Source organism: Lontra canadensis, unplaced genomic scaffold, assembly GCF_010015895.1.
Source record: "Lontra canadensis isolate GAN:19392208 unplaced genomic scaffold, GSC_riverotter_1.0 scaffold495, whole genome shotgun sequence".
NCBI lineage: Eukaryota > Metazoa > Chordata > Mammalia > Carnivora > Mustelidae > Lontra > Lontra canadensis.
This window is the reverse complement of record NW_022631487.1, coordinates 1-67,792: the sequence shown is the minus strand read 5'-3', so window position 1 is coordinate 67,792 and position 67,792 is coordinate 1. Positions and strand designations below refer to the sequence as shown.

Below are 67,792 nucleotides of genomic sequence, written 5' to 3'. Positions count from 1 at the left end.
AATAATGTTGAAACTGAAAAGACAGTCTCTAAAAAAAAAAAAAAAAAAGAAAGAAAGAAAAGACAGTCTCTAGTCCTATGTCTTTTCCTCTACTCTCACAGTCATCAGTATGCTAATCATATGCTAATCCATGTTATCTTCCCCGGTACACCTGTGGGCAGCACCACACTGTATCTCCCCAGGTATTGAATAATGGAAACACAGAACATTAAAGCTAGAAAGGACATTAGACATGTGACCCAAGCTAATGAAAAATCCAAGGCAAAAGCAGAATTTGAACCTTGATCTCCCATCCTCCCCATCCAGAGTTGTCTTCTGTTGTGCCACTAAGCCCTACTTCAAGCATAGAGGTGCTCAATAAACATGTAAAAAGACTATGTACTTTCCATTCTGCCTTTATGCTTTTGTCGTTTAGCACTGTGGTGCATAGAATTGTCGCTAGAAGCATGGTTGTGGAATCAGACAAATTTAGATTGGAATAATGGGTCCGTCACTCACGAGCTGTGTGAGCGCCACCTTCAACACATAACCTCATCCCTGGCCGCACCACCACAAACATGCATGAAATCATCCTGATACAAACTGAATTTGACTCTTCTCACCACCTCCACTGTTATCTGCCTAGGCTCGGACACCATCATCTCTTCCCTGGGCCCCGGCCATAGGCTCTTGACACGTCACCCAACTTCTAGTCTTGTTCCTCTACAGTCTATTTTCCACACAGTAAGTCGGCTTTTAAAACTTTAAATCAGATCATGTCACTGTCCTGTTCAATTCCTCCAATGGCTTCCCATCACACTTAGAAAAAGAGCCCAGAGGGTCACCTGGGTGGTGCAGTTGGTTAAGCTTCCCACTCTTGGTTTTTAGGCTCAGGGTCCTGCTCTTGGGATTGTGAGCTCAAGCCCTGCATCAGTCTTCACACTTCGCACAGAGTCTGCTTAAGACTGTCTCTCTTCCTCTTCCTTTGGCCCTCTCCCCTGCACTCTCTCTCTAAAATAAATAAATCTTTAAAAAGGAAAGAAGGGAGGAACAGAGCCCAGAGTTTTCCTTCGCTCTTCTGCTCCAACTACACTAGCCTCCTTGCTTTGCTTTTCCTCCTTTGCACTTCCTGCTTCTGCAGCTGAGAATGCATTCCCACCACTGTCTTTCCTTTATCCTACTTTTCTTCCTAACACTTGAATGCATCAGACATTATGTTGTATACATATTTGTTTGTTTATGACACCCCTCAACTTGCAGGTTGTAAGCTCCACGTTTTATTGTTTTGTTCCCTGCTGTATTCCTAGTTCTTAAAACATCACATGCTCAATAAATACCCATTGAATGAATGAAATTACTTACCATCTCTGATTATGGATTTCCTAATATGAAAAACAGGGATATTTACCACAATGGTATTGTAGAAGTTAAATAAAAATGGGGGAAGCTTCCAGCTGGGGCTCAGTCAGTGGAGCAGGTAACTCTTGATCTCACAGTTGTGACATCAGCCCCCACACTGTGTGTAGAGAGTACTTGAAAATAAAATCTTTTTTTTTTTAGATTTTGTTTATTTATTTGACAGAGAGAGACACAGCGAGAGAGGGAACACAAGCAGGGGGAGTGGGAAAGGGATAAGCAGACTCCCCACTGAGCAGGGAGCCCAATGTGGGGCTCAATCCCAGGATCCTGGGATCATGACCTGAACCAAAGGCAGATGCTCAACGATGAGCCACCGAGGCACCCTGAAAATAAAATCTTTTAAAACAGAAAAGTTAAATGAAAAGGAAATAATGTATATAAATGGTGTAGTGTAATAAATTCTCACTAAGCATAGCTGTTATGATTGCTCATGTTTTTGTATTTTGCTACATACTATTATTATTTTTAAAGTAAAGGAAAATAGTCTTCTTATCCTATTTCCGAAGGTTATGCATTTTTAAAAATTATGAGACAGTCCTTACTTTTGAAAGTTAGTTTGCATTACACATTTTTTTAACTTGCATAAGCAAGTTTTTAAATTATTTATTGCATAAGCTGTATTTAAATTATTTATTGTCGGTATTAAGAATAGATTTTTGCCTGTATGTTCCTAATGTATTAAACAGTATCATACTGGTTTTATATTAAATCCTTTTTTAAATTAAAAAAATTTATTAATTTTTTTTAAGATTTTATTTATTTATTTGACAGATAGAGATCACAAGTAGGAAGAGAGGCAGGCAGAGGGGGCGGGCAGGGTTGGGGGGGCAGGCTCCCTGCTGAGCAGAGAGCCCAATGCGGGGCTCGATCCCAGGACTCTGGGACCATGGCTTGAGCCGAAGGCAGAGGATTTAACCCACTGAGCCACCCAGGTGTCCCTAAATTTTAAAAAATATTTTATGTATTTATTTATTTGTCAGAGAGAGAGGACAAGCTGGGGAAGCAGCAGGCAGAAGGAGAAGCAGACTCTCCTCTGAGCAGGGATTCCCATGCAGGACTTGATCCCAGGCCCCAAGGATCATGACCCAAGCCGAAGGCAGGTGCTTAACTGACTGAGCCACACAGGCATTCATCATATTAAACCTTTCTTTAAAAAAGATTTTATTTATTTATTTGACAGAGGGAGAGAGAGAGAGAGTGCACAGGCAGGGTGAGCAGTAGGCAGAGGGAGAAGGGGGAGAAGCAGGGAGCGGAGCCCAATGCAGGACTTGATCCCAGGACCCTGGGACTATGACCTGAGCCGAAGGCAGACACTAATCCGACTGAGCCGCTCATATTAACTCTTAATTGTAATGCCCTATTTATGATAGCTAAGGCTTTCATGATTACATAAAATGCTAACAGGAGGCAGAACAAAAGACATAATAGGGAACAAGCAAAGCTTATGAGCAGAGATGAAAAGTTATGTGGCAGAAGCATCCAAGGATGCAAAATTTAATTTTGATATTTATCTTCAGTAAATCTGGAATACAAATTGTGTAAAAATTCAAATAACGCAGAAATACATATGAAGTCGAAAGTAAAAGTCCACTATAAATCTGTTTTCTAAGCCCCCAAAAAATCATTATTAATAGCCTATCATATATTCTTATTGATTTTCTATGCACTTAACATACGTGTGTGTGTGTGTGTGTGTGTGTGTGTGTATATTTTTTTTTATCAGAAATGGTGTTGGGACATGGATGGAACTAGAGGGTATTATGTTAAGTGAAAAGTCAATCAGAGAAAGACAATTATCATATGATCTCACTGATAGGAATTTGAGAAGCAGGGCGGGGTCGTGGGGAGAAGGGAGGAGAAAAAAATGAAACAAGGTGGGATCCAGAGGGAGACAAACCATAAGAGACTCTTAATCTCAAGAAACAAACTGAGGGTGGCTGGGGGTGGGGAGGGATAGGGTGGCTGGGTTATGGACATTGGGGAGAGTATGTGCTATGGTGAGTCCTGTGTACTGCGCAAGACTGATGATTCACAGATCTGTATCCCTGAGGCAAATAATACATTATATGTTAATAAATAATTTAAAAATATGTTAATAAATATGTCAATATGTTATATATTAACATATATAATTATATATTTAATATATGTAATATATGTAATATATGTAATATATGTAATATATGTAATATATGTAATATATTAAATATATAATTAATATATAATAATATATAAAATATGTTAATAATTTAAAAATAATAAAGAAAAAAGAACGGTGTTAGACTATACATGCCCTTCTGCCACTTTTTTCAAATAACAGTATGTTTCCATGTCCGTGTGCCTCATTTCCTTGCAGTTCCTCAAACATGCCGCACTGAGCTTACCTCAAGGCCTTCCACACAACCCTAGAATATTATTTCCCACACTTTTCAAATCTAGTTCCTGGTTTCCCTTTAATTCATTGCATAAATGCTATTTATCTGGATAGATTTTTCCTGATGAATTAATAGAATTCTCCCCACCATTATTCTCTGTAACTACACAATCTCTTTGTCTCTTGCAGCTTGTACCACAGCTTGTAATCGTGTTTGTTCACCTGTTTCCTTGCCTATTTTTTCTCTCTAAACTGTGACTCTCACAAGAACAGGGCCTAAACCTGTTTTATTCCTTACTGGATATGCAGTGCCTAACACGGTGCCAGGCACATAGTAAGCTCTCAATAAATACATGTTGGAAGAGTAAATAAACATACAAGTAATGCATCAAAAAAAGTGTATTTGATCTTTCATCTCCTATACATGATGGATAGAGCATTGCCTCTTTTTTTTTTTTTTTTTCCATTTCTTTATTTAGTCTTAGTTCAGGAGCAATACCACAGTTGTCCCTGATTTGTACCCGAGGTTTGTTTTAATTGGGTATGGTAAGATGACAGACCTAGGGACAACTGCTTTTGAAAGGAATTTATTATTACAGCTTCCACTGGGAGGGGGCATGTCACACTATGCAGGGCCACATGGGGAAGTTCCAGCCAGTTAGGAGGCAGAGAGAGTGAAAGAGAAAGCAAGGCCCAGAGCATGTATTGTGGTTTCTGCAGGAAGGAATGGAAAAGGCAGTACAAGAAAGTTTGAGCAAATTTGGTATTGGATGGTTAGAATAACTTTGGTAGGCTCTTGTCGATAATGGTAATCTCTATTTGTCCAATGCCTGGGCCTGGAGTAGTTTAGAGCAGGGGAAATAGTGGCTTGAATATGAGTGTAATAAAGGAGGTAGTTGGGGATACAGACTGGGGGGTTCATTTGCATATGAAAGGCACCGTCACAGGGGTGTTATCTTCTATCTCTAGGAATTAGCTAGCCCTGGGAGGGCTCCTCTGTCACTAAGGCCACCAAGATGGCAAAGCCTCACAAAACACACAAAATAAAAAGCCTGATTAATTCATTTCCAATCTAGGTGTTATGAAATTCATTCCCTGATCAAAGTCTTCAGATTAACTATAAACCATGATTACTATGTGGTATTTTAAATACACTTACATATTTATGCAAAGCATGGTATGATATATATTGATTTCAGAATAATTTCTGTTATGATGATTTAATACATATAGTTTATTCAAATAATTTGTGTAATATTGACATATTACTTTGAGTATGGTTGGGTTATTTATTTGAGATAGTTTTATGAAAATAAGTTAAAACTTTTAAAAGCGAATAAATTTCTCTTAGCCAATACTATACTATTTAATCTACAAATAAATGACCTCTACCTCAATATAGTATGTAAGAGCCCAGAAGCAGTCTATTCTTCACAAGAGGTATGGAACATTTTGTAGGAAATAAAATATTTGTGTGTCTGTCTGTCCGTCTGTAAGAGTCTTTGTCTAGTTCAATGCAGGAAGATAGGCAGATCCTAGCTGCTTAAGTCTAAACAGTGGTCTGGGTGCTCTTAGGCAATTCATGTAACCTCTCTGCACACCAGGTTCATCAACAGTAAAGCACAGATAACAGTAATCGTAATAGTAATCTCTACCAGATGGGCTTGTTGCAAGACATCATTAATGTACATGTGATTGTATTTGTAAAAGTGTTTAGTAACTGTAGTGTACCATGCACACGTGTTTAGAATTTACTCTTACCAAAATATGCCACAGGAATTTTTTCAGAGGTTTTTTTTGTTGTCGTTGTAATTGTAGAAATGTTCAAGGTCAAGATTATGGAACACTAAAAATTGATTCAGGAAAAGAATAATAATTCACTGTCTATTTATATAGTAAATTTCAGATTTGAAGGGTACTTTCCATCAATGAACTTCAAAGAGCTTTGCAATGTTTATTTATTTTCATAATATTTTTGAAGTCAGTCAGGCTAAAGTTGTCATCCTCTAGTCTCTGAAAGGGAAATAAACTCACAGCAAGTTACATAACCTGCTTGAGTCAAAAATTAGAGCCAAGTCTTTCAATTTTGCCATGGAGTGCTCAGGCTGGGGACTGTAGCTTCCCACAATAAACACCTTTTTTGCTGGAATCATCTAACATTTGGTTTCATCAAAATACTTAACTGAAATGAACAATTAAAATATAGAAAATCTGTCATCAAGGGGCACCTCGGTGACTTACTTGGTTAAGCCGCTGGACTTTTGGTTTTCAGGTCAGGTCATAATCTCCCTGTCATCGGGGAAATCGGGCTCACATCATCAGACCTGCTCAGCGGGGAGTCAGTTTCCCCTCTCCCTCTAACTCTGCCTCCCCCACCCCATGCTTGCACTGTTTCTCTGAAATAGATATTTTTTTAAAAAAAGAAAATCTGGGCGCCCGGGTGGCTCAGTTGGTTAGGCAACTGCCTTCGGCTCAGGTCATGATCCCAGAGTCCCGGGATCGAGTCCCGCATCGGGGTCCCAGCTCTTGGGGAGTCTGCTTCTCCCTCTGACCTTCTACCCTCTCGTGCTCTCTCTCACTCTCTCTCTCTCTCAAAAAAATAAAAAAAAATCTTTAAAAAAAAAGAATGCGTAACTTCTAAAAAAGAAGAAAGAAAATCTGACATCAAATAATTATTAACAATTCATCAGCAAACAGGCCACATCAAGTGCCTCTAATAGCCAGGCATTTGGTTTACACTTAATGAAGTTAAAAGCCTACATCCTCTCCTAAGTTTCCAGAGCGACCATTTTTTTTTTTTAAGGTTTTATTCATTTATTTGTCAGAGAGACTGAGAGAGCACAGGTAGGCAGAGTGGCAGGCAGAGGCAGAGGGACAAGCAGGCTCCCTGCAGAGCAAGGAGCCTGATGTGGGACTCAGATACCAGGACACTGGGATCATGACCTGAGCCAAAGGCAGCCACTTAACCGATTGAGCCACCCAGGCACCCCCAGAGCGACCATTCTTACCTACTCTGGGCCACCCCTCCCTTTGCTCTAATCTAAAGAACCAACATCTTCACATTCTTCTCTAAAACGTCTGCAGATTAAGATCTCAATCATAGGACCAAGTTCAAAGCTCCTTCTTTGGCTTACAGAGTCTCTATTTTCTGACTCAAAAATGCCTTGCTCTGCTTCCAACTCCCTTTATACCTAAGCTTCATTGAACTTCCTGCCATTCAGACACAAGTAAGGCCTTTACGCTGCTCTGCCTTTACACTCAACATTAATTCCATCTAAAATACCGATAAGAGGTTGAGGTGAGAAAGACATTATTGAGTACTTACCAAGTGCCCTGCATATAATATCCCATCTAATTTGCACAGCAAATCCATGAAATAGGTTCCTCCCTTTTGCTGACAAGGATATTCATTTTAGCAGCATTAAGTAACCTCGTTCAAGCTGACTCTGCTAGCGTATGGCCATATTAGCTTTGGAGCCAAAGTCCAGCTCCAAGATGCATGTCCTGGCCTTTTCTATATGGCTGACTCTTTCCAACCACTGTTGTCATCTGGCATTATCCTTCACATTCCGATCGTTTTCTTCCTTTGGCCTACACAGCCTCTCTCAGATGTAGTTAGCTGCATAGTACTCTGTTTATACTCCTCTCTGAGTACTTATATTTTTGAGATAAAATTTACATGATATAAAATCCATCTGTTTAAAGTTACAACTCATGGGGCCCCTGGCAGGCTCTGTTGGTAGAGCATGGGACTCTTGGATCTTGAGGTCATGAGTTCAAGCCCCATGGTGGGGGTAGAGTTTACTTGAAAAAATAAAATAATTAAAGTGTAAAACTTTAATGTATATTCATGTTGTATAACTATCACCACTATCTAATTTAAGAACATTTTCATCACTCTAAAAGAAACTCCATGATCATTAAACAATCATTCTTCATTACACCTTCTTTGCAACCTCTGGCAACCACTAATCTGCTTTTTGTTTCTTTGGATTTGCCTATTCTGGACATTTACTATAAGTGGAATCATACAGAGGTGCCTGTGGCAGACTCTTGATTTTGGCTCAGGTCATGATCTCAGGGTCTTGTGATTAAGCCCCACATCAGGTTCCCTGCTCATCCTGGAGTCTACTTGAAGATTCGCTCCCTCTGCCCCTCCCCCCACTCATACACCCCCCCGACCCCCGCTCTCTCAAATAAATGAATCCTTAAAAAATAAAATAAGATAAGGAGTGCCTGGGTGGCTCAGTGGATTAAGCCTCTGCCTTTGGCTCAGGTCATGATCTCAGGATCCTCAGATTGAGCCCCGCATCGGGCTCTCTGCTCGAAGTGAGCCTGCTTCCCCCTCTCTCTCTGCCTGCCTCTCTGCCTACTTGTGATCTCTATCTCTCTGTCAAATAAATAAATAAAATCTTTAAAAAATAAAATAAAATAAAATAAATTGAATCATACAGTGTGTGACTTTTTGTGTCTGGCTTCTTTTACTTAGCTTAATGTTTTCAACATTCACTCACATTGTAATATCTTTCAGGACCTCATTCCTTTTTACAGATAAACAGAAACCTATTTTATGGAAACACCACATTTTGTTTATCCATTCTTCAACCGATAGACATTTGGTTTAATTTCACTTTTTAGGCATCAGGAATAACACTTCCTTTTTTTTTTTTTTAACCTTCACATACTTTTTATGAATAACACGTCCATGTACTAGTTTTTGTGCAGACATACATCTTTAATTCTCGGTTATATATAACTGGGAGTGTGATTACTAGGTCATACTCTCTGTTTTACATTTTAAGGAACAATTAGACTGTTTCCAAAGCAGCTGCAGCCCTTAGATTCCCACCAGCCATGTATGAGGGTTCCAGCTTCGGCTCATCTTTGCCAACACTTGTTATTATCCACCGTTTGATTATAGTCAAACTAGAGGGTGTGAAGTAGAATCTCATTGTGATTTAGAGCTGCATTTCCCTGAGGACTAACAATTTTTTTCTCATGTTTTTATTGGTCATCATATGTTGTCTTCAGGGAAATATTTATTCAAATTCTTTACCCACAAAGAAATTGAGTTAGGTGTCTTCTTATGGTTTAGTTCTAAGAGTTACTTGTATATCTGAATACTTGTACCTTATCAGGTACATGATTTGCAAATATATTCTCACGTTCTGTGGAATGATTTTTCACTTTCTTGATGGTGTCTTTTGAAATACCAGTATTTTGGGGGGCACCTGAGTGGCTCAGTCAGTTAAGCCTCTGACTCTTGATTTCAGTTTAGGTCATGATCTCAGGGTTGTGAGATCGAGCTCCACATCAGGCTTTGTTCTGGGCATGAAGCCTGCTTAAGATTCTCTCTCCCCCCTCTCTAAGCCTGCTCCCCGCCACCAACCTCATCCCTTGTGTGCTCTAAAAAAAGAAAGAAAATCAGTGTTTTTAATTTTTTTAAAAGATTTTATTTATTTGACAGAGAGAGAGATCACAAGTAGGTAGAGAGGCAGGCAGAGAGAGAGAGAGTAGGAAGCAGGCTCCCCACTGAGCAGAGAGCCCAATGCGGGGCTCCATCCCAGAGGCCTGAGATCATGACCTGAGCCAAAGGCAGAGGCTCAACCCACTGAGCCACCCAGGCACCCCTGGGCTTTTAATTTTAATGAAGTTCAATTTATTTTTTTCTTTTGTTATTTCTGTTTCTGGTGTCAATCTAAGAAACCATTGCCTAAACTTAGGTCATAAAGATGTACTATGTTTTCTTCTAAGGGTTTTATAATTTTAGCTCTTACATTTAGATCTTTAATCCTTTTTTTTTTTTTTTTAGATTTTATTTATTTGAGAGAGAGAGAGAGAAAGCATGAGAGGGGAGGGGTCAGAGGGAGACATAGTCTCCCCATGGAGCAGGGAGCCCGATGTGGGACTCAATCCAGGGACTCCAAGATCATGACCTGAGCCGAAGGCAGTTGCTTAACCAACTGAGCCACCCAGGCGCCCCGATCTCTAATCCATTTTGAATTAATTTTTGTAAATGGTTTGGGTAGGGGTCCAACATCATTTTTTTTGTACATGGGTATCCAACTGTTCTGGCATCATTTGCTACAAACCCAAACAACCACAATTATTTCCAATATTTAATTATGCTTGGCTCTTACCACATTTTTTTAAAAAGATTTTACTTATTTGAGAGACAGAGAGAGAACACAAGTGGGAGGAGGAGGGATGGTGGAAGAGGGAGAAACAGACTCTCAGCTGAGCAGGGAGCCTGATGTGGGTCTCAATCCCAGGATCCCGAGATCATGGCCTGAACCACCCAGGAATCCCCCTTACCACAGGTTTTTAAATAAATGTTGACACATATCTACTACTGTGAACTTGGGGCAAGTTTTTTTGTATTCCTACTTCCATGTCCAGCATGGGACTATGATATAGTAAACCCTCAACAATGAATCAATGAATGAAAAAAGCTGGCTGGAGATTCCTAGTGTCAACCAACAAATACCAAGTGCCATAGACTTTGCTGGATGCTGGGGAAATTTTATACATAAAGAAAGTTCACAGTCCAGTGATTTTTTTCAAACCCAAAAGGGTCCAAGAGGTCCCAGAATCCTACGATTCTAGACTGGAATTGGTCTTGGAGATCATGGACTTCATTTTCCTGTAAGAAAAAGCAGACCTTGAAAGGCTGCTTAGCAACTTGTGGCCTATCTCATGTAAATTTGCCAAGGGACTCCAGTCTCTGGGAAATTACATTCTATTACAAGCTAACAAAGGATTTTTTCAGTAAGTCCTTGATAAAGCATTTTTTCAGTTAGTCCTTGATAAAGTCCCTTCCAGATGAAAGACAACTGCTTCTGTTTTATACCACACTTATCTTCTGAGATAACTGCTATCAGAGATTGAAAACAAAATTCCTCCACCCTCACTGTACATAATTACTCCTTTTTCTGAATTTCTATGGATCAGACTTGCTTTTCCACAAGATTAGCAATTTCTTCTGCACTGCCCTATTGCTTTCGATTGTTATATAATCTTGAATTGTTGCTAATCACGGGTTTATGTGTGACCCTCCTAAGTAGACTGCTCCAACTAGGTTTAGGAGCAAAAACTGGATTTTATGTGTTATTGTATGAAATGTAGAGCCTTGTATCCAGGGGACATATGGTACATGTTTCTTGATAATATTTGTGTTTTTAAATATATCATGTTTAAAATAAGAAGCTAGTTGGCCTAAGTGTCATTCCGTTTTCCCCCTTTCACAGATAATAACGCAGCTTAGATGCTCAGGATGACAGGGTCTAAGAGAAAAGCACCTTCTCTCATTTGGGATTTTCTAGTGCCTCTCTACTTGCTTTCCTGGAGGAATGGAGAGAGGGAGACTCAGTAATTAGTGCATAAATATATTTAAATATTTCTTAATATTACTCTTAAAACTTTAAAATTCTATTAAAAGGGTAAAAAAGACAGAATTCCCCCAAGAACTGAGTAAATTAAACTAACTCTCAATGGAACTCTGAGTGGTAGTTTCAAATTACTGAGTCATAAAGTAGAGAAAGACATCCTGTTTCTCTTGGTATCTCAAGCTTGCTTTCTACTTATGAGTTGGAGAGAAAAGATGGAATAATCTAGTCTCATACTGAATAGTGTCTTGCAGGACATAACCAAAATCTTTGGAATTGTTTGAATTAAAATTTTACTTTAATTTGTTTTTTTACGTTTTTTTTTTTTTTAAGTAACGTTTATACCCAATGTGGGGCTCAAACTCACAACCCCGAGATCAGTGGTTGTATGCTCTACTGACTGAGCTAGCCACGCATCCCAATTTAAAACTTTATTTTATTTTCTAAGATTTTATTGGTTTGTTTGAGAGAAAGAGGGAGAGAGAGGGAGAGCACAAGAAGGGGGAGGGGCAGAGAGAGGAAAAGCAGACATCCTCCCCTCCCCCTCTCCCCCGTTGAGCAGGGGGCCCTATGCAGGACTCCATCCCAAGACCGAAGGATCATGACCTGAGCCAAAGGCAAACACTCGACTGATGGAGCCACCCAGGCGTCCCCCTGACTTAAAATTTTAAAATTAAGACTAAATAAAAGGGGACACCTGGGTGGCTCAATGTGTTAGCATCTGCCTTTGGCTCAGGTCATGATCCCAGGCTCTGCGGGGGGGCCTGTTTCCCCCTTCTGCCTCTGCCTCTCTCTCTGTCTCTCATGAATAAATAAATAAAATCTTTGAAAAAAAAAAAGACTAAATATAAAAGGTTGCTAAATGAGAAAGAATGAGTATGTCAGATGATACTCAGTATACTGTCATTTATCTACGGGAATACAGTGAGCCTATTAATTGATTGTGATGAGAACAAACTATGTGTGGGTTAAAGTGATTCTCTAATTACAACAAATCCAGACAGCATTTACATATGTGGTTAGATCATGGAAAACAAACAAATAAAAATACAAATCTAAGAATTTGGGGATGTTAATTTTTTTCTTCATCTGCCAGAAATCAGTTTCCCTGTTTCAAATTCATGGTATTTAAAAATTATGCTAATGAATGAAAAGCTTTGAAGCAATGATAAAAATCATTGTCATTTCACTTCTCTGGACTTCATTTGTAAAATGGGCCCCAGATTTTTTGCTCCTCAAACTCACCATTGGACCAGGAGCACAAGTATCCCATAAAAGCTGGTCTGAAATGCAGAATCTGGGTCCCATTCTATACCTTTTAAAATCAGAATCTGCACTGTAATAAAATCTCCACTTAATCTGTATGCATATTAAAGTTTCAGGAATGCCTGTATGGCCCAGTTGGTTAAGTGTCTGTCTTCGGCTCAGGTCATGATCCTAGGGTCCTAGGATCGAGTCCTGCATCAGGCTCCTTGCTCAGCAGGAAGCCTGCTTCTCCCTCCGCCTCCTGCTCCCCCGGTTTGTGCATGCTCTCTCCCTCTGACGAATAAATAGAAATCTTAAAAAAAAGAAAATGAATTAAAAACAATTTTCAGAAAACTGAATTAGATGATACAAAGTAAATTCTAGCTAGGAAACTCTATGAACCCATGATTCGGGTTGAAAGTTTCCAGATTAGGTAAAATCAGAGTCATTTCCTTAAAAGCTGTGTTTGACTTGAGTAAACGGATTGCTCAGCAGGCCGAACTAACTTTTCAGGTCACAGCTCTAACAAGCTTTAAGGCAAACAGCAAATAAAGACTCGCTCTGCTGGTTTGCTGTTGCAGCTTCCTTCCTCTTTCACTAAGATTAATCTTAAGTGGACATGAACCAACATAAAATTATTTAAATATCAAATTAAATAATTTCATATATGTTGAATACATAGAATTTTCTAAATGCCAAAAGAATTTACAAGGTAAGATTCCTACTCTCGAGGCACCTGATGAAGATAGCACCTTCGCCGTAAAGTCTCCCATGTCTGGAGCCCTTTGCTGATTTAATTATAGACTGATGCATAATTTGTTATTATCTGGAAGAAGAAGCCATACTGATTCAGTGAAAGATCCCCTGCTCAAGTTGCAGGATGATAAGCCCCAGTGTGCTGAGGAATTAACCCGCAGCTTTATCTCTGGAGTGCTGCTCCCATTGACATTGTATGTGTGATTAAGCAGCCAGAAATCATTACAGACTAGGAGCCCTGCTTTTTCCTCTGATTTCTCTGTGGCCCAAAATAGAATATAGTTTAATTCAAGGTCAGCAGAAATTCAATATGAAAGTTTTTGAGTCCAATAGGAAGTAGGTGGAGGTTGTAGGGAGAATGAGTAGAGGGGTTGACTCCAGAGGCTAGGAGAAAGAATTGGGTCGCTGAAAAGGCCAGTGCTGGGGTGAGTGAGTGCCTGCAGCCTCGAGAATTTATTAGATAAAATTTACATTTTCAGTTGACTGTGCCAGCGACAAGAACAGGTTTGCTTTTTCAAATTGGAGGGGAGCTAACATTTAATGGTTGATTGCAGTTAGTGACAGCAACCTGGGTATGCAAGCATCATTAGACAATGATACTTCTAAATGAAGTTTCTATGTGTTGATGGAGGCTCTTTCAACATGTTGTTTTACTAGTCAGCTTTGTGCCTTCCAATCAAGCCAGACACCAGGGGATTCTTCTGGTTCCCAAAGAAGACAAGGTAGTATTCATGAGCTGTTGCAATTATTCCTTACCACAGATTGGCACACAGCTTGCTATTTTGCATATTTCCCCCCTCTTTATTGGTATATGTCCTGACATTCTACCTGGATTATACCTTTTTTGAAAAGGAGACAGTAGTGCCTGACACCAATTAACCTTATAGGATTTAATTATGCTGCGATTTCCTAGACCTCTTTGAGTATTCAGCAACTTTCATTAAGTAAATGTTTTATAATTTTTTTGTATCACTGACTCCTCCACTTAATGGAGCTCTCCATTGGTGGCTCATAAAGCAAACCTCTTGTTTCTTGTGTTTTTGCATTAACATAGTGCTCCTTTACATTTTAAGAATTAAATAATTAATCCAGCCTCGGGACATCCTTATCAAATTAAACAAAGTCTTATCCTCATCCTACAGATAAGAAACATGAAGCAAAGTGGTACTGCTCAGTGTCAACAGACATTATTGAGAAGCCGACCTGGGCTAGGTGATGAACCAATTACAGTTCCAGCCTTACAAATGTGTCAGCAAGAAAATAAACTATGATACTGTACAAGACATGCTATATTTGACATATAAAACAGAATGCAGAGCACAAGTATAAAGAGGAAGAATTAAGGGAATGGGTACCTAACGGTCTAGTGGAGCAGAGGTGAGTGTGTAAATGGTTCCTAGAGAAAGACAATGGCAGATGGCCAGGACTGGTAGGGACTGAGTTTGGGAGGGCATTTCAGACTAAGCAGAGGGTACTATAGATACAAAGACAGGAATATGTTGTCATTGGCATAAATAAATGAGTTTCCTTTTCTGTGATTGTCAGGCAACATATGATATGATATGAATTATTTTAAGTTCAAAGCAAGGACATTTTGGGTGCCTGGGTGGCTCAGTTGGTCAAGCGTCTGCCTTTGGCTCAGGTCATGATCCCAGGGTCACGGGCTCAAGTACTGCATCCAGCTCCCTGCTCAGCAGGGAGTCTGCAGCTCCCTGTCCTTCTACAGCAGACCACCCCCCCACGTTGTGCTCTCTCTCTCTCAAATAAATAAATAAAATATTTTTTTTAAGTGAAGACATTTTATTTTACTATTTAAAGATTTTATTTTTAAGTAATACACCCAACTTGAACTCACAATCTCAAGATCAAGCATTGCATGCTCTACTGACTAAGCCAGCCAGGTGCCCCAAAGTGAGGACATTTTAAATACGTTAAGGCGAAAACTGCTATATGTCATTATCTGTAGTGTGGGAGTGAGATTGGGGAACAAGTTTGTGAAGCTGGAGTGAAGGGAGTACCCAGATAATGTGGAGATAAAGTAGGCCATGTCAATGTGGCAGTGAGAGGGCAAAGAAGAAGGGGTAAGAAAGTTATGGGGGTATTCTCCATTTAAATCAGCAAGGTTAATTAACACCTTAAAACTAAACTCTCTCACTAACCTCAGCTGTCAGGACTCCAGTCAGGAGTTTTCTTTGTGGCTTCTGTTCTTGAAGGTGAGGTACAACAGTGTGATAGTAAAACACAATCACACAAGACCCATGTCTACTATTCATGATCTCATTCGCCATTTTCCAAGCAGGATATTTTTCCTCCACATTGGGACAAGTATTTTGTGGTCACAAAATAGGAAAATGTTGGCCAAAATATTTTAAATCTCTTAAGCCTGTGGATTTGCACATTAATTAATTTTCCCTATTAAAGTTATTGCAATGAGTCAAAGGCAGGTTAATTCAGCCCAGTGCTCAATGTTTATCTCTGCAGGTCACAAAGTCACCCCCCCCACCTGTCCTGCAAATGATCAGGACTTAGAGTTTAAACCCTTTTTTTCTCCTTTTAATGACATTATCCCATGCTCAGTGTATCCCGTGCTCACTGAAGAATGCTACGTTAAGGGCAGCAGGCTTACCCAAAGCTAAGTGTATTAGTAAGCACCATTAGCAAGCACGGACAGAAAGAAAATGGCTGTGGGAGATTTAGTCACAGTGTCTGCCATTGAGTTTACATTTCCTACCATTTGATTCTCAACTGAGGAAGAGGCATCAGAAATACCGTAGCAGTATTTGCCATCAACAAGAGGGCAAACAAGTTTTCGTATCTGATTCTGACTGCAAGACACACAGGTGAGGCTCAATAAGACTGAATATAAAGGTCAACTTCTTCTGATTATTCTTGTAAAAGCAGCTCAATCCATAGAAAGGAAGTGGCATTTTCCCAAAGATATGATTAATGTGATGCCAGGTTCCTTTTAAACCCTTTTACAGAGTCCTTTTTTCTTTAAAGAAATGGCTAGATAGTTTTCAGGATTTTCTTTTGTTATAACATAATATAACATAATTTCTTTGACCTGATCATCCTGTAAGCATAACTCTTTGTGCCTTATATCTATTATAATTTCATCACATTGACTTTAAAAACTAATGTCAGAGCACTTACAGAATGGAAACACAAGGAGCTCCCTATATATACTCTCCCCAGTGAAACAACCTCAACTCATGAAAATTATAAATAAAAATATAACCATTCATCAGACCCTGGAGCCATTTATAGCCCAGGGTATTGTCAGAAGCACTGGGGCAATCATTTGCCAATTAGTGGAGACTAACAGCTAGGAGTAGTATTAATAGAGGCAAACCAGCCCAAAACTGGATAGGGACATAAGGAAAAGAGTCAGAGAACCTGACTAAAACCACTGTCATCCCCCAGGGGAGGGAGAAGGAGTCTGGGTGTCAGCCTAGGGAGATGCGCCAAAGCTCTGGGGAGACATCAGAGCCTGCACACTCTGGGAGAAATAAACTCCCCTCAACTTGTCTGGCCAAGTCACTCAACAAATAAAGAAGCGAACAACAATGACAACAAACGTTGGAGCCAGTCTGGATCAGTCTCCATAGTAGCTACAATGGAAACCTACAGCTTGCAACAAAAAAACAGTGAGACATACAAACATGCAACTGAGCCCCATGCACGCAGAAACTGCCTTTGAGAGGATGCAGATGTTGGACTTAGCTGACAGGAAACAATGCTTATGAGTGCAGATTTGGAATTCTTCAACAAAATACTAGCAAACTGAATGGAGCAACACACAAAAAGGATGGTAGGTCACAACCTGTTGGGATTTGTCCTAGGAATGCAAGGTTTGCCTACATCCAAAAGTCAATTAATGTGACATACCATATCAGTAGAATAAAGGAAAAACGAGATTATCTTAGTAGATAGAGAAAAGGCACTAAACGAACACCAGCACTCTTTCAAAATAAAATAGTCTAACATCTGTCTGGCTCAGTAGGTGGAGTGTGGGACTCGATCTCCATGTCTTGAGTGTAAACCCCATGGTGGCCACAGAGCTCACTTTAAAACCAAAGAAAGAAGTAAAGTCAACAAACCAGGAGTAGAAGTTCCTCAACCTGACAAAGGGCATCTGCAAAAAAAAGGAAAAAGAAAATCTAGAGTAATCACATGTGATGTGTAAGACTGAAAACTAGCCATATAAGATTGAGAATAAGACAAAAATGTTCACATGCTCCTCTTTATTCAACATAGTACTAGAAGTTCTAGCTAAGGCATTCAAGCAAGAAAAAGAAATAGAAGGCAACCAAATTGGAAAGAGATAAATCAATTTGTATTCTAAAATGGCATAATCTGGTATACAGGAAATTCTAAGGGACTCACCAAAACACTATCAGAACTAATGAGTTCAGCAAGCTTGTAGGACATGGGATATATGCAAAATTAGTCTTCTATACACTGGCAATGAATAATCAAAAAATGAAATTAGGATGGGAATATAAATTGATGTAGCCACTATGGATAACAGAATGAAGGTTCCTAAAAAAATAAAAAATAGCAGTATGATAAGATGCAGCAATCTCAGTTCTGGTTATTTAGCCAAAGAAAACAAACACTACCTTGAAAAGATATTGCACCCCATGAAGCATTATTTACAATAACCAAGACATGGAAACACATATTTACTATAGATTCTTATTGATGACAAAGTAAGCAATAAGCCTCCTCTGAAAATAGTAATTACCTTCAGAGCATGAGCAGGCCAATGATGAAGGATTTTTCAAACTTCTAAGAATCCAAAATAAAAAGCTCTTCATGCCATACCTTTCTAAATTCTCATTTCCCATATAACATAAATTTCCTTTTGTCACAAGCATACTAAATTTTCTATTAATCCAATTAAAATTTCACACTCTCACTTCAGAAATAGTTTATATTTCATAGCTAATTGATTCATATTTAACATGTTGATACAGGTCCCCAATTCTCAATCCTCTGATACCAAGTCTTTCAACAGGAATTTTTATTTAGAGTTTATAATCCAGGGGCAGCAGGGTTGGTTGGTTACCAACCAACCATCCAACCAACCAACCAAGGAGCTCAGTTGGTTAGGGGCCTGCCTTCAGATTAGGTCATGAACTTAGGGTCCTAGGATTCAGCTCCCCTCTGGCTCCCTGCTCAGCAGAGAGCCTGCTTCTCCTTCCCCCTCTGCGGCTCCCCTGCTTTTGCTTCTCTCTCTGTCAAATAAATAAATAAAATCTTTTTAAAAAAGTGTTTATAATCCAAGTTTGTAGCAATTGAAGGACATCGTGCCAGACTAAGTGTCAGATGTAACTGATGAGTCAATCCTCCAACCCTATTGATCATAATAGAGAAAGTTATTTCCTTGATTATTCCAGCCTTTTTAGCATGTGTTGGTGCCAGGACTGAGGCAGGAGCTGGATTCCTACCTGTAATTACAGTATGTGACAGAGCCAAGATCAGTGGAAGGTCAGAGACTAGGCTACAAGGTCGGATCCGTTATACTGTAATCTTTAGCTAGGCAGTGATAGAAAAAAATAGAAAAAACAATGCTGATGGATGGATTGGGTAAATACGGTGCACCTGTGCCATGCGATGGCACTATACAAGGGCCTAGGTAGGGGGGCTGCAAAGGAAGAAATGTCGGTCTTTCATCATACCTTCCAGTTGAGTTTCCTCCTTTATTACGTTAATTATTACATTTGTTACATATGTTATTAAATTCTTCCCATAAAAGAGCTTGTGCTGAGCCGGTTACCAAAGTCTTGTTTCCCAAAAAGGCACTCTATAATTGAGATGATTTATGCAATTGGAAGGGAGAATTCATCAGGCGACAAACTGTAGATCGTGACGAAGCCCAATCATTTCCAGTGACCTCAGATGCCCAAGCTGGATTCGGGATTTCAAGCCGAACCCTCGCCGCGGCGTGCAAGCCGGAGACAGACTCAGTTCGAGAGAACGGGGAGGATGGTTTCCGACGTAAAGAACCTCCAGTCCCAGAATCCCATCGGGACTCCAAATCCCAGAAACCCGGCAGGGCTAATCTATCCCAGTCCCCAGTCGGCTGACCGCGGACGCAACCAAGTTGGGAAACCGGGGTGAGATGCTGCCGTCTTGTCCCCTAATGTTTTCCCTGCAGGAAGGGGGCTTTGTAGGGAGAACTTTGGCATTCTCTCAGTCACAGCTCCCAAGAAGTTCTCCCTTCCGGCCCGTGTGATGTGACAGGCTGCGTCTCCCATCCTCTCTCCCCCTTTTCCTAGCCCCCGTAAGAATGGTGCAGCCGGGCGGTGAGGCTCCTTGAGATGTATCGATGGTTGCGCCCGCCCTCCCCCGGAATGTGGGCCTTTGGAGCGAGCGAGGTGGGAGGGACCGGAGTGGGGAGGCGTGCTGGGCCCGGGCGGCGGGAGGAGCCGCGCGGTTCCGGCTGCCCCGGCGAGGCGACCCTTGGGTCCGCGCCGCGGGCGGAGTGGACAGGTAAGCAAGCGGCAGCCGCGCCTCTGGAAGAGGCTCGGGCAGCGGAGTCCCCCCACGGCGCCCGGCGCGCCCCCCGCACCCTCGGCCTCCCGCGTTGAGGCGGGGGAGTAAGGAGATGCCGACCCAGAGGGACAGCAGTACCATGTCTCACCCGATCGCAGGCGGCGGCAGCGGGGACCATTCCCACCAGGTCCGGGTGAAAGCCTACTATCGCGGGTGAGTGTCTCAGAGTAGGGGTGGGGGTGGGAAGGGAGGGGAAAGGCCCGCTCCACTTGGACTGGAGGCGGGGAGGGTGAGGGGCTGGAGATGTGGGCGAATGGGTCCGGGCGGGAGCCTCTAGGGACGCAGGATGGGTGACCAAGTGGTCGGGGGAGGACCATGGGGCGCTGCGTTGGGGCACCCCAAGGTGTGTTTCAGGGCGCCCGGGAGTCGCGCGGCTGATGGCTCCGGACTAGGGTCCGAGGGAGGAGTCTTGGAATGGAGCAGGTCCACCTGGTGGGTTCGAGAGAGACTCGCCTACTAAGAGATTTACAAGGGCTTTACGTCATGAAGTCTGAATGTGTTTGGGGTTGCGATTTGATTCCGAGTGATGCCTCAGTGAACTAAGTTTGCTCTAGGCTTGAAAGACAGGACCGCTTTAGTTTGCTGGTTCTTTGGATTACCAGAAGGCCTAAAGCCTCTGGTTCTCTAAGTCAGGTTTACCTTCCTCGCCTAGAACTGTTCACAAAGTGTATCCGGACTGTGGTCAGGCTGCCTGTGTATTAGACATAGGAGTTACTATTTAAGAGTAAAATTGATGGTTTTTAGGGATGTGCATTAGGTACTTATGTCTCCCCGAGATTAAGCTGTATATGTGTAAATTAAAACTGTGAATGCTTCTTTGTCAGTGTTGCTTCAAGGACCATTGATGGGGGGAGATACTGCAAGGAGAGAAGATGAACCAAGGCATAGTTTTAAAATCTGTGATCTTTACGCATATTATTACCTGTTACAACTCCTGTGCTTACACCAGTAATAACCCAGTCCTAGTATGGTTGTATTAAATCATAGTGTATAATCAGTGACCTGATGGACATATCCCCCTTCTCTTGAATTCAGTTGTGGTTTGAAATACGAGATAATTATATTTAGTAGCTTTAGAGAGGTGAAATGTTAGTGTGAACATGAAGATTTGAAGTTAAGGGTTAACAGAAAACCCAGTGGCTTTGGCCTGTCTGATTGTTTGTCCAAGCAGAAGTAAATTGCTTAAAAAAAACTCAAGCACTAGGAGGTTGAAACTGCAATGCATACTTTTACATTCCGGAGGGGATCAGTGAAGATAGCAAACTTTAAAAAAAAAAAAAAAAAAAAAGCCTCTCTTGTTTTGATTTCAAAGGAAATGGAAGCCCTAAAATGTGTTATTGGTTTGATATAACGACTTACTAGTTCTCTTGCTGCCATGTAGCCTCTGACTTCTTGTTTATTAGGTTGACTGTATTCAGCTGTAGTTTACAAGAATTATTTTGGACAGTATCAGTGTTTTTGCTTAAATTGATCAAGGAGGTCTTCAGTTTAAAACAATACCTAGAAGTGTGTGTGCCTGTTTTTTAAAAGTTTGTAGTGGTCCCAAGAGCTGTTTTGACTTGAATATGGTCAGCTATGAACTTTGCAATGTGGGGGAAAAAAGTTTTTGCTTCCTTTATCTTACCTTTAACTTGATAGATGAGGTATTTCACTTTACTTTTTTTTTTTTTTTTTTTAGAATAGTGACTGGTCATATAGGCTTTTTTCTTAAGTAAGATTTTATTTGACAGTGAGAGAGCACAAGCAGGGGGACAGTAGAGGGAGAGGGAGAAGGAGGCTCCCCACTGAGCTGGGAGCAGGACTTGGGACTCAATTCTGGGATCCTGGGACCACGACCTGAGCTGAAGGCAGACACTTGACCTGAGCTGAAGGCAGACACAACCGGCTGAGCCACCCAGAGAGTCACCTCACTTTCCATTTTACAAAGTTGACAGTCCATGAGTTATTAGGCCTAGAGAATGAAATATATAGTAGGTGTTTGGTTTTTTTTTTTTAGGGTGTCTCATTATAGACATTTTAAAAAACTGGATTAAATGAATATACTCACATGGTAGGAATATGAAAATTGTACAGAGGTATAAAATAAGTGACTTTAATCCCATTGTCCCAACTTCCAGAGGTATGCTGTTAACAGTTTATTTCTGTTCTTCTGGCAGTTGACTTTATTACTTTAAAAGTTATACTGCTGTTTCATGATTCAACTTTAGATAGTACCTTTTAATCCCATCCTCTCAAAGATTAGAAATTGGGTGAACACTGCCTTTTGTTTGCCCTTCTCCTGGTTGGTGCTTCTCAATTTTTGATTGTTAAACTATTATTTTCAGTTCTTTGGTTTACATTTATGACTTTAAACAATATAAATTCTTTTTTTTTTTAAGATTTTATTTATTTGTTTGACAGAGATCACAAGTAGGCAGAGAGGCAGGCAGAGAGAGAGGAGGAAGCAGGCTCCCTGCCAAGCAGAGAGCCCGATGCGGGGCTCGATCCCAGAACCCTGGGATCATGACCTGAGCCGAAGGCAGAGGCTTTAACCCACTGAGCCACCCAGGTGCCCCTAAACAATATAAATTCTTGTCTTATTAAATTTAAATAGTTTCCAATGATTTTAACTATGAAGAGGAAGAAATTTAGCCCCCCCCCCCCATTTTTACTGGTTTGACAAATGGAAATAGGCCTAGTTAGTAAATTAAAATTACCATAAACTTCTCCTTTGGAAAGAAATCAAAGTCTGTTATATTTCAGGAATGTAGGTGTCATATTGTCTTGGCTTATTGCTACAATTATTTTTATAAAAGACAATAAAAAAGAACATATAACCCTTTAAGTGCCTGACTAAAATTTCTCCAAAACATTCAAGTTAACATTTTATTTTTTAAAATCTATGAATTTGGGCATCTGGCTTCGGCTCAGTCATGATCCCAGGGTCCTGGGATTCAGCCCAGCATCGCGCTCTCTGCCTAGCAGGAAGCCTGCTTCTCCCTCTCCCACTCCCCTGCTTGTGTTCTCTCTCTTGCTGTGTCTCTCTCTGTCAAATAAATAAATAAAATCTTTAAAAAAAAAATCTATGAATTTTTGTTAAAGAATGAAAGAATCAATCCCTTGCCCTTTATTGCTTTTTATTCATTGAAAGCTTTCTAACAGTGCCTTCATTTCAATCCTCATTTAAAGACAACATCAGCACTCTCTAAATTGTACCAATTTCTGTCCCCTGAAATTAGATCTGTTAAGATTATATGTTTATTAACAATAGTCTAAACTGGTGGTTTTGATATTACATAGTCAGCTGCTCATTACTACAGATGAAACTAAAATGAGTCACCAGTGAGGGTAGCTAATAAACAGGTAGGCTAACTAGAACACCTACCTGATTTTAAAATAGAAAATTCTTCTTTTGTATCAAGAAATGTAAGGATAATGTGCATTTGAAAAAAGTTGCTATTCTTTCAGATCTTATGAAAGGCTATTATTGGAAAGTTTTCTCCTATCCCCTTGTAACAGTATTTCTTTCCAATGAACATGAATCTTGGAATAGCCAGAATTTTTTAGTGAATCAATTGCCTTCTCCTTTCAAAGACGTGTATAGTGTTCTCTCATTCAGTTAAATTTGTTCTTAGTGCAAATGTGACATCCCTCTAGATGTAACAGATTTAATTAGATTTTTTCTAGTTTTTAAGCAGCAGATTAATAGCATTGAGAATCCGACTGGTTTGGGGTGCCTGGATTGCTCAGTTGGTCAGTTGTCTGACTCTTGATTTTGGCTCAGGTCGTGATTTTGGGGTGATGAGATTGAGCCCAGTGTGGGGCTCTTTGCTCAGTAGGGAGCCTGCTTGATATTCTCTCTTCCTGTCCCTCTGCCTCTCCCCCAGCACGCACTCAAGCTTTCTCTCTAAAATAAATAAATCAGTCTTCAAAAAAAAAAAAAATCTGACTGTGTCACAGCCTATACACCCTTCTTTCCTTGACATGGGAGTTTGTCAGTGAGTAGCCTTCCTTCTTCAATCATTACCTAGTAGTGTTAGGAGGAAGAGAAACAGGTTTTGTTGGTTAGTGATAAATTGCTATTGTATGTGCTTATCCTTATATTAAAGTTACTTGATATTATGGGATAGAGTTTAACAAGGAAATGTCTGGACTACTCATTTCATTTTACATTATAAATGTATGGGAAATTTTGCAGAAAGATTGTAAAAATGCTTTTTAAACCCACTGCCATTGAACGGTTATAACATTCTAGAGTATTCTTTTTGTGCGCATCTACAAATAGGAGATTAACTCCTTGTGTATTTGGATTGTATAGCTGGTTCAGTGAAGAAGTATGCAAGATTTTTTTGTGAACAAGTCTTGGCAAGACTTGTTTTTAAAAGTATTGCAAAATAATTCTAGCAATATAAGGCATATCTCTAGAATGTTCTAAGGAAATACAAAGAGTATATTGAATTGGGAGTTGGGGGAATGTTAGTTATTAGTCGTGGAGCTTCTGGCATGGCACCTAACCACAGGACAACTCCTCATAGCTTTATCAGAGGAGAAATGACTTGGTGGCCTGGTGCCAAAAACCAAAATAGCTCTCTCAGAAATTTGAATCAGATAATACAGAGATAAATTGCTTGGTAGCAGTGAAGACTGGAGCTGCAGAGTTAAGGGAGAGGCTAGTGAGGCCAGCACCAACCAGGTACAAACGTCAGGTCTGAGAAAGCAGAGGAAGAGGCAGCTTTCTGTGAAAAAATTCTTCCTGGAGGTCCATGAGAGCTTTCTAGTACAACTCCCAACCCTCTTGTTAAGGTAACTTGAGTGTTTGGGTTTTTTTTAATGGTTGAAGTGAGCATAGTGAAAACCTGAATTTTTAAAATTCCAGTCTTGCTTAGGATTTCACGTATTACCTAAAGTGTGTTTAAACTCACTTTAATAAATATTGTTGAATACCTGCTGCCTACTCTAAGGTAGGCACATGGTGCTAGGGTGGACAGAGGGTGTAGAGGTGGCTAATCTAAGGCTCTGCCCTCAAGGGACTGAGGAACTTTTAGGAGGACAGACATAAAAGAGTTAATAAAGGAGTGTGTATGTGTTTATGTGTAAGGTCCTTGCAGGGATGGATATTGGGGATGGATCCTTCTAGAGGATGAAGTGTTTGAGGCTTTTAAAGGATAAATAGGTTTGCCTGGTTGATGAAGATGTGGGGTGAGGGTCATTCCAGGCATTGCACAACTGCGTGGTATGTTTGGGGAATTCAGATCAGTTTAGTTGTTAGTCCCATAGTCATTCCTTATTAGGACATAAAGTGTGAAGTGGGCACTGATAAGAAGTGAGGCTAAGAAGAGGTTCACAAGCACTACTCATGAAGATTCTCGAATATCATACTTTGGGCTTCGGACTTTTTTTCATTTGGTGAGGGTTTTAAGTAAGACAGATTCATGCTTAGATTTTCATCTTAGAAGGTTCACTCTTAGAACCAGTATGGGTGATGAATTAGCAGTGGATGAAGACTAATTTGGAGGCTTTGGAAGTAGTCCAGCTGAGAGAATCAGAGGGGGAGAAGAGGATATGGATTGAACAGTGATTTTAGGGGTAGAATCAATATGAATTATGCATTGATTGCCTGTGGGGAAAAGAGGGATTCTGACAACAATAGGTTTCTTATTTGAGAGAGACTAGGGAATAAAGGAGGAAAAGATTAGTGAGAGGAGGTAATTCATTATGTGGAACAAGTAACTGAATTTTGAGTTCTTCATCTTTGCAGGCATCCAGGTGGAAATGCCTAGAATTAACTGAAGTGTCATTTATTGTGTGCCTGCTGTATGTCCCAAGCCCTGTACCTGGCAGCTTACCTATGTAAGAATGTGGCTGAGAATGATGATAGAAACAAAAATGTGAACAGTTACCAAACGTAGATGACAAAGGCAAAGGACTAAAACTAAATTTTAACAATACAGACATACCTAAAGTGGAAAGTTCCCCTTCTACCCTCTCACCCCCACTTCCTAATGGTATCCATTGTTAATAGTTGGGATATTCTGCATCATATTAATGTCTTTAAGTATAGATATTGTGTGCACACAAACCCTTTTATTTTTCAAGTAAACAGATTTGTATTTCTACACATGTTTCTGCAACTTGATTTGTTTTCATTCATGATCATCTTTCCATGTGAAGGTAGGCAGGGATAACTAGAGACATATATAGAGAGCAAACTGCTTACTTTATAATCGATGTATAGTGTTTTATAGTATTGTTATACCATAATTTAATCTTTTTCCTGATTGATGAGCATAAAAAATTACCTTCATTAAATCAGTATTTCAAATTATGCTGAAGGAACATCCTTTTTATTTAATATATATTCTTGCAAACGTGGTCCAAAATTTGCCTATTTTAAAACTTGATAATTGTCTTCCAAACACCTACCAATTTACGTTCCAAACAACAGTGTACAAATGAAGTATTTTCCTTGTGTTCCCAACTGCACATTATTGGTCTTTAAAGTTTTTCCCAGTGGGGGGCGCCTGGGTGGCTCAATCAGTTCAGTGTCTGCCTTCAGCTCAGGTCCTGATCCCAGGGTCCTGGGATCAAGCCCTCCACTGGGCTCCCTGCTCAGCTGGGAGTCTGCTTCTCACTCTCCCTCTGCTCCTCCCCCTGCTCCTGCGTGTGCGCGCGCTCGCCCGCTCTCTCTCTCTCAAATAAATGAAATCTTAAGAAAATAAATAAAAATTTTCCCAATAGGCAACAAATGCTAACTTTTTTTATAGCTATCTTTTTATACATTACTGATCATTTGTAGTTCTGCAGCTTGTTTATTCATGTCTTTTGCCCAGTTTTTCTCTTGGATTCTGTCTTTTTTTTTTTTTTTTTTTTTTTAATTTATTTGAAGGGGCATTGACATTTTGTCTGTTAAAAAAGTTGCCAGCATTTCTCTAACCTGTTTGTCTGGAGTTTTTCACTTTAATTTAATCAAATCCATCTGTTTCTTTCTTTCTTTTTTTTTTTTTTCTTCCCCTTTTTGGCTTCTGGGTTCTCTTAGGTATGTGTATTTCCCATCTAAAAATATTTTTTGTATACTAATTACGCAGTTTTTCAAGCGATTATCTTTTCAATCAATCTGATATTTGGGGGTTTAGTTGTTTGTGATGTACTGATACGACTTAATTTTTTTAAAAAAGTGTATTCTAATATTGTTACTGAATAGGTTCTTTAACCACTGGGCTGAAGGACAACTTTATTCCACACTAAATTTCTCAGATGAACTTAAGTACTTTCTATTCTGTTTCATTGATTTTTTTTTAAAAAGATTTTGTTTATTTGAGAGAGAGAGAGAGAGAGTGAACATGAGCAGAGGGAGAGGCAGAGGAAGAGAGAGAGGGAGAATTAGATTCTCTGCTGAGTAGGGAATCAGATGCAGGACTCTATCCCACGTCCATGTGATCATGACCTCAGCCGAAGGCAGACATACACTCAACCAACTTGAGCCACCCAGGCGGCCCTTTTTCACTGATTTTGGGGAGAAATATATTTTTGCACATACCGCCATTGGTTTAATTATTGTAGTTAGTTTTGATATATGCTATGGAAAAGTCATTTCATTAATTTTCTATTTCCACATTTTCTTGGCTGTTCTTGTATATTTATTTTCTCTTCCAGAGTAGTTTTTGAAGGTTTTTCTAGGTTCCGGAAAAAAATCTTTTATTTTTTTTTTTTTAATTTTACTTTATTTATTTATTTATTTTTTAAAGATTTTACTTATTTATTCCAGAGAGAAAGAGTGAGCAGGGGGAAGAGCAGAGGAAGAGGGACAAGCAGACTTCCATTTGTGCCTGGGGCCTGATGCAGGACTCGATTGTAGGACCATGAGATCATGACCTGACCTGAAAGAGTCAGACGCTTAAGAGACTGAGCCACCCAGGTGTCCCCAGGAAAGAAAAAATCTTACTGGTATTTTGATTTGGAATTGCTTTGAATTTATAGGTTAATGTGAGAACTGATAGTTTTATAATATAGAGCTTTGCCTTTTAACTATGAGGTATAATACCTATTTATTGATTTTTTTTTTTCACTAAGGTTTCTATCCCTTAGATTTTACACATTTCCTGTTAAATTCTTAATTGTTTTATAATTTTGTTCTTTTTGTGAATGGAATATTTTGTTTTCAGGGGCTTATGATATATCATCTATTTTTGAATATTTAAGTTTAACTGGTCACCTTAATTCTAATAATTTCTTAGTTAACTTGGAATTTATAGCTAGATAATATAATCTGCAAATAACAATTTTGCCTCTTTAATATATATCTCACTTATTTTTCTTTACTATATATCTCACTTATTTTTCTTATCTTAACTATTTGGCTAGGTTTTCTAGACAGTGTTGAATTTTAGCGAGATCTTTTATCTTTTTTTTTTTTTTTTTTAAAGAGAGGGAAAGGGGGAGCGGGGAGGGGTAGAGGGAGAGAGAGGGAGAGAAAATCTCAAGCAAGGTCCATGCCCAGCTTAATGTAGGACTCCATCTCACCCCTCTGAGATCATGATCTGAGCCAAAATCAACAGTTGGACGCTTGACTAAGTCACCTGGGCACCCCAGCAGTGATCTCTTACCTTAATGAAGTATTATCAATAGTTAGAAAAATCTCACAAATTATCTCCAAAGATGCCCAGTCTCCTTTCCCCCTCTATGAGGAATGCTAAAAGGCATAGAAACTAATCTTTATAGTGTATCCAGTTGTTCCAAGAACTATGTTGAGTGTTTCCCCATCATTTTTAATTAATCTTCCCGGCAATATCCAGAGGCAGATACTATTATCTTCATTGTATGGATGGTAATGTTGAGGCTTAGTAAGCCACAGCACAAAGCTGAGTCTTAACCCTTCAGAGAATTTTTTTTTCCTTTTACTATATGGATGGGGCTTTTTAAAATCACTTTTTTGCTTTTTTGTCAAAGTCTTATTTCACAGTTCTTTTTGAGCCAGTTTTCTTTTTTAAGATTTTTAATTCACTTGAGAGAGAGTGAGAGAGCACAGAGAGAGTGAGCAAGCACAGGGAGGGGCAGAGGTAGAGGGAAAAAGAAATTCCAGCAGACTCCTCCCTGAGCTCAGAGCCTGGGGGCGGCGGGGGTCACCTCAATCTCATGACCCTGAGACCATGACCCTGAGCTGAAAGTAAGAGTTGGACACTAAACCAACTGCACCAGTCAGGGCCCTATTTATCATCATGATCATTTAAAAATGGCAGTTGCTTTATGACTTTTTATGAATAAATTAATTTGAGGAATGGTACTATGAGATTGTATGAATATTCTCTTTCCTCAGAACTTTTAACCCAGTGATTTTACCATCCATGGATAATTCTGCCTAAATCTATTATATCAGTGATTACAAATAAGACTTTTTTCTCTTTATACTACATTTAATTTTGGAGAAAAGCTTATTTTGAGATAGCAGAAGGACTGAACTGGTGGTTGCTTTTTTTTTTTTCAGGTTTATTTTTAAAAGCAATTAGTCCTACGGAAAAACTTTAGATTCTATATTTTAGAACATGGAACATAATGAATGCTTAAAGCAGTTCGTCTTCTGAAGCCCAGTAGCAAAATTAAGACTGCCTTTTTTTTCTTTTTTAAAAATTCAGCTAAAACTATATCTAAATTTGCCATTTTGGGAATTTTTGTGGTGAAGTAGACTATATTCTGTCGAAGACCAGTGGTAAGATAATTTATGCTAACACTGAAGTTAAAACCAGAAAAAAAAATCTTTCATGCATAATTTGTTTTATACCTTTAGAAAGTAATATCTTTATTTTGTAGCTCATTTTTAGCTTTAGGGCTATAATAAGGATCTGGTGTTTGCAGAGGGTATGAACATGGTGCTTTTTCAATTACTTAGAGAAGTGTTTATATAAAACTCCCTTAAATGTTTTAGTTCCTGGAACTTAAGGAGTGGCAGTTGATAAAGCATGACTCCTTCACTGAGTCTCTTTAGGATGTTTGTACTTATGTTTTTTAAGGATTATTTAAAAAATATTCTGATAAATATTTTTTAGCTCTTGCAAAATAAGATTCCTTAAAAATCCCTATTGTTTACAGACATGCTTACATATGTGTTAATTTTAAGTTCATGTGGACCTTAATAAGGAAGTCACATTTTGATCATATCTGATACTAGTTTTTTTCCCTTGCCTTCAAAAAATACAATGCCATACTTGTTCTTTGCCAGAGAAAGTCTACAGGAGCCTTTACTTATTTAATTCTAAAATACATTCTTTCAACTTTTACTCCCTTATACTAATGACCTTGAGGGTATTTTGAAAGAAAAATTGCTGGGGAGGTGGGGGGAATGGGCAAAGTGGGTGATGGGTATTAAGGAGGGTGCTTGTGATGAGCATGAGGTGTTGAAGTGATGAATCCCGAAGTTCTACTCCTGAAACCAATACTACACTATATGTTAACTAACTTGAATTTAAATAAAAGCTTGGAAGAAAAAAAATAATATTAAAAATAAATAAAATTGAACAACCCCCCCCCCAAAGTTGTTTTAAGGTTAGCATATCTCTTAATAATGTTGTTAGAAGAAGGAACTATTTTCTATTTTTATTTTCTTTTTTAAAAATAAAATTTTAAAATATTTAAAACAATTTTATTAATAATAGTCATTTTAAAAATTTTAAAAATATTTTGTTTATATTTTTTACTAGAAAGCAAATTTTATAATAAAATCATACCTTTATATGGTAGAGAAATTAATGATTATCTATACCATTCAGAAGAGTCTAAGTACAAAGCACATCTTCTTTCCATCTCTGATCTCTCCCCATTCCCCAGTTCCACTACCCAGAGTTAACTACTTTTAAAATTTTGTTTTGTTTTGAGGTGCCTGGGTGAATCAGTCGGTTAGGCATATGACTCTTGATTTTAGCTCAGGTTACAATCTCAGGGTCCTGAGATAAGCCAGTGTTGGCCTCCATGCTGGGTATGGAACCTGCTGACGAATCTTTCCTCTCCTGTCCCTTTCCCACTCCCCATGCTCGCTCTCTCAAAAAAATAAATTAAAAAAAAAATCTTGAAAATTTTGTTTTGTTTTATTATATCCGTTGTTCAATATGAAAGATGAGGAATTTAGTACTTCTTTGTCACTGTCTCTCCTGGTTTTTAGTTCTTCTAATCGTTATGTTTGTAACTTAAATAATGTACCTTCTTCTGCTTTTCTTTTTAATTGTGGTTAAAAAAAAACCACTTAATTTACATCTTAACCATTTTTAAGTGTACAATTCAGTAGTGTTAACTATATTCACATTGTTGTGTAACCAATCTCTAGAACTTTTTCATTTTGTAAAACTGAAACTGTACCTATTGAATAATTCCCCATTTCCACGCACCCCCACCCCCTGGGAACCACTGTTCCAATTGAGTGGATTCACACAGTATTTGTCTTTTTATGACTGGCCTATTTCGCTTAACATAATGTCTTCAAGATTCATGCATATGTCAGAATGTCCTTATATTCAGTCATTCATTTGTTTGTTCATTCATTCATTCATTCAAGTAATCTCTGCACCCAATATGGGGCTCTAACTCGGGACCCTGAGATCAAGAGCCACATGCTCCGCTGACTGCTCCAGCCCGGTGTCCCAGAATTTCCTTGAAGACTAAATAATATTCCTTTGTGTTTATAGATCACATTTTGTTTATCCATTTCTCTTTTAATGGACACTTGGGTTGCTTCCATCTTTTGGCTATTGAAAGTAATGCCACTATGAACATGGGTGTACAAATACCTGTTGGAGTCCCTATGTCCTGTTCTCTTGGACCTGTACCCAGAAGTGGAATTACAGGATCAAGTGGAAATTCTGTTTTTAATTTTTTGAGGACCCTCCATACTGTTTCTTATAACTGCTGCACTGTTTTACATTCCCACCAACAGTGCACAGGGCTTCTGTTTCTCCACATCTTTGTCAACACTTGTTATTCTGTTTTGTTTTGTTTTGTTTTTTTGATAGTAGTTATCCTAATGAGTGTGAGGTGATATTTCATTATGGTTTTGATTTGTATCTCCCTAATGTTTAGCTATGCTGAACATCTTTTCATAAGCTTGTCGGCTGTTTGTATATCATTTTGGAGAAATGTCGGTTCAAGTCCTTTGCCCATCTTTTATTTGGGTTATTTGGTTTTTCTTTTTCTTTCTTTTTTTTTTTAAGATTTTATTTATTTATTAGAGAGAAAGAACGAATGGGGAGAGGGGCAGAGGGAGAGGAAGAAGCAAACTCCTTGCTCAGTAGGGAGCCCCTTGTGGGACTCAGTCCTAGGACCCTGGGGATCATGACATGAGCCAAAGGCAGACACTTAACTGACTGAGCCACCCAGGTGCCCCCATTTGGATTTTTCTTGTTCCCTGTTTTTATTTTTAAATTATTAATTTTAGATAGAGTATTGACTCTCTACTAAGAAACATTTTGAAAATAAAATTTCTCCACATCTTGATTTTTCTTAGAAATTTTTACATTCTAAAAGTTTGTAACATTGTTCTCTTCTTTAACTTACAAATTTCTGTTTAAAGCAATTGTTTTTTTTTTTTTTTTTAAGATTTTATTTATTTATTTGACAGAGAGAGATCACAAGTAGGCAGAGAGGCAGGCAGAGAGAGAGGAGGAAGCAGGCTCCCTGCTGAGCAGAGAGCCCGATGCGGGACTCAATCCCAGGACCCTGAGATCATGACCTGAGCCGAAGGCAGCGGCTTAACCCACTGAGCCACCCAGGCGCCCAGTTTAAAGCAATTGTTAAAAGCATTTATGAGTTGCCGAACTGGCTTAGTTGGTGGAGTGTGTGACCTTGATCTTGGGGTTGTGAGTTTAAGCCCCATGTTGGGTGTAGAGACTACTCAAAAATAAAGTCTGGTGCAACTGGCTGGTTCAGTTGGTTAAACATCTGACTTCAGCTCAGATCATGATCCTCCAGGTCCTGGAATCAAGCCCTGCATTGGACTCCCACACTCAGCAGGGAGTCTGATTGTCCCTTTCCCTTTGTTGCTCCCTACCCCCAACTGGTGCACGCACGTGTGCTCTCTCTCTCTCAAATAAATAAATAAAATCTTTTAAAAACAAAACAAAACAAATTTAAAATGAATGCTTATGTAGGTATTAAGTACTTAAAGAGCCAAGTAGTATGATCAGATGCTTAAAGAAGGAAAAGTAATCTTGCATAAATAAAACTTTTCTCTTTTAAAGGTTCCTCTTAACTTTGTTGTTTGGGGCTGGTACGTTTTCTTCACCACTTTTATTTCATCTGTTTTCAGTCATCTGGGATTTTTACTTTCTGGTCCACTGCTGGTGCCTTTTCTGACTTCTAAGACTTAGATAATTTGGCATTTCAGTTTTCTTCTCTCTCTTTCTTTTTTTAAAGATTTTATTTATTTATTTAACAGAGATCACAAGTAGGCAGAGAAGCAGGCAGAGTGAAGAGGAAGCAGGCTCCCTGCTGAGCAGAGAGCCCAATGCGGGGCTCTATCCCAGGACACTGGAATCATGACCCAAGCTGAAGGCAGAGGTTTTAACCCACTGAGCCACCCAGGCGCCCCGCCATTTCAGTTTTCTGAAGTTCCATGGTCCCTTCGAATGAAGAGATACAGATGTGTGTTCCCTCTGCCATATTAAACCAGAGGCATTTGTTGCTTTTGTGTGTTGCTTTTAAAAGGTTAGTTGGGGAGGGGATGGGTCAGAGCACAGTGTCCACCCCAGGTGTCATTAGATTTGGATTTGAATTCATATTCTATTTTTTTTTAAAGATTTTATTTATCTGACAGAGATCACAAGTAGGCAGAGAGGTAGGCAGAAAGAGAAGCAGACTCCCCGCCGAGCAGAGAGCCAGATGTGGAGCTCGATCCAGGACCCTGGGACCATGACCTGAGCTGAAAGCAGAGGCTTTAACCCACTGAGCCACCCAGGTGCCCCCATAGTCTATATTTTAACTGGGAGAGACTGGCAAATATTCCTTTGTGCTTTGCTTTTTAAATCTGTAAAATAGGTTTAGTCTGTCTAGTTTGACAGTTATTGTGAATGTCATATAAGATACAGTTTGTTTAGATACCTGGACCACATTCAGTATTCTATGAATGCTTATAGCAAAGGAAACATAAACCGGGATAGTACCCTGTCAAAAGTGTGTTTTCTGGAAGATGGTTTTCTCCTAGAGAGTATTTCTTCTACAGTCCGTTAAGAAACGTTTAAGTCCTTATGATGTTAATAGTTATGTGAATCTGTGAAACAGTATGAGAATTCTTATCTTCCAGTTGTGTACGATTTAGTTGAGGATGTGTCACCAGTGTATGAGTTAAATAACAGAAGATGGAACATAGGATACATGTTGGACAGGTTTAGAAATGTAGACCATTGGGCTTGTGTGGTTGAAAAAGGTTTAATGGAAGTTCATGTTGAAATACCAGTTAAAGAATTGATCCCCACCTCCCCATATAAACTGGGCCTTGAACTGAGGAAAGGTCAGAATTAAAACTTGGATCATCAAGGTCTTCTGTGTGAAGGTCATGAGTAAACCAGATGTCTGTCGTAGAGTATATGTGTTGGGGATGGGTTCAATTTGAGAATAGAACCAGATTATTAAAAAACTTAAATACCACACACAGAGAGCTGGAATTACAGATTTAAGAGACCCACTACATAGAGATAGTAGTTAAAACACTGAATGTGAATTAGGTTTAGAGAGAAAGAAAGAGTGACAGAGGATGAATGTGAGAGAGGGTGTAAAGAGTATCTTGTGATTGACGACCGAAAGAGACTAGAGTTCAGAAAAGCAGACAGAGAACCAGGGTGGCATAGTATTATGAAAGCCAAGGCAAGAGGGTTCTCAGAGGCAGGGGCAGAAAGTTCTGAGTTGCTTAGAATGATTCTCAAGAAAAGGCCAGTCAGTTTCCATGCTCAGCTCTCTGCTTACCTTTGACAGCCCCTAAAGACTATAGTTTTTTTTAACTTTTTTACAGATGACTTAAAATTCTAAACTCCTTATTTCCTTCTCTGTGCTCTGTGTTCAAGCTACCCATGTGTGTTCACAGTTCTTCCTTTCTTCCGTGAATATTTCTCAAGAATACATTCTGTGGGGCACCTGGGTGGCTCAGTAGGTTAAGCCTCTGCCTTCAGCTTGGGTCATGGTCTCAGGGTCCTGGGATTGAGCCCTGCATTGGACTCTCTGCTTGGCAAGGAGCCTGCTTCCCCCTTTCTCTGCCTTCCTCTCTGCCTACTTGTGATCTCTCTCTCTGTCAAATAAATAAATAAAATCTCAAAAAAAAAAAAAAAAGAAAAGAATCCATTCTGTGCTAAGCACTGGGTCTAGGCACTGTGTTGGCCACTAGGAATATAATGAACAAAACAAAATCCCTACTTTCATCAAACTTATATTCTAGCTGGGGTAGATGGTAGACTATAAACATTGGTTTACCCGTTGAAGTAGTAGAAGAGGTTGGTCGGAGAGGTAGCCAGCGCCTGGTAGACCCTACTAGGGACTGTTACTCTGCATGAGAGACAAAGACATTTGAAGAGTTTAAAACAGGAAAGATGTGAACTGTATTAACTCTGTAAAACTCTTAGAACAGTTTGACACCTAGAGATCTTTGTAAGTGTTTGTTAAATTAGAGTCTTTCAGGCTATCTGACTTAACATTTGAAAGGATACTGTGGCTGGCTACTGGGCCTAGACTAGATCATAGGGAGCCTTCTCGTGGCTCCTTGTAGGAAACCCCAGGCCTCCTGTTGCGATTTCAGGCTTCACAGTGAGTAGCTGCTAGGTAGATTTATTTGAATACTGTTGCTTATCTAACACTAAAACAAACATAAATACACTTTTATGTCTATTCCTATGTTTTCTGCATATCTACCTTAAAACATTAGTCATATTATAAAACCAATTGGGACAAATGGGAGTTCTTTGGGAAAAGGTGAAAATGAAGGTGTGAAGTCTAAAAATCATGCCATACAAAGAATGGATGACAGTCTCATGGATGGTTAATCTGTGGAAGTGGGGGCTGAGGAAGAGGACATGACAGAGCTTTGTCCAGTTATTGAAGAGCCATCTCTTAGACGAAGGATAGACTTCTTAGGGAGAGGAGATCTGGAGTCAGCGATTAGAACAGATTTCAATTATATATAAGGCAGAAACTAATCAATAACTGAGCTGTTCATCTGTGGAGTGCAGTGCCTCACAGAAGAGTGTGCTCCTGAAAACTAATATTAAAGCAAAGTGGGACGACCGTCAGAGCAGTTAAGGTGGGCTTCCTGAAGGAGGAGGGAGATTGAATTGAAGTTTCTCACAAATCCACTATTTTTATTTTTTATTTTAAAATGTTTAATTTAAATTCAATTTAGTTAACATTCTACTCTTTTTATTTTTGAAATTATTGATATGGGTTTTTCTTTTTTTCTTCTTTTTTTTTTTTTACTTTACAGAGATCGTCTACCGGAAGCAATGCAATGATACACACTCACAAAATATCTGACGTCCTTCAGATTGCCAGGCATTCAGTAGTATGTAGAACATCATTAGTTTCAGTTATCTTCAAACTTAAAACTCTTTTTCTTTTTCAGAGATATCATGATAACACATTTTGAACCTTCAATCTCCTTCGAGGGCCTTTGCAGTGAGGTTCGAGATATGTGTTCCTTTGACAATGAACAGCTTTTCACCATGAAATGGATAGACGAGGAAGGTGAGTGATAAAGAGAGGGTGTATGCATTTGATCTAAGATACTATTTTATCATTTATTTTTAAAATATAGTAAAAGTCCTAATTTATTAGGACTGTTAGGTAAATTAGAAATTTGATGCCATTTTTATTTTGCTTCAGGTACTTAAAAGACTATCACTAAAGGGGACAGTCTTTGTTTTGTCCTTTTTAACTCCAAAAAAAATGAGAAATTAATGTGACTATCTTCCCCCATTAACATAAACATCAAATAGTATTATATTTTACTTTAATTTTGAATATGAATGTTGTTTTATACTTTAGAGATTACTGTCAATAATTTGGCAGTATTTTTTGCTGAATATTCCTTCAAAGAAAATGTTACAGAATAAAAGTGATTGTGACACTATGATTTCAAAGATGGTGGCATTGATACCTTAATGACTTGGACTCAGAAAACATTTATTGAATATCTATGTACTAAAAGTAGATATTTTCTGCTCTTAAAGTCAATGTCTCATTGGGAGATGGACATGTAAATAACAAATGTGGTGAGTTGAACATATTGCTTAGGGATCTTGGAATGCAAAAGAAGTAGCATGTCCATGTGCCCGAAATATTTGTGACATTTGGACTAAAATAGTAACAGAGTAAAAGTTTTTGAAGTGGTGGAGGTGAGGGGAAAACCATTTTTGACAAAGAATAAGATAGAAAAAGGACAGAGGTATGAAGAACATGGTGTGTGTGGAAGAGCGGTAATTCACTAAATTAATGTGTGGGGGAATGGTGTGGTTCAGGACTAGATCCTTGCTCCTGAGTGTGGTCTGCAGAACTTTTAGAAAAGGCTCATCACAGACTCCTGGATCCGAATCTATATTTTAACAGGAACTACAGGTAAGTAACATGAATATTAAACTTGTCGAAGCTTAGGGTTGACTCAATCCTGGAAGGCTTTGCAAACCACATTAGACTTTATTTTACATGATAGAATGTCACTGAAGTATAGCTTAAAGATACCCTAAATATACTAGCTTTGTATTATGGCCCTCTATTAATTGTAATGAGAATGAAATTCTTTTTAAGGAAAGTCGTTATAATATGTAGTTCAATATTTGGGGCCATTTCTAGGTTTCCTGATAGGAAGAGCCCTGGAAAGATATTATCCTAGATCCAAGTTGTACATAAACTCAAAATCTATTTTTACTTTTTAAACACATTTTTAAAAAAAGTTTTATGTATCTAATCTCTGTGCCCAATGTGGGGATAGAACTCATGACCCCAAGATCAAGAATCACATGTTCCTCCCAGCTGAGCCAGCGAGGCACCCCTTTAAAGACATTTTTAAAACTTTCTCTAAAGTAATCCATATTTGCTGTTTGGGAAAAAAAGTAGCACAGGTGTTTTGAAATTTTGAAAGAAGGCTTCTCTTTGCCCTTTCTCTTCTTTCCTTCCTCATCAGTTCCAGCCATAAGAGAGAAAAACCACGGTAACAGCTAGTATATATCCTTCAAGATATTTTCTCTGTATATACAAATATGTTTGTTTCTGTACATTATTTATAAGTGTACTTTTTTTTTTTAAAGATTTTATTTATTTATTTGACAGAAATCACAAGTAGGCAGAGAGGCAGGCAGGGAGAGAGGGGGAAGCAGGCTCCCTGCTGAGCAGAGAGCCCGATACGGGGCTCCATCCCAGGACCCTGAGATCATGACCTGAGCCGAAGGCAGAGGCTTTAACCCACTGAGCCACCCAGGCGCCCCTATAAGTGTACTTTTTTAATACAAAAAGAATTTAATCACATAAATCATTAAATGATATTTCCCTTTTATGTTGTGAATTGGACATTTTTCATTTCAGCGTGAATAAAATTACACCATTACTTTTTTTTTTTAAAGAATTTTATTTTTTTAAAGTAATCTCTGTGTTCAAACCCCAAAGTGGGGCTTGAACTCACAACCCCAAAATCAAGAGTCACATGCTCCACTGACTGAGCCAGCCAGGCACCCCTACAGCATTACTTTTTTAAGTGCTGTATAATATACCACATCATTGTAGATATTTCATGGTTTATTTAATCCCTTATTGGTGGATGTTTGGACTACTTCCAGGTTTGGTTTTTTTTTTTTTTTTTTTTTTTGCTACTATAAGCAATACATAATGAACATCTTTATATGAAATTTTGTGCAATTGTATGGGACTTTGTGTAGCAAATACATAGAATATGCACATCATAAATTTTGGTAGCTAGGGACAATTTTGCATTCAAAACAAGTTTAAACCAATTTATGGCACAGTTACATTGAATGAGAGCATGCCTTTGCTCTTACCCTTACTAACCTCAGATATTATGAGTCTTAACATTTTTTGAAGTCTAGTAAGGGAAATACTAGCTTGGTATTTTAAATTCTGTATTATTTAAGGACAAGTCTATCTCTATCTATTCATCCATTTTTGACCACAAGGCTAGTTTAAGTATTGTTAATTCTAAATGGTGTGGATATCTCACAGTATATCTTCAGCCTAAATATGAGACTATATAATTTAGCACAGTATATACAATATAGTTAGCATCAATAAATTGATTCTTATCATGAGCTAATGTTATTCTCATTGTTTTTGTTTTTTTTTTTAAGTAAACTCTATGCCTAATATGGGGCTTGAGCTCACAAGCCTGAGATCAGGAGTCTTATGCTCTACCAACTGAGCAAGCCGGGCACCCCAATGTTATTCTCATTTTAATCCTATCCTGATCATTTCATGCCATTTATTTCCCATTTGGGATTTTTTTTCAATTGGTGGTTTTCAAACTAGTGCACATAGGAATCATAGATAATGCATTTTATTAAATTGATTTAGAGATAACCCATTAAAAATTGTTATAGTATTTGGGGTGCGTGAGTGGCTCAGTTAAGCATCCAACTCTTAATTTCATCTCAGATCATGATCTTGGGGTTGTGAGATCAAGTCCCAGGTCAGGCATGGAGCCTGCTTAAGATTCTCTCTCCCTCTCCCCCTCCCCCTATCTCTCTCACCCTCTCTGAAATAAAGTAAAATAAAATGAAACAAAATTTTACAGTACTCTTATACTTTGTATTGTCTTTACCTGGGAAGCTCTGTTCCCACATTGTTATATGGCTATCTCTTTCCTGTCCTTCAGGTTACTCAAATGTCCTGTCCTCCAAGAAGCCTTTCACTTCCTGTTCACTTTGAATCTCATTTTATGGTAGAATGGAAGCTCCATGAGAACAGAGATCTTGTCTTTGCCTTGGAGCTCCAGTGCCTAGAGCAGTACTCAATAATAGTGTGCTCGAAAAACATTTATGAGTTGTAGAAAAGGCTAAAAGCAAGGCTGTCCTGTAGTTTTATGTACATTATTGAAGATTTAAGTGTTGGGAGTTGTGGTTTATTCTATTTTTTCTTAACATTATAGGATATTTTAATTAACAGATTCATGTAGTAAATTAAATTAATTCTCTGGTGAAACAGTCTTATCCTTTTATAATGCAATTCAAAGTTCTTTGTCTCTAAATAGCTATTAAATGTCCTAATTTTCTGGGGAGAACTGTAAAACTATAGCCTCATTCAAGTAAAAGGTGAAACTTTCTATTAAAGTCTGCTGTTTCCTATGTGATCCTTGTTACCCTGGTTAATTTTGATAACAGTCTCTTCTTAATTTTAAGCATATAGAGCCAGTAGTAATTATTTTTAAGTTTGTTACAATTATTTTTCAGTTTTAATTTTGTTACCTTTATTTTTAGCCAGGTAGGCCATCAGGGGTGCTTATCTAGAGAAAAAATTCTCTTCAGAATCAGTGGGACACAGGACTATGATTTCTCTGGTTTATGAGCAACACTGTCTAGAAGCTAAGCTTTTAACTGTGTTGTTTTTTCTGTTAGAACAAATAATGATCACAAGCTTACTTCATTTCTTAAAGTAGATCTATGACAGCCATCCTTTTTCCTTGTGTTCAAAACCAGTTTTACTGATTTGTTTTGATGTGTCTGTGGAAAAACTGGTTTGCTTAATCTAACTAAACATTTTAGAATGAATAGTAATTTTGTAACAATTATACCTCCCTTCTCATGTGAGGAGAGAATATGGGACAGAGAATGATAAATGACTTTTTAGTTCATCAAACTTTAATTGTGACTGTTTTTCCTTAAGGATATGCTTTTTTATATTCACAATCTAATATTAAGTATTTTCTAAATTTCTGATTCATTCAGAATCTGATTACCAGGTTTATATTTAACTGCTTCTAGTCTGTCACTTCTCTTTTATTAGAAACTAACCTTTGGGTATTTTATTTCTTAGTTAAGTTTTTATTAAGAGTGGTGCTTGCTTTTTAACAAAAATATTGATCTGTTTGAAGGAAAAAGTATCTTTGAGGATCCTCAGAACCTGAGATCTTTCCTATAAACAAATTAATGATGTCTTTTTTGGTGAATATACAACTAGAAGGGATTGGGTAACAGTTTTTTCCTTTCTTACAAATAGCCAAATATTGTACAGGCTATTATTTAACCCGCCTTTTCACTTAACATCGTGTGGATTATCTTTCCATATCAATGTATGTAGAATTATATAACGTGGTTTATATGATGTTTATATAACTTAACCAATCCCCCTTTGATGGATATTTGGATTATTTTGTAGTGTATAAAAAATATTAGTGCAGAGACTATCTTTGTACATAATTTTTTTTTGGGAAACCTGTACTATATTACTTATAGGGTGAATTCCTTGAAATGGAAAGTGTCCTTGAAAATAGGTGGTACCAAATTGACCTCCAAAAATATTCTGCCTTTTGTTTTACTTTTCACCAATAACACATGTAAGTTATTATTTTATTATTATTCATATTTAAAAGGCCACCTAGGCATACTTCAGTCAGTTAAGCATCTGCCTTTGGCTTGGGTTATGATCCCAGAGTCCAGGGGTGGAGCCCCATGTTGAGCTTCCAGCTCAGTGGGGAGTCTGCTTGTCCCTCTCCCTCTGCTGTTCCCCCTGCTTGTGCGCTCTTATGCCTGCTTTCTCTCTCTCTCTCTCCCAAATAAATAAAATCTTAAATAAATAAAAATGAAGGAGGTATAATTGACACAATATAGTGTACATATTAAAGTGTACATGCAATTTGATGAGTTTCGGCACGCAGGAAACCATCATCACAAGCAAGATAGAGAGCATATCCATTACCCCAAGTGTTTCAGTGTGCTTTGCAATTCCTCACGCCTACCCCTTTATGCCAAGTAACTAGTGATTTGTTTTCTCTCACTGTAGATTAGTTTACATTTTCTAGAGTTTTGTAGTCATGGAATCGCACAGTATGTACTCATTTTTGGGGGGCAGGCTAGTCTGGTTTCTTTCACTGGGAAAAATTATTGATTTGTGTGTTGTGTGTATCAATAGTTCATTTCTTTTTATTGCCGAGTGAGTGGTATTCCATTACATGGATGTACTGCAGTCTTTGAACTGTTCCTCTGTTGATGGCCATTGAGGCTGTTTGCACTTTGGGGCTATCACAAATAAAATCTCTATGGCAGTCACGTATTAGTCTTTGTATAGATACAGATTTCTTTTCTCATGGGCAAATAACTAGAAGTGGAATGGCTGGATCATCTGGTAGGTATATATCCTTTCTTATTTATTCTTTTTCTTTAAGATTTTATTTATTTATTTGACAGAGAGGGAGAGAAAGATCACAAGTAGGCAGAGCAGCAGGCAGAGGGAGAGGGAGAAGCAGGCTCCCCGCTGAGCAAGGAGCCCAATGCAGGGCTCCATCTCAGGATCCTGGGATCATGACCTGAGCCAAAGGCAGACACTTAACTGACTGAGCCACCCAGGTGCCCCAGTATATATCTTTCTTAAAAAATAAAATAGGAAAACAAGTATTTGAAAAGGAGATGAGGTGGGGTACTACAACCCAGGTGCATTCTTGGGCTGATGATTTTTAGAAAAGAATTTATATGGAAGTTGAGGATATGCAAATTGATACCTTTTAAAAACCCTCTAATCCCGGTCATCCCTGGAAAGTCTTCTGCACTCCCAAGGATAGAGTACCCCATGCTGAAGACAACTGACTGACTTAGAGCTAAGTCCTCAAGCCCTTCTTTCAGTTCTGGCCTCTGTCCCAACTCTGTGCTCCAGGCATTCTGTACGGTAAACTCTGGCTGCTGCCATTTATACAGCAGGCCGTGTAGATGCCTGAAAGGCAAGGGGATCAGAATGGGGCCCACCTGGAAAAAATCCCTTGCAGTGGTAGGGTGGAGATGAGTTGACAGGTGAGACAAGAGGGGCCATAAGATCCTGACTGGTCACCAGAGATCCCAGACTCCAACTTACGCTGTGGTCTGTGTGAAGGTCTCTTCGTTGGCATCCCCACCTCCAGTTGCATTTTAAGGGATAACTACTATCGTAGGAAAAGTTTATAATCCAGACTGTTTCTCTCTCACATCCCTCCATCTCCAGGGAACCACTAATCTGGTTTTCTGTCACTATTCTATATATATAAATAAAAAAATGCAGTGTTTTCATGTGCTTTTCAATTCATATAAATGATACTAGCACATATTTTGAAACTTCCCCTTTTTCTACTGGACATATGTTTTGAGGTCTGTTCATGTGCCTAGAGAACTAGTGTACTTCTTTTTTAAAATTCTTTTTTTATTGTAGTCAAATATACCTAACATAAAATTTTAACTTTTGTTAAGTGTACAATTCAGGGACATTAAGCATATTCATAATTTTATGCAACTATCCCCCCTTACCATATTCTAGAATCTTTTTATCATCCCAAACAAACTATACCTATTAAGTAATATTTCCCCTAATTGAATTTAAATTAAAAAAAAAAAAAAACCTCCTCATTTTCTCCTCCTCCAGCTCCTCTTCCTCACATGCTTTTCTTAGACTTCCTGTCTCTATGAATTTGTCTTTTTGTCCCTATAAATTTCTCTGAAATAGATTTCTGGCTTCCTGCACTCTAGGTCACCTTTGTTTTTGAAAGATAATTTTGCTGGGCAAATAATTTTTTTAATTTAATTTTTTTGCATTCTGTACACTGTCTTCTAGCTTGCATTGTCTCTGATGCAAATCTGCAGTCAGTGACCTTTGTTCTACTCTATGTAATATATCTCTCTGGCTGCTTTTAAGATTTTTCTCTGTATAATTGGAAAAATTTTGACCATTATCTCTTCAAACATTTTTTTTTCTGTCACCAGACCCCTCCTTTAGGGACTCCAATTACAGATATGTTAGTTCTCCTGAGGTGTCATAAAGCTCACTAATGCTCTGTTCCTTTTTTTTTCCCCGTCTGTTTCTCTGCTTTTCATTTTTGTAGTTTCATTGCTGCCTAAGTTCACTACTCTTTTCTTCTGCCATTAATCCCATCTAGTATAGTTCAATTTGGGTCTTTATCTTCCATCTTTACTTGACATGACCAATACCTATAGCTTCGTGAGCATATTGGATATAATTATAATAACTTTTAATATCCATTCCTACAAATTCTTTCATCTTTCAGGGTCTGTTCCAATTGATTGATGTTTCTCCTGGCGTGGTTCGTATTTTTCTGCTACTTCATGTGCCTGGATCTATTTTACTGGATCCTGGATATTGTGACATTGGCAATGGCTATATTTGTATTTTTATGAATATTTCTGAGTTTTGTTTAGGGATGCATTTAAGTTACTTGGAAATAGTTGATCCTTTGTTGCTTATTTCCAGTCTCCTGAATCTTTTTTTTCCACTTGTTTTGTGTAGTTTTCTTGTGTTTCAGGTGGAGGGTTGAATCCAGTTCCTATTACCTCGTCATCTCCAGAAGTGGAAGTTGAGGATGGGCAGCTTGATAGGATAGCATATGCTTCTGTAACCACTGATTTCCACCTTCTAGAAAAGCAAGCCAGAAGCCAGGAGTCCACTGCTTTTGTGATTGGGCCTAATATTGAAAGGATGGCCATTTAAACACTCTAGCATTCTTGGAAACTTTTTGCAAATCTGTATTTTAAGCAATGCAGCCCTTCAGAGCAGGGAGTGCAGGAGCTTTCACAAGTAGTATGTAGTGTTCTGAACCCAGTTTCCAGAGGGGGGATGGCAGTAGGAAGGTTCGTTGGGAACGGGGAGTTTGTAAATCTACAGCAGACTCAGTTCTCCCGGAGAGGACTGTGGTGATACTACCTCAGGCAAATGTTAATGGTTGCCAACTTTGGTTGTAGGCTGCGTTGATTCTCTTAAGTGTGGGGCACTGAATTGAGTCATGTGCCGAAATACCTAATATAACTAGAGTTATATATGTGTTTCATTTTTTTATTTAAAGATTTTATTTATTTATTTGACAGAGAGAGAGATCACAAGTAGGCAGAGAGGGAAGCAGGCTCCCTGCTGAGCAGAGAGCCCGATGCGAGGCTCGATCCCAGGACCCTGAGATCATGACCTGAGCCGAAGGCAGAGGCTTAACCCACTGAGCCACCCAGGTGCCCCTATGTATGTGTTTTAAGTTCTGCATCTTGTCAGGTTATCTCATAAATAACTGAATCTTGCATATTTATCAAACACCTGAGGTCCAGGGCCCTATTTTCTTCTTTCTTTTCATAGGTGAAAGAAAATGTAGATGCATTGAAAGAAAGACTTGATCTGCTGGTTATAATACACACATTTTATTACCTTGAAATTCATTGACCATAGCAGATCTCACTCTGGCTGTATGTCTGTTTCAAGAGGTGAATTTGGACTTTAGTAAGAGAGGGGGGCTTTGAGAAATAGCTTTTCTTCCTATCTTTGTTTCACGATGACTCTTCATGGAATGTTTTACTTCTGAGTTACGTGTCCTGCTTTATCAGGCATGAAACAGTTGGCCCAAAAAGGTAATACTTGAACCACAGATAAAAACAAAATAGATTTGAGTATACGTAATGTCAGTAATTAACTCCTCTTTTCACACTTGTGATTATTCAAAAGTATCAGTCTCTAGGTAAATACTGAATACAGGTACTTCACCCAGTCTAGGTTTCAACCAACAGCAAGCAGGTACTAGTCTGGCAAAAAGACAGTGTCTAGCAGAAGGGAAAGATTGATTTTTTTAAATATGGTTGTAATGATACTTTTAACAATAGTTAATTCCATTCATGGCATTTAGTCAAAGCACAATAATAAAAGCCACATGTATAATGGACCAAGCATACTATGAGTCACTTTAAATATATGATCTTCAGTTTTCCCATTATCCTCACAATATAAGTAATAGGCCTCTGCAGAGAGAGAGAATAGATATGTGTGCACAGACATATATATATTATATATATATATATATGTTTTTAAACAATGAGAATATAGGTGTTACTATATATATATGTGTGTGTGTGTGTGTGTGTGTGTGTATCCCATGCTCATTAGCATTCACTACCTATTTCCCCTAAGTTCTTTACCTACTGCAGCCCTCATATATATATATATACACATATACGTACACATATGTATGTATATGTATATGTATGTATATATATATATATATATATATATATATATATATATATAGTAACACCTATGTTCTCATTGTTTAAAAACAACCTGAGCTAAGTTTAAATGTATTTGCCAGCGTGGATTCAGTTTCCTCACCTGGAAAATTGGAAATGAAGTGTTAATTAAATTTTAGACTCAATCTATTTCTAGAATTCTTTGAATATTTCATTATTTAGAATTAATTTAGTCAGTTGGCTTATTTAACTGGAAGAATAATTTACACATTGATATGTGAAATTTTCATTACTTTTTATGTTGCTTTTTTATTTTTGGCTTATACTTAAATCTACTGTAGAAACAAGTTTTTTTTTTAACCTATATCAAAAATGGTATATAATTAAATTGACTTTCACTTTCATAAATGTGGCAAAATGGGAGAAATTTGGGTAACTGAGAAAGTGAATCTGTGAATGAATTACTTTATTTCTTTGAGGCAAACTGAGACTCTGCTTTTGGACTAGAATGTTACTTTGCTGTCAGACTCACATTTATAAAAATGCTGCATTATGTAAACATTTTTTCTAAAACAGCTTCATTGAGATATAATTTATTATTTAAAGGAGTTTTTAGTATATTCACAGAGTTACACAACCGTCACCACAATCAATTTTAAAACATTTCATCACCCAAAAAATAAATCCCATGCTCATTAGCATTCATTACCTATTTCCCCCTAAGTTCTTTACCCACTGCAGCCCGTAGACCTAGGTAACCACTAATCAACTTCATGTTTGTTTGTTTGTTTGTTTGTTTGTTTTTAAGATTTTATTTATTTATTTGAGAAAGAGAGAGAGCATGAGAGGGTGGGTAGAGGTCAGAGGGAGAAGGAGACTCCCCGCCAAGTGGGGAGCCTGATATGGGATTTGATCCCAGGACTCCCAAGATCATGACCTAAGCCAAAGGCAGTTGCTTAACCAACTGAGCCACCGGGGGGCCCCCAACTTTATGTTTCTATAGATTTGCCTAATCTAGACGTGTCATATCAGTACTTGTTCAATTAACAGACATTTGGGTTATTTCCATTTTTTGGCTGTTATGAGTACTACCACTATGAACATTTAGTTACAACTTTTTGTGTGGCCATATGTTTTCATTTCTCTGGATATATACCTAGGAGAAGAATTGCTGGGTCATATGGTAACTATGTTTAACCTTTTGAGGAACTACCAGACTGTTTGTCAAAGTGGCAGCACCATTTTACATTCCCATCAGCAGTATGTATGGATTGATCCTCACCAGTACTTGTTATTATCAGTGTATTGAGTGTTGATCCAAAAATGGTGTATCTATGTAACCTGGTTGAATCATTTTGACTCACTATTTTTTATCTAGCATCTTTAAGATATTAATAACACCAAGTTAAAGACTGGATGTATGAGAGAACCAGTCTTTCTTTTATGTAAATTATACTCAGTCAGAAAATAAATCAGAAGAAAAGATTCCATTCATAGTAACAACATGATTTTTTTTAAATCTAGGGGTAAACTTTAAAGGAATGTGAAGAACCCATGTAAAGAAAACTGAAACAAAAACAACTGGATTCTATAAGCAAAACTTTAAATGAATGGGGTTAGGAAGAGGTATCGTGTAAAATGAGAAGTCCCTGCAGATAAATCTATAAAGACTGCCCCCCCCAAATTCTAATAGGATTTTTAAAAAACTGACAGTTTCATTTGGAAAAATAAACAGGAAAATTCTCAAAAAGGAAATGTAAAGAGGGAAGAATTACTCTAATTTTTATGTTGAAAAACACCATAATCACAGATATAAGAGTAATAATAACAGCTGACAGAAAATACTTGTAACATTTCCAGAGTTGGTATCTCTAATATAAAATAATTAGGTAAAAAAAAATAGATGAAAAATCTACTTAAAGAAATGTAGATAGCTAATTCATAAATGACCAAAAAACTACAAAATTACTAATAGTTAAAAAACCCAAAGATTTGAAAATAAGACATTTTCACTACCAGATTAGAAGATAATTAAAATTTAATAATTATAGGGAGTTAGGAAAGATATACTTGTATATATGATAACCTTTTGGAATTCCTGTCATTCTAAATTTTGGAATAATTGTCAAAATTTTAAATGGGGGCACTTTATTTTTTAAAGATTTATTTTAGAGAAAGAAAGAGCACGAGCAGGGAGAGGGGCAGGGAGGATGCAGAAGGATAGGGAGAGAATCTTAAGTAGACTCCACGCTGAATGCGAAGTCCATCACATGGCTTGATCTTATGACCCCGAGGTCATGACTTGAGCTGAAACCGAGAGTAGGACAGCCAACCAACTGAGCCACCCATGTGCCCCAAATGGGCACACTTTAGTCAATCCTACTTGTAGGAAATCATCATGAGAAGTTATTCAAATACACAAATACTTAAAGAATATTTGCTGTCTTATTCACTAATAAAAAAGACTGACAGGGGCACCTGGGTGGCTCAGTGGGTTAAAGCCTCTGCCTTCGGCTCAGGTCGTGATCCCAGGGTCCTGGGATCGAGGCCCGCATCGGGCTCTCTGCTTGGCAGGGAGCCTGCTTTGCTTCCTCTCTCTCTGCCTGCCTCTCTGCCTACTTGTAACCTCTGTCTACCAAATAAATAAATAAAATCTTTAAAAAAAATAAAAATAAAAAAAGACTGACATACTGATACATGCTACAACATGGAGGAACCTTGAAAACATGCTCAGGGAGAAAAGAGGGACATGAAGACCACATATTGTATGATTCCATCTATATGAAATGTCCAGAAAAGCCAAATCTATAGATGCTGAAAATAGATTAGTGGTTGCCTAGGTCTGGCAATAGGAGGAAAGGTTGGGGGAAACGGAGAGTGACCACTATGGGCAAGGGGCTTTTTTGAGGAGGAAATGATAAAAATGTTCTAAAATGGATTCTATTGGTAGTTGACAGCTCTGCGAACATACTGATAGCCATTGTACACTTCAAATGGGTAAATTGAATGCTTTGTGAATTATATCTCAATAAAACCATTATTAAAAATTAGGTTATCCTGGGCTTTTCATAAAATGTGAAATATTACATCCTTAGGTAGGGCTGTTCAGAAGAGGTGGTATTTGTCCTGGGTCTTGTAAAGATTCACAGAATTTCAAGATTCTACTTGAAAGATGGTTGTAAGGTATTGGTTCCATAACAACTCACCTCAGAGTGTAGTAGCTTAAAAAAAAAAGCCCCGCCACTTTATTTTATAATCTCTAACACTTCTGTGAGTTGACTCGCTCTGCTGGTCTCACGAAAGGTCTCTCATGCAGTGGCAATCAGAGGGCAGCTGGGTCTGGAGTCATGTGGAGGCTCACTGGGATGCTGGCGTAGTTGGTTCTCTTTCCCTTTTTGTGTAGTCTCATCACAAGGAGGCAGTATCTCATTGATTTTCACTTTCTCAATGATTAATGATGTTAAACATCTTTTCATGTGCTCATTGGCTATTTATACATCTTCTTTGGAGAAATGTTCATTGTTTTTTTTTTCCCCTTGCCTGTGGTTTTGGTGTCAAATCCAAGAAATCATTGCCAAATCCAGCATCATGAAGCTTGCTCCCTATGTTTTCTTCCAAGGGTTTTTAGATTTAACTCTTGCATTTAAGTCTTTGTTCCATTTTGAGTTAATTTTTATTTATGGTATGAGATAAAAGTTCAACTTTATTCTTTTGCCTATGGTTACATTTGGATATTTTATATAAAATGAATTTTTGTTAGTTTTATAGGTTTATAATGGTATTGTGATCATATTAAGGAATTTTAATCTTAAGTTAAAGAGATTTATGCAGAATGATACCGTAGAAGTGAGTGGATATGTAAGGGGAAGCCAGATTTGGTAATATGTTTGAAAATTTCCAAAATGAGGGGCGCTTAAGTGGCTCAGTTGTTTAAGTGTCTGACTCCTGATATCAGCTCAGATCTTGATCTCAAGGTTATGAGTACAAGTCCTGCATTGGCCTCCAGGCTGGGAGTGGAGCCGACTTTAAAAGAGAAAGAAAGAGAGAGAGAGAGAGAGAGGAAGAAAGAAAGGAAGAAATGAAAGGAAAGGAATTGAAAAGAAAAAGAAAATTTTCAAAAATGAAAAGTTAAAAAGGAGAGTTAGTAAACCAGGAGAATGGCGTTTAGAAACCTAGAGGCATATCGGTGGAGGGATGGGGTAACTCGGTGACAGGCATTAAGGAAGGCATATGATATAATGAACACTGGGTGTTATATGCAGCGGATGAATTACTGAACTCTATATCTGAAACTAATGATATACTATATGTTAACTAATTGAATTTAAATAAAATAAGTTAAAAAAAAAAAAGAAACCTAGATGCCGAGTTTCTGTAAATAGTCAGTGGGCAACTTTGGTAGATGCCATAGAGAGGTCCATTAGAGTAAAGACAGAAAAGGGGATTTAGCAGCTCTCTTCATGACTGTGGATATAGCACTTTTAGTAGACCGTATGGACTAAAACCTGTTAGCAGAATTTTTGAGAGGATAGGAACAGTGGAGAAAACAAGGTGGAGTCACTCTTGATATTAAGAAAAGCTATTTCTAATAAACCTAAAGGATTATAAACCTCTGATTAAAATTACAAAAGAAAAGTATGAAGTCAAAAGCCAAAGGCTTTCGTTCTTCCCCTTCTTCTCACCCACCCCCTCCAGTTTCAGTCTTCAGTTTGCTCTTGAGACGTGTGGCTACTGAATGAAGAGAATGGAACCTGAGTGTGAGGGAGATTGCTGAGAGGGAGACTCAAACATGCCTTTGCCTGAGAAGAGCTAGTGGAAGGAAAGGAAAATTGAAAGCGGAACTGAAGGGGACTAACGGGATAAGGCCCAGAGAAGATAAAAGGAAGAGATTCCTTAAGGGAGTCTCCAAGTTGGAGAAAGGTACAGGGCACTCATTTCTTTGAGACTGGAGGACAGGAGATGGCTTCGGTTTTCTCTCTTGAGTAATAGACATAGTTCTCTGCTGAGAGTGATTGAGGTTTGGATAAGGTTGGTGGCATCTTGTGTGTGGTCACATTTGGTGTAACCACAGGAATGTGCAAAAGCATTGCCGTGAGGAGGACCCAGCTCAGGCTCCAGCTATGATCAAAATGACTTTTTCGTTGAGGAATGCCATCATCTGGGGAGATGTGCCATCTCACTGTTGGCCAGGGATGACTCAGTTCTTTGGCTGGTTGATTAGGGAGGTGTTTCTCCCTTAACCTTTCTGTGGGTAAGTTTCCTAAAACTATGTATTCACGTTTGAAAGAGCTCAAGCAGGGCTCTCCGAGGTCTGGAGTACTCTAGTAGCTGTGCTTCTTCTTTGTGAGCCTCTTGGGTGAGGAAAGACTCACAGGTGAAGGAAAAATTTGACAGAATGATGACATTATGGCAGTGAAACCACTTTCACTTCCTCCTTTAAAGAGGAATGTAACAGAAAGCTTGTCCCTGGCCATTAGTCATCTCGTAGTAACAGTCCAACTGTGGTCAGGGTAGATTCCTTTTGCTATATTCTGAATATCTATGTTATTGAGAATTAAATGTTTTTTGTATGTATCAAATTGGGTATTGATGAGCCTCATGTAATATTTTATAGAAATAAAAATGGAATTATGTTACCCACTTTAGAAAACAGAATTGTCTAAATATCTAAAATTTGTCCTTGCCAAATACTTCTCTGTGTGTGTGTGTGCGCGCGCGCGCGTGTGTGTGTGTGTGTATAAAATTGTTTTTCTCAAGATTTTATATAATGGCAATTGTTTTTGCTCAAGATTTTATGTAATGAAAATTGCTTATTAAACATGACATTTTAGAGAGTTTAAAAGGTGAGCTTTGCTTTACTTTTTATGTTTTTTAGGAGACCCGTGTACAGTATCATCTCAGTTGGAGTTAGAAGAAGCCTTTAGGCTTTATGAGCTAAACAAGGATTCTGAACTCCTGATTCATGGTAAAGAAGTAGTCATTTCTTACTCTTCTAGAGCTCCATTTTTTTTTTTAAACCCTATATTCTTGACATTTTAAAATGTAATCCTGATGTCATTTTCTTAATCTCTACCCTCATTGCTATGTGACTGCTCATATCCAGTAGTTTCTCAAATGCTAGAGAAGATAAAATCAATCATCTTATACTCTTGGAAAATTTGATATTTGGGTATGCCTTCGTGGATATTAAACTGATCTTCTCTCAAGTGTTTCACGTCAAAGTTTAAGAGAGAATTTAAAATTGAGTGCCTAGTAGGATTCTCCTGAGTCATTCCCTTGCAGTTTTGTAGTGTATGCAAATAATGATCTCCAAAGAGAAGGTATCTGAAATGTCCTTTCTTTTATTTGAGGGTTAACAGTGAAACTATTTACATAGTCATAGAGATTACTGTGTTAAACATCTGCAGGCCCACAAGCTGGCTAGTGGTAGAGAAGAAGAGAAGAAACTCAGCCATCACGAAATGGTGCGTTGTAGACCAGGGTATAGAATCTAGGTATTCCGCTTCCAAGTCTCTGTTCTTTTCATTCTACTATGCTACCCCTCAAATTTTTTATGTCCTGTAAAACCCACTTAATATATCGCATTTCACTGCGATTCATCGGCAATATTTCATGTAATATTTTTAGGAGGCCAAACCTAGAGAACTCTTTAAAACTTGAACAAATATAAATCGCCCGTAAGTATAGTGAGTCAACACCTTGTTATTATTCCCTTGTACTTTTCTTTACAGTGTGTCTTTTAAAAATCAGTAGCTTGATATTTTCTACCTTCAGAGTTTGAGATAGTGACTCCTCTAAGGGATCCGTAATCTAATTGTTTGAGGTCCTAGCAGAACTTCAAAGTCATCCATTTTTGGAGTCATTTCTTTCTAGAATAAAACTGCAATGAGTATTGAAAGAAGTGATTGATCAGTAGTATTAAACAGTTTGTTTTAAGTTTTTGTTATTTTTATACCATAGCACAACTGAAGTTAGCTTATATTTCAACTTTAAAGAATATATAAGGGCCCATGCTTCTCATACTTCGTGTGTTTTTTTAAGCCATGTCCTTTTGCACATCACAGACTACAAATAGTTGACTAGTTCATAAATATACTGTCTTTATTTTCTATCTCTTTATGAAAATGGCCTGAATTAACATGTTTATAAATTTGTAGTTTCTAAGATAAAAAGTATATTTTTTGGATTTGGGTAATCTTAGTGCTGTAAATTTTTTCCTAAATTCAGTATACATCTTTTAAGAACTGTAATGGTTTGTGTTCATATTTGTATACATTTTTCTTTTCTTTTCTTTTTTTAAGATTTTATTTATTTATTTGTCAGAGAGAGAGAGAGCACAGACAGGCAGAGTGGCAGGCAGAGGCAGAGGAAGAAGCAGGCTCCCTGCTGAGAAAGGAGCCAGACTTGGGACTCAGCCCAGGACACTGGGATCATGACCTAAGCCGAAGGCAGCCGCTTAACAGGCTGAACCACCCAGGCGTTCCTGTATACATTTTTCTAATTCAGTTTTAGTTCTTCATTTTAGCAAACTTGACAGTACAACAAAGATTTAAGGAAATAGTTCAAGGTTTTTCCAAGGGCAAAAAAATCAATTAGTAACATAATAGGAACTAGTGTGAATAATTTGAGCTTCTAATGCATTTGATTTTGGCTGTTAACTTTGATGAAAACTTTTTTCATATAGACTTAATAAACCAATCCCTTGAAAAAACATTACTGACCACATGCTAAATATCTTGTGTCAAGAGAGGGTCAGGTTGAAATTTGGGTCAATTTTTTTGATTTAGAATTTAAAATTCTATGTAATTTGTATGTTTTCAATTTTCTATATTAATTTTAGTTTCTTTTCTTTTAGTCTTCCCTTGTGTACCAGAACGTCCTGGAATGCCATGTCCAGGAGAAGACAGTGAGTGTGTATTTACTTCATATCTTTGAATGTAGAGTTATTTATGGCATAAAGGCACATGTGAAAGGAAATCAGAAGTAGAACTTGTAGTCCATTTCATTTCTTTTCCATTCTTCAGTCTAATTTAGGCTATCTTAGCAACTGCCTAAATTCTCTACTTTTGCCAGATGAAAATCGGGCAGTTTTTAGTTACAAGTTACTGACATGAGTATCTGTTGTACATTTGAGAGGAAAATTAAGTGAATTTTAAGTCATGTTTCTTCCTAGTTTTTAATTTTGGAAATTTTCAAACCTATGGAGAGGTTGAAACAACATTGAAAACAAAGACACAAAGATATCCTTTGCCTTCATTGACCAATTATTAACATTTTCTATGTTTGTTTATTTCTGCATCTGTATGTGTTCACACATAGATATACATGTATATACATAAGAAACATGCTTATTTTTATTTTTTTAGTGTAACATTTGAAAGTAACATGATGCTTCCTTTCTAAGTACTTGAGCATGCATAGTTAGAAATTGTTAGGGATTTTCTTTCAAATGTCTAGGCTGATAGTTACCATTAGTAAAAAGAACTGAAAGAGCAAACAACTATCTGGTCTGATGGAACTTAAATTTGTAAATTTATTTATGATCATAAGTTACTGCTTTTGATATTTTGTATAGCTTATTAGTTGTGGATATTACTCATTTTCATTTGTGGTTTCTGCACATATGCATGACTTTACAAGAATTGTGATGAGTGTTTTCCTTTGAATTAAATGAAATAGTTTTAAACTTTAAGTTCTGTGACTTTTTTTTTAAGATTTTATTTATTTATTTGAGAGAGAAAGAGAGAGAGTGAGCACACAAGCAGCGGGGAGGGGCAGTGAAAGAAGGAGAAGCAGACTCCTGACTGAGCAGGGAGCCTGACATGGGGCTCCATCCCAGGACCCCGGGATCATGACCTGAGCTGAAGGCAGACGCTTAACTGACTGAGCCACCCAGGCGCCCCAGTTCTGTGACTCTTCCTGCAACTTGATGAAGAAAAATAAAAGAGATATGAATATTTATATAGAGAGTTGAATGTACTATTTAGGAAGATGTGGAAATTTAAGGAAGTAGGTAGAACCCTGAAGCAGTAGTGAAAAATGTAGGTCTGGATTCAGAGAAGAATATTTTGCCAGAGTTCCAATGATGGATGGATCAAAGACTGAGCCACCCAGGTGCCCTTAGGTTAAGATATAATTAACAGAAACTTTCTGCTTTGGTTACTCCTAACAGAATAAATAAATAAAAATAAAAGTATCTGTATTTAAGGTTCTGTATTATGCTATCTTAAGATTTCTAATTTAGAGCATTTCACTAGTTTTTTCTATCTTAATTTTAAATGGTAAACCCAGTGCTACATCGGCTTTAAAATATGAGTTTAGAAACCTAATGGAATCTTTCTACAATATTAACTATCACTGTGGAATATTAATAGTAATGACTGATAGGCAATATATATAATAGTGATTGACTTAACCGAAATTACACAGGTCAACTAGATTTGGTCTTATGGAAGCTCTTAGTTTGTTTAGAAAATGTATTAATATAAAAACCTTTGGATTAAAGATTAATGGGGAGGGACACCTAGGTGACTCAGTTGGTTAAGCCTCTGACTCTTGATTTCCAGCTCAGGTCATGATGCCAGGGTTATGAGATCAGCCCCACTTTGGCTCAGTGCTGGGTATGAAGCCTGCTTAAGATTCTCTCTCTTCCTCTTCCTCTGCCCCTCTCCCCCTCTTAAGAAAAAAAAAAAAATTAGTGGGGAAGATAATATTTTGTGGTTGCAGAGTGTCCCCTTTAGAGCATCTATGAAAAGTAAAATGTATCTTTACAGTGAAGAGAACAAGCAGTCACTGCCTTTAACAGAGTGATTGAACTGGGAGTCAACAATGGGACATTTGTATATCTCTTTTTTTTTTTTTATTTTACTTATATATTTGACAGAGAGAGGGAGAGAGATCACAAGTAGGCAGAGAGGCAGGCAGAGAGAGGGAAGCAGGCTCTCTGCTCGGCAGAGAATGCGAGGCTCTCTCTTAGAGAGGCACAAGAGAATGAGAGGCTCTCTCTCAGAGAGCCTGCTGAGCAGAGAGCCCGATGCAGGACTCCATCTCAGGACCTGAGCCGAAGGCAGAGGCTTAACCCACTGAGCCCCCCAGGCACCCTGCATTTGTGTATCTCTTACTGTGATAGCACAAGCAATATATATCACCTATGTATTATTTTTGCCAAAAGTATTTGATACTGATTCTAATAAAGAAGCAGACAAATGCAGAATGTAGGACATAATATAAGACAACTGCCTGGACTCTTTTTTTTTTTTTTTTTTTTTTTATCAACATCACAAAGAAAAAACAGCAAATATGGCAGCATGACTGTTTCAGCCTACATTCAAGAGACAAAAAAGGTATAGGAACCAAAGGCAATGTTTGAATCTTGCTTGGATCCTGGAGAGAAAGAGAAAGCTATGAAAGATACTTTGAGGGCAAATAGGGCAATTTGCATACGAACTATTAGGTGTTATTGAGTTAATGTTGATTTTCTAAGATGGTAATGGTGTTAGGGTTAAATAGCATTAGGGGAAACACCTTTAATTTAAGGCAGTAAGTGGATACTTAGGTATTTAAGGGTGAGGTGCTATGTCCACAACTTACTTTTAAAGGATGCAGACAAAAAGAGAGGAAAGCAAATGCGGCATAATGTTAGGTATTGGTAAGTCTGCATGAAGGATTAACTGTTCATTGTTATAGTCTTTCAACTTTTCTGTGGGCTTAAAATTGTTCAAAATTAAAAGTGGGGGAAAACTTTTTTTAAAAGATTTTATTTATTTATTTGACAGAGATCACAAGTAGGCAGAGAAGCAGGCAGAGAGAGAGGAAGAAGCAGGCTCCCCACTGAGCAGAGAGCCCGATGCGGGGCTGGATCCCAGGACCCTGGGATCATGACCTGAGCCGAAGGCAGAGGCTTTAAGCTACTGAGCCACTAGGCGCCCCGGAAAATCTTTTTTTAAAAGATTTTATTTATTTTATTCTTACAAGAGAGAGCACAAGAGAGTGAGAGGGGTAGGGGTGGCATGGAGGGGCAGAGGGAGAAGCAGACACAGGGTTTGATCCCAAGACCCTGAGATCATGACCTGAGGTGAAGGCAGTCGCTTAACTGACTGAGCCACCCAAATGTGCAAAAATTGGGGGGAAAATTAAAAGACAGAAAAGCCTTAATAGTAATTTTTAATACACTTTTGCTCCATAGGCTTTGTTTTCATTAATCCCTTGGTGAATCTATTTTATTTCTTCACTTTCAGGTTTTTAATCAGAATATTTTTTTCTTAAAAAAAAAAAAAAGAAGGGGCGCCTGGGTGGCTCAGTGGGTTAAAGTCTCTGCCTTCGGCTCGGGTCATGATCTTCAGAGTCCTGGGATCGAGCCCCGCATCGGGCTCTCTGCTCAAGCAGGGAGCCTGCTTCCTCCTCTCTCTCTCTCTGCCTGCCTTTCTGCCTACTTGTGATCTCTGTCTGTCAAATAAATAAATAAAAATCTTTAAAAAAAAAAAAAGAATATTTGTTTCTTAAAGTGAATATCATGAAAGAAGGTCACAGACTTAATTATAAAAAGACTTTTATTCACACTTGCTCTTTTTCCTTTTTTTAACGTTTTCTCTCTCTTTAGAATCTATCTATCGCAGAGGTGCACGCCGCTGGAGAAAGCTTTATTGTGCAAATGGCCACACTTTCCAAGCCAAGCGTTTCAACAGGGTAAACCTTAGTTTGTAGAATGTTAATAACTTGAGATACCTGTTTTTTTTCCTCCCTACTGTGAAAGAAAGGTAGTCTTCTTTTCCCTTTTAAAGGAGTCAGTAGGGTGACACATTCCCATTTTGCCTGGGGCAGTATCCGTGTTATCTTGAGGTAATTTTTAATAGCATCTCCTTTCACTCTTAAAAATACCTCTGATTGAATTATATAGTTACCTTAGCTAAAAGAAAGTTGGCTTTTTTACTATAATTCTAGACAACCAGAAATAAGCAAAGTTTATTTTTGCAAACCTTTTAATGTGATTTTAACTTTCACTGTTTCAGAAATAATAATTGCAAACCACTTATCTAGCTTTTACTAAGTACCAGGTGCTTTTCCAAATGCTTGACATCTGTTGACCCATTTAATCTTTACAACAGCCTTGTGAGTTAGGTACTATATATTTCTATTTTATAGATGAAAAAGCTGAGGTGTGGGGCGGTTCAGTAACTTGCCCAAGATGACACAGCTAGTAAGTGGCAGAACCAAGGTTTGAAAGAAGTCTGTTTCCAGAAGTCCTTGTTTTTAACTACTCTTGATAACTACAAAAATATGGACTCCATTTCCATTGTAAAACCAGTGCCATGTTCTGAATTAATTCATGTAACTAAAAGCTGTGACCTGAGTTTCCCCAAATCCTTTTCCCAGCAGCACTGATACTAACAGAGCTTTGAAATGAACAAGTCACTTTAGGAATTGCTCTTTGAGAGAGCAGGGCTTTGATTTGACCTCTGAATAGTCTGGAAGGTTGATGTTTGCTTGGGAGTCCTTCTGTAGCTTTTTCTGCCAAATGCTTTTCAAGTTTAATTCACTTTTACTGTTTTCAGTACTCTGAGTTTATGCGAAGACTAAAAGTTCTTTTTTTTTTTTTAAGATTTTATTTATTTATTTGACAGACAGAGATCACAAGTAGGCAGAGAGGCAGGAGGAAGCAGGTTCCCCGCTGAGCAGAGAGCCCGATGCAGGGCTCCATCCCAGGACCCTGAGATCGTGACTTGAGCCGAAGGCAGAGGCTTTAACCCACTGAGCCACCCAGGCGCCCCAAGACTAAAAATTCTTGAACTTAAAACAGAAAACAACATGGTCGCGAATTTCACTCTTGCAAGTAACTCTTCTCTGTTTATTTTTCTGTGACCATTATAGCTTCAGAAAAGTTATGTTTGATGAAGGGAATTGAGTTAGAGAAGAAAGCCATTCATTTTCACCTTTTTTTTTCTTTTTTGGAGAGAGAGCGAGTGAGTGAGTGGGGATAGGAAGGGGCACAGGGAGTTGGAGAGAGAGAATCCCAGGCAGGTTCCACACCCAGTGCAGAGCCCAGAGAGGGGTCCATCTCAACCCCCTGAAATCATGCCCTGAGCCCAGATCAAGAGACAGACGCTTAACTGACTAAGCTACCCAGCTGCCCCTTATTTTCACTATTTTGGCAAATGATTATGACTTTTTATTTGCTAATAAATTGCTGTTGAATTACTCTTTCCAGCGTGCCCACTGTGCCATCTGTACTGACCGAATATGGGGACTTGGACGTCAGGGGTATAAGTGCATCAACTGCAAACTCCTTGTTCATAAGAAGTGCCACAAACTTGTCACCATCGAATGTGGGCGGCATTCTATGCCACCGGTAAGATACAACTGTCTTTTTTTAATAGAACATTTTCAGTAACACTGCTAGGATGGAGGGCTATAATACACGGGTGGTAAGGAATCACAGTTGAGCACTGTTGTTACAGAACCTAACTTTACAGTCCAGTTGACATATTGTGAGTTTTGGAATTGTTATTAGAAATTTGTTTATGTTATGTAGCTAACTTCTTGATTTAATCTGCTACAGAATCATCAGGTTAAATTAGGTAGAGGTAGGAAGAACTATTTAAGAGCCTTTTTTTCTTCCTTAAGATAAACTCATTAGTTTGTTGCTCCCTTTGTTTTAGCATCTACACTAAACAGAGATCAGGCAAGAAGAATCAGAGACTTCATGTTTGCTATTTAAAGTGTGTGATTACTGGGGAGATTTTGAATTTAAAATTTTTATTTTCACTTTCTATTTTAAACATGCAGTTACAACGTGTTCATTATAGAAAAAAGGGGGAATATAGATAAATAAAGAAAAATTACATAAAAATCCCCGTGAAATCTACTGTCTAAAGGTAATTGTCTTCTGGTGTATATCCTTCCAGAACTTTTTCTGTACAAATTTACATGCATACTTAAAATTTTTCCATATAGGAAATTTCGATAAGAAAAAATGTTAAATATTTTTAAGAGTCACTATAACAGCATAATGAACTTCCATATACCAGTCACCCAACTTCAGTAGGTACCAGCTATGACCAGTCTTAGTTCAGCTACACCCCCACCTGTGTAACCTGCTTTCATCCTGTGTTATTTTAAAACAAATCTAAAAGATAAAAACTCTTTAAAAACAAAAAAGCAAATTCCTTATATCAAATATTCATCTAGGCAATGTTCAACATTCCACTTGCCTCATAAATGTGAAAATTTTTAGTTTTCATTCTGAATCAGTATCTAAATGAAGTCCATATTTGCACTTGACTGATATGTGTCCTAGATATTTTCTCAACACTACTGATTCTAACATTTCTCTCTCTCCCTTTTTCCCCCCCTTAAAATTTAAATGTAGAAGATATTATGTTGTCATTTAAAGTGTTGCAGTATTTTTCTCTTTGCTTCTCTATGGTTATGTTTAAAATGTTCCCCTGTCCTTTTTATTTTCTGTGTATTATAGTTGGATCTAGAAGTTTAATTAGATTCTGGCTTTTCTTTTTCTTTTTTAAAATTTTATTTATTTGTCAGAGAGAGAGCATAAGCGGGGTTGGGAGGGGTAGAGGGTGGAGCAGGCAAAGAGGTGGAGGGAGAAGCAGGATCCCTGCTGAGCAAGGGAGCCTGATGCAGGGTTCTGTCCGAGGACCCCGGGATTGTGACCTGAGCTGAAGGCAGACACTTAACCAACTGAACCACCCAGGCAGCCCCCTGGCTTTTCATTTTTGGTTTTTGAGACTGCTTCATAGAAGGTGGAGTGTTTATCAGAATGTGCTTAATGTTTGAGTCTCATTCTTTTACATACTTTTTAACAAAAGTGAGATCATACATATACTGTTCTCTAACTCCTTTTTTTCACTTAACTATATTTTGGTCACCTTTCCATATCTATCTATATCCTCTTCAATTTTAGCATAATATTTGGTTACATATCTATGTCATAATTTACTTAACTTGTTCCTCATGATTTTACATTTGATTTGTTTTCTACATTTTCCTGTAAAGAAAATAATAGGAAGTTTCTGGTAAATAAATCTTATTATTTCCTTAAGAATCCAGAAGTAAATTATTGGCTTAAAGGATATGCATTTTTAAAAAGATCTGAATGCAGGGGCTCCTGGGTGGCTCAGTCGGTTAAGCAACTGACTCTTGATTTCAGCTAAGGTCATGATCTCAGGGTTGTGAGATGGAGCCCTGCGCTGAGCTCCACATTGGTGGCTCTTTGGTATTAGAAGTATTTAGCTAGTTCATTTAAGCTCAGGAGTGGGTTTATCATTAGGGAGGTGAAAATCGCATCTTAAGGAAAAAAAAACTAGGCCAAAAATTGTGAACATAATTTATTTACGCTACTGTGACATTCTTGAGTATTCTTAGGTGATGGAATGACCTGTGTAAATTTATAAATGTGGAAGGAAAGAGGGATAGAATTAGTGATTATTGATAATCACTAAATGCATTGCAAAATCCAGGAGCCTATCCAGACAGCCTTAAAATTATAACTGTGTAAGGGATGCCTGGCTGGTGCAGTCAGTAGAACTTGTGACTCTTTTTTTTTTTAAAGATTTTGTTTATTTATTTGAGAGAGAGAGCATGAACAGGCAGAAGCAGCAGAGGGAGAGCGAGAAGCAGGCTCCTCACTGAGCAAGAAACCTGATGTGGGGCTCCATCCCAGGACTCTGGGATCATGACCTGAGCCAAAGGGAGATGCTTAACCCACGGAGCCACCCAGGCGTCCCGAGAATGTGTGACTCTTGATCTCAGAGTTGTGATTTTGAGCCCCATGTTGGGTGTAGACATTACTTAAAAATAAAATCTTTTAAAAAAATTAAAACTGTCTTAACTAATGCTCCTTCTCAACTTTATCCTTTTTTGTTGGTATTTGTTAAACCTGGGTCCAAGATTAATGAATTAGAACATTTTGGTTTGAATTAACATTTTTCCTGAGGTTATGGGCAGTGAGTTTTTTAAGTCAGTTTCTAGAATGTGTTGCTTTTCCTTATTTGGATCACTGGCACCTTTGAGAATCTTCAGAAAAATGGGAAACCCACAAAATTTTAGATTTATAGACTCATCTTCAGACTCAACTAAGGAACTTAGGGACTAGAGGCTCCCTTTGCCAAAGATGTAAAGTGAATGTGTGGAGCTCATAGGAAGAATAGTATAGAAGAAACACAAATCAAAGTAGATAGAAGTTCAATCTGATTTCTAATTGATGGTCTGAAGTTAGTTTTCTGTTTCTTCTGTTATCTGTGAAATGTGACTAGTATTATCTCATTCACAGGAATATTGCATGGTTTCATATAATTAAACATAGTAATGCAGTTTTCATTTATTAAGTTCTGTTCTTTCAAGTTTAAATTTTAATATGCTGTATCTCGTCGAAATAATGTTTCTGAATTTATGGGATTTAGAAAGAACCTGCTAAGTTACTGTGTCTTTGGAAATGTTTGTAGGAACCAATGATGCCCATGGACCAGTCATCCATGCATTCAGACCATGCACAGACAGGTAAGAATGACACTGGCAGGAACTGTCATTCATCAGCAAATATCATTTAAAGACTTATTTAGGTGACTCTTTAACTTAAGTTTGAAACCATTTATGTTCTTCCCAAATAAAAGTTAGCCCCATTTTGCAGTGGTACTCTACGTCATAATATTTAACATATACCTTTGGCATTTTAAGAAGACAACTATGTAAACTACAATAAAGGACACTTTTCTCTGATTCAGATAAACTTCTTCTGAGACTTTTTTTTAAACTGAGCAACCTAGCTTTTTCAATAATGAAAACGCATACTGTTTTTGTGGGTCATAGTGATTCTTCAGGTGATCTGTTTTTATTAAAAGTTTTATTATCAGAAGTAAAAATTATGTAAAAGATACAGTATAGAAAATTCAAAAAAGATCATGTGATCTTCCAGAACCTTAAATATATATCTGTGAAATTTAGAGAGCAATTAATTGGGCAGAGCGTACTGATCTTAGATGAATCAAGAAAGGGAAGGTGAGGGAGTTTTTCTGGAAGGACAAAATGTACTTTCTTGTTCATACAAGAAGCTGGTTATATGAATCATGGGCTTTTTTGCTTTTTTTTTTTTTTTTTTTCTTTTTTTGTGCCCTGAAGTAGCTTTAAGGAATAGAAACCTAGAGTTCAATCTTTGTCAGTTCTTTACTTGACCTATGTGGTATGGTAGTTAGGAATATTTTAAGTATGAAGGAAGTGAAGAGTAAAAACCAAGCGCCCCCTAACTCTGTGCTTTAGTCATACTGAAATAATTGAATAAGGTTTATGGAGTCACCCTTATAGAAGAAACTGATTAATTTGTGAAGAAGAGAAAATTTTTTTTTTTAAGATTTTATTTATTTATTTGACAGACAGAGATCACAAGTAGGCAGAGAAGCAGGCAGAGAGAGAGGAAGGGAAGCAGGCTCCCTGCTGAGCAGAGAGCCTGACTCGGGGCTTGATCCCAGGACCCTGAGATCATGACCTGAGCCAAAGGCAGAGGCCTTAACCCACTGAGCCACCCAGGTGCCCCGAAGAGAATTATTTTTAAAATGCCAAAAATATTTGTTAAAATCAGTACTTGGTTGCAGTTGGTTCTAGCTCTCCACTCCCATTAAAGATGAGGATTTAAGTCATAAATACATACAGTTTATTACTAGTAGGACAGATACTCAATTTTAAATAATGCAAACTTATTCCGAAATAAAAACTTAAATCAAATCATGAAAACATTTTAAGTCAAACTCAGTTAATGGGTGCTGTGTTTTCTCCTTTTTCTTTTTTTTCCCCATGTTTGGGATTGGGTTTTCAGTAATTCCATATAATCCTTCAAGTCATGAGAGTTTGGACCAAGTTGGTGAAGAAAAGGAGGTAAGATAATTAGTTTTATTGTACATTACATCATCCATCAGCTTTTTAATAAGACTAGACAGTTAAAAAATATGACAATTAACTTGCTTAGATTTTTAAATCATAATGGTAAAAATGCAGAAATTATGTTTAATGATGCTAGAGTTTTATTCTGATTTAATCTAATTATTCATTTCTTTTAAATTAAAAATCACGAGATAAGTTCTTTTTTTAACAGGAGAAAATAAAATTCAATAGCATACAGGAATAACATTTCTTTTTAAAATAGCAGAACCTATAAAGTATAGTTAAGAATGAGGTTTAGAATACTTGGTAGTATTGATAAGACACGTTATAAATCCTACCATTTTATGGGCTAATTGTTTATTTAAAGTATAAATGATTGAGCATCTTGACTGCCACTATTTTTTCTATTAAACATTTTATCAGCTTTTAAAGCAATAGGTTTTTAATTAAAATGATAATTTTTTTGAAAAAAAGCTTACAGTGAAAAAGATTTATCATGCCTCACACCTTCCACTCCCACTTTGACTTCTGAGAGGCAACTCTTTTTAATCATTTCTAGTTGTGCCTATAACACTTATAACTCAGTTTTCCCACTTTATATATTTTAGGCCATAAAGGTTTAGTTCACAGTACCTCCCCCCTTTCCCTTCTCTTTCCAGTGTTTGATAGGTGCATTATGTTTTACTCTCCATTACCTTTAAAAAAGCCCCAACTTGAGTGCTGTGAAGTGTGTAAACCTGGAGATTCACAGACCTGTACCCCTGGGGAAAAAATAAATATATGTTTATAAAAAATAAATTAAAAAAAAAAAGCCCCAACTTTTTACTGTGGAAAATGTAATTACAAGTAAACAGGGTAGTATAACAAAGCCCCTGTACCCATTACCCTGATAAAACAGTTATGAGTGTATGTCGGGTGTTGTTCTGTCTACCTACTTCCTTTGCTCCTGCATTATCTTGAAGTACATCTGTTGATTACATATTTAATCTCATATCTTAGTTTTTTGTTCTATGTAAGTCAATAACCTTGACTCTCCTTTAGCCATTCCTTCTCTTTCTTCCAGTTTTCCTCTTTTCTGTGCATATTTATTTTTACATTGCTAAGGTTGTTAACGTTTACGATCTGTTCTGCAACCACAACTACATCTTCCATATTTTGTTCACAGGTTGAATGAATCATTCAAAGGAGGAAATTCCTAATAATAAGGAATGAATTCTCTATTCTAACACCATGAATTGCTAGTATTTCTTTCTTTTCAATCCTTGACACTTTTACAGCTTTTTGTTCTTTTTGGAGTTTCTGTTTATTGTTATTTATTGGTTTGTTTATTTACCAAAGACTCATTTGCTTGTGTCCTCAAGAGTTTTAATATTTTTTAAAGATTTTTTCTTATAAGTAACAGTCTATTGCACATCTTTTTTTTTTTAAGAGGTTTTTTGAGTTTTTTGTTTTGTTTTGTTTTTTAAGATTTTATTTATTTATTTTACTGACAAAGACACAGAGAAAGAGAGAACACAAGTCGGGGAGCAGCAGAGGCAGAGGGAGAAGCAGACTTCCTGATGAGCAGAGAGCCCGATACGGGCTTGATCCCAGGACCCCAGGATCATGACCTGAGCCAAAGGCAGACGCTTAATGACTGAGCCTCTCAGGCGCCCCTTTTTAAGACTTTTATCATACAGTGAAGTATGCAAATCATGACTATATAGATAAATGAGTGTTCATGCACTTTGTAATGACCACCCTGACCAGGAAATAGGATCTACTAATATCCCAGAAGCTCATGTACTTTCTTCTAGTCACTAACACCCCCTCCGCACTATAAGTGGCCGCACTATAAGTGACCGTTGTATTAATACCAGAGATTAGTTTTGCTTTTTCCCCAAACATTATACAAATGGATTCATACAGTATGTATTTTTCTATGTCTGGCTTCTTTCGCTCAGTATTGTGTTTGTGAGATTCCATTATGTTTCACGTAGTAGTATTTCATTTATGTTCACTGTTATTTCAATTTATCTATTCTCCTATTGATTCCCCCCAATTGGGATTGGTACGATATACTGTTATGAACACTCCTATAAGTGTAGTTTGGCACACATATATAAAGATTTCTGTTAGGTATATAATTGAGTGGAATTCCTGAGTCACATGTAACCGAACTTTAGTAGATAATTCCAAACAGTTTTGTAAAGTGCTTGTATCGTTTTATACTTTCACCAATAATATGTGTTTGATTGCTTCACAAATCTTTGTCAGCACGTTGTATGGTCTCTCTTTTTAATTTTAGTGAATCTGTTGAATGTGTAGTGGTAGCTCATTATAGTTTTTTAATGTGCATTTCCTTGCACAACTTTTAATATCTTTATTGGCTATTTGGGTATCATCTTTAGTTAGGTGTCTGTTTTTTTTTTTAAATGAGTGGTCTTTGTTATGTTGATTTGTAGGCGTTCTTTGTAATTTCTTGACATTATTAACCTTTTATCGGTTATATATTGAAAATATATTCTCCCACTCTATGACTAGTATTTTCATTCTGTTAATGGCATCTTTTGATGAATAGATGTTCTTGATTTTTAAGGTAGTGAAATACATTCACCTTTTCCTTTTTGGTACTGCTTTTGGGTCTTTTTATTTTTTTTATTTTTTTAATTTGACAGAGAGAGAAAGAGAGAGAGAGAATTACAAGTAGGCAGAGAGGCAGGTGGGGGTTGGGGGGCAGGCAGGAGCCCAGCAGAGAGCCCGTTGCTTGATCCCAGGACTCAGATCATGACCTGAGCTGAAGACAGAGGCTTAACCCACTGAGCCACCCAGGCGTTTTGGATGGCCTTTTGAAATCTGTTTTTCCCAACGCTATTGAAGATATTGAAAAAGCTATACCTTCCCCCATTACTCTGCAAAGCTATCTCTTCATCAGTTATATGCTTATGACATGATCTAATTTTGGATTCTCTCTTATTTTTCGTTGTTTTGTTATTATCATTGGGTATTGTGCTCCATGATCACTATAGCTTTATAATAAGTCTATCTAGTAAAATTCGTCTGCTTTGCTGTCTGGGGATTATCTTGGCTACTCTTCCTGGCTTTTTGCATTTCCATGTAAATTTTAGAATCAGCTTGCTGGTTTCCACAAAAAATCAAGCAAATAAACCAAACCGATCAGTACATTTCAGAAAAAGTGACATCTTTACAATTTGAAATCTTCAAACTATGAGCATGATATATTCCTTCACTTATTTAGGTGTTTAAAGTCTGTCAATGTTTTATAGTTTTCAGAGTCCTTGAACTATAGGTATTGGATGTAAATGGTATTATTTTAAAATAAAATTTTCTATTTAATACTGTATTTCTATTTACTACTATAACATTAACTTTATTTATTTTTAATTTAAAGCAAAAAAGATTATTTATTTATTTATTTGACAGACAGAGAGCCCAAATAGGCAGAGAGGCAGGCAGAGAGAGAGAGGAGGAAGGAGGCTCCCCGCTGAGCAGAGAGCCCCATGTGGGGCTTGGTCCCAGGGCCCTGAGATCATGACCTGAGCTGAAGGCAGAGGCTTAATCCACTGAGCCACCCTGGCACCCCAGTGTGGGAAGCATTTTAATTCTAGTTTATGTCTGAATAGATCTGGGACAATTTAGATATCTCTCTTTTGTCTTGTGTTTGTGTTATTCTTGGGAATTTGTTGAGCCTAAATTCTCAGATTTATTGATGTGAAGTTGTCCATTTCTGAGAATATGAAATGACATCCTTTTTTATTCCTGATAAAATTTGTTGTGCATTCCCTTTTTCTTCATCATTCTTGCCAGGGGGTATCAGTTTATTAGTCTTTTCAGAGAATTAACGTTTGGCTCTTCTCTATTGGATGCTTATTTACTATTCTAGTTTCTCCCCTATCTCCTTATGCTTTTTTGTCATTCACTTTAAAATAATATATATTTTTTTGTTTGTTTAAGATTATTTATTTATTTATTTGACAGACAGAGATCACAAGTAGGCAGAGATGCAAGCAGAGAGGGGGGGAAGGAAGCAGGCTCCCTGCTGAGTAAGAGCCCAGTGCGGG

At 37.8% G+C, this 67,792-nt stretch overlaps 1 protein-coding gene across 1 annotated transcript; it reads left to right on the top strand.

Annotated features, from left to right (window-relative positions):
- Nucleotides 1–19,469: 19,469 nt before the first annotated feature.
- LOC116863056 (protein kinase C iota type-like) lies at nucleotides 19,470–63,734 on the top strand. Its single transcript, XM_032850555.1, has 9 exons — nucleotides 19,470–19,656; nucleotides 19,818–19,872; nucleotides 36,278–36,399; nucleotides 51,721–51,810; nucleotides 53,701–53,751; nucleotides 57,445–57,530; nucleotides 59,050–59,190; nucleotides 62,303–62,357; nucleotides 63,667–63,734. Exons 1-9 carry the CDS (start codon nucleotides 19,485–19,487, stop codon nucleotides 63,732–63,734), a joined length of 840 nt encoding a protein of 279 aa, XP_032706446.1. The 5' UTR covers nucleotides 19,470–19,484.
- The last annotated feature ends 4,058 nt before the right edge of the window (nucleotides 63,735–67,792 follow it).

Coding starts and splice junctions, on each gene's coding strand:
- LOC116863056 (XM_032850555.1), top strand. CDS start 19,485: ATGTATCGATGGTTGCGCCCGCCCTCCCCCGGAATGTGGGCCTTTGGA. Junction 19,873..36,277: donor GTGAAAGCCTACTATCGCGG/GTGAGTGTCTCA, acceptor TTTCTTTTTCAG/AGATATCATGATAACACATT. Junction 62,358..63,666: donor TTCAGACCATGCACAGACAG/GTAAGAATGACA, acceptor TTGGGTTTTCAG/TAATTCCATATAATCCTTCA.